This window comes from Nilaparvata lugens, chromosome 6 (assembly GCF_014356525.2).
Source record: "Nilaparvata lugens isolate BPH chromosome 6, ASM1435652v1, whole genome shotgun sequence".
Taxonomy (NCBI): Eukaryota; Metazoa; Arthropoda; class Insecta; order Hemiptera; family Delphacidae; genus Nilaparvata; species Nilaparvata lugens.
Genome location: NC_052509.1, coordinates 58,931,301 through 58,992,248, shown reverse-complemented (window position 1 = coordinate 58,992,248; position 60,948 = coordinate 58,931,301). Strand labels below are relative to the sequence as shown.

At 33.2% G+C, this 60,948-nt stretch overlaps 1 protein-coding gene, 3 non-coding genes and 1 pseudogene across 5 annotated transcripts; 4 read left to right on the top strand and 1 right to left on the bottom strand.

Moving 5' to 3' along the window:
* Nucleotides 1-6,732: 6,732 nt before the first annotated feature.
* Nucleotides 6,733-6,858, top strand: LOC120352139 (annotated as a pseudogene).
* A 1,718-nt stretch (nt 6,859-8,576) lies between these two features.
* LOC120352105 lies at nt 8,577-8,738 on the top strand. Its single transcript, XR_005571708.1, has one exon. It is a non-coding gene; the product is annotated as a U1 spliceosomal RNA (small nuclear RNA).
* A 774-nt stretch (nt 8,739-9,512) lies between these two features.
* Nucleotides 9,513-9,653, bottom strand: LOC120352116. The gene has a single exon (XR_005571716.1). It is a non-coding gene; the product is annotated as a U4 spliceosomal RNA (small nuclear RNA).
* Nucleotides 9,654-10,082: 429 nt separating this feature from the next.
* On the top strand, nt 10,083-10,297 carry LOC120352114. The gene has a single exon (XR_005571714.1). It is a non-coding gene; the product is annotated as a small nucleolar RNA U3 (small nucleolar RNA).
* Nucleotides 10,298-19,009: 8,712 nt separating this feature from the next.
* Nucleotides 19,010-56,657, top strand: LOC120352063 (guanine nucleotide-binding protein-like 1). 2 transcript variants are annotated; one of them, XM_039431556.1, is made up of 11 exons: nt 19,010-19,425; nt 20,924-21,053; nt 21,734-21,934; nt 35,456-35,811; nt 38,159-38,254; nt 39,076-39,167; nt 40,160-40,285; nt 42,038-42,163; nt 49,261-49,408; nt 52,214-52,354; nt 56,184-56,657. In XM_039431556.1, exons 1-11 carry the CDS (start codon nt 19,335-19,337, stop codon nt 56,444-56,446), a joined length of 1,770 nt encoding a protein of 589 aa, XP_039287490.1. In that variant the 5' UTR covers nt 19,010-19,334; the 3' UTR covers nt 56,447-56,657. The 2 variants fall into 2 exon arrangements, with proteins under 2 accessions (XP_039287490.1, XP_039287489.1); XM_039431555.1 differs by lacking the exon at nt 35,456-35,811 and adding an exon at nt 22,755-23,110 and having other exon boundaries at nt 56,184-56,656.
* Nucleotides 56,658-60,948: the final 4,291 nt, after the last annotated feature.

Here is a 60,948-nt window from a genome sequence, read left to right as displayed (position 1 = left end):
GTGCGATCTGGAACAGCGTTCATAGGTTTCTATATCTGTATCTGAGATAGCTCTCAAAGATATAGATATAGAAACCCATAGTATAGCAGATCGCTTTCTGTGTGACTGGGCACTTGGATTGCTACTATAAACAGAGTTTGTGAATCCCGATTCTATTGGGATATGCGGTATCTCGTGTCTTATACCTTAAGAAGCAGAGAAACTTGACGAAACTTTTATTCTGTTCTCTTCTCTGTGTTAACCAAATAATACCTTAAATATCGTATAATAAACAGTACCTTTGTTGTAGTACTGCTTCGTGTTACTACCAGAGAGTATTGATATAGAATGTTATAGAGAAGAGATCTATAGAATGTTATAGAGAAGTGATACACAGTGGAGTATCGATACATTTTTCATGCAGTCCCTTGAAATGTCCATACAACTGTCTACCTTGATATAGTGAAACCTGATTTAGCACTGATTTCACGATAGTGCATTTTCTGAGCACTATTCCTTGAGTTGTACTAGTGGAAAGGAGGCAAACAGATCCCTTTTAGATCTCTTATAAAACGCCTCATATAGTATAACCCGATTAAGTACAGACCTCATAATAGTACAATCATTTTTGAGCGTTTTTTTTGAGATGTACTAGTGGAAAGGACGTGAACATATCTCTTGTTTTGACACTATTTCCCAATATTAACAAATGGTAACAGATATTTCAGAGGTATCTCATTGAAGAACTTTTGGAAAACTTCAAATATTCATCTCTTGTCATATAGATATATACAGTATAGTTGTGTTGTTGTAACAGCTAGTAGTAGTTTTTACTTGTAGTTTTTAGTTTTTACTATGTTGTATCAAAAATAAATGAATAATTTATCAATTTAGAATGTCTAGAAAAATCCTAATTATAGAATATAATAACTGTAACACAAAGAACAGAAAAATTGAAATCTTAAACTATAGAAATCACTATGGAAGAGTTGTTATCAATAATAAATTATTATTAATGATCAATTTTTTTTAGTTATTTATTTTTTTGACTTGGATGACCTTGAGGTTAGGTTTGATCATCTTGGGTGACCTTGAGGTTAGGTTTGGTCGTCTTGGGTGACCTTGAGGTTAGGTTTGGTCATCTTGGTTGACCTTGAGGTTAGGTTTGGTCGTCTTGGGTGACCTTGAGGTTAGGTTTGGTCATCTTGGGTGACCTTGAGGTTAGGTTTGGTCGTCTTGGGTGACCTTGAGGTGAAGGAGGACTCTGGGACACTTGTGTCCCAGAGTCCTTCTTTTTTATACTACTCATGAGTCTCAAGTCAGGCGGGTCATCCATTCATTATCCGTTCAGGAACATATTATTCCTGCAATGCACATCTTCCAAGCTTTCTGTCCTGTCGTACCGTGACGTGTCGTCCCGGAATCGGTAAGTGTGAGCGCAGCTGTCAGGTCTGGCTGTCGATACGCCAACCCAATCAGCCCATCTTCTCTGATGGTTTTTTGTTGTCGTGTCGCGAGAAATCAGTGCATTGAAATATTAATTAGACTACCATAAAGCTGATTTCCTACAAACTTCATTTCTCACTTTTCATGATTTTAGGATTCAATTTCTTTTCAATAATATAATTTGTTGCAATTGCTATAAACCATGGATTTTGACAGCTCCTCAAGCACATCAAAGTTTGAAATTATTTCCCTTTTTAATTTTCAATAATACAATCAGGATTACTTGAAAGCCAAATTGCGCTGACTGAATGAAAAATCGCAGAGCTTCAGAGTGGTGGAACTTTCCAGTCTCCCCACCAGACGGCATTTTTATATTAGATTTTTCCACTTTTTCGAGTCAGTCTCTTTTGTGCCGCTCCTCGCGAACATCCAAAGAACATCTGATTGGCCAGGACCTGGACCTTCCTCTAGACCTCACCTTCCAGCCAAATAATAAATAAAATGCTTAATTCTAACCAAGAGGAAAATCCTCAAAATACCTGAATAGATGTCAAAAATTATTAATCAAATTGAAATAAAAAGAAACTCCTTTTTATATAAGATAATTAAGACTTGTTCGATAATAATCTGTTTTCCTTTTCTTCATAGCCTAAATTATATAACTATTAATTTATATATTTAAAATTAATTTTCTTTTTGAATATTGTAAACCAATAAATTTTGTATTTTATAGAATGATTTCTTCTTTTCATTTAAGAAGTATCTGCTCTACCATCTTTAGCTATGTATCTCCTTTGTAACTTTTCTTCCCATTTGGGAAGTGGTGGAGCCCCAATATTTTTCAAAAAAATTATAACATTGGTTACAAATAGTGATACATATTAATTGTTTTCTTTTAACGTAATGAAATAATTGTAAAAGCTTACTTTCCTATATGTCACAAATGGTGGAGTCTCGCCGTGTTTATTTCTGTTCACTAAAAATTAAAGCTTGAAAGCTTAATCATTAAATAAATAAAATAAAAATGTAAAAAAAATGTTTTCCATCAATAACTCTATACTTTAAATCATGGAGCTCCAAAAACATCTAGTGAAAACACTAATTGAGTCAGCTAGGTTCAATCTTTTTTTTTCTTAATGGTTTCCAATGCCTCACTCTGGATTCGCACACAACAGTGACAGTGAACATAAAATATAATTCCCATAAGTTCTAATGGTCGTATTATCCATACTTACTCAGAGGATTGGATATTTTGATTCTCGCAGTTATAAACTACAGCCTTCTTTAATACTGTCCATCAGAGTAAATCCTGCCTGTATTACGTGTCGGCGAGAAATCGGTGTGAAAACAGCTAATGGATGTTGGGGTTTGTGTATCAAAAATGCTAACATCAAAAGCTAATCTCTTTCAAGACATACTGGCAACAGGTCAGCCCGAGTTGAAAGCAGAGAAAGGTCGAGAGGCTATTATGTTACTTTCAGTTATTAAATTGCAAGCAATTTTCACACGACAGCTGATTTTTTACCAAGTTACATTGAGATATCAATATTGCATGCGTCATTGCATGCAATTAATAATCCACTGGACAGCTGATTTATGATGAATAATTCTATAGTCTGATTTTTACGGTAATATTGGCGTTCGAAGGAGACTCCTTCTCCTTTTGTATTATCCTTGAAATGAACATTTCAAAAAACCTTATGTATACGTCAGGGAAACAAACACATGAAGAGAATGGAAGATCAGAACGCGAGAATAGCATCGGAAAGGGAGAAGAGCGATAAATGAATGCCGGACGAAAAGGAATTGGGACCAAAGACGAGATAAACCTGGTGGATATGCTAATGCAGGAGATAAAAGGCGGAATTTTCAAACTGAGGTGATCTCAAGGCGCTGAACAACCATAATATTTCAAAAATAATTATCGAAGAAAAATTAGAGATCAGGAAAAAAAGCAATGAATTTATTTTGTACCAGTCTCGAACCAAAGTGTCCCCGTAACGCATTGTGCATTTTATCATATTACAATCATTAGGTTAAATTTGCAATACCTTTATTATGTTTTGTTGAAGACGTTCGATAATATAATTCTAGGGTGGTTAAATTCAATTGGGTTTGAGTGAAATTGACTCGAAAGATCAGTTACACAAAAGCCAGTTAAATTTTAATCATGATTAAATTCCAGGAGAAACAATCGGAAAAGGTTTTTCTGAGAATAAGACTTCTCTGATTGGTTCTCGTGGCATTCAATCAAAAAATCAGTAATAATTCATTGAAAATCCAATGGAAAGTGAAACACTATATGAAACACAATATATGTAAATGGACAGGAATGAGAGATTGCATTTTTTCAGTGTATGAATATCTTGTTTGATAATCCGAACACAATATTGTTTTTGATGTATGGAAAGTTAGCTGACAAACCGCCCATCTTAAATTCTAGTGATAGAAACCAATTTCAATGTTAGCTAAGGTATCTACCACTTCAAACAACGTCGACCAATCACGTGCGAGTACGCTTTAGTTGTGAAGAACAAGTCCAGGCCCTAAACGCTCTCTTATTGGCTGTTGCCTCTACGTCATCACATAGACTCCATTTTGTTTATTTCAGCTACAAGTTCAACGTGTTCTCATTGGCTGCCGGCTCTGCGCTATCTCACTCCTTTCTATTGGACGGACTTACTGATCTGGCTGATGACCTACTGGTAATAGCTGATGGCGAACTCTCGTGCAGACTCAATGTTGTTCAACTAAATTATTCTTCAATGTTGGAATAAATTTTCATCTTGAGAGTATTTTCATTATGAAAAATGAGATTATAAATTTATTTCATGTTCCATTATTGCAGATGAATTCATCCAGATATGTATCAAGTTACATTCCAAAATATGATGCTAATTTTCAATTTGGTATGCAACATTATTTTGTAAAGTAGAGTTCGTAATATTGTAGCTATCTAGTTAGTAAAATGAGTGGGAATATTTTTTTCTCAGAGGATGATGCCAACATGAGCTCCAGACTTTTGCGTAGCTAAAAAAACAAATGATGAGAGGTAAAAGCTCCCATATTTAGGTGGGTTCCGAACCACCAGGAAGCGATCTCTAAACCAGGGGTGCCCACAGGAGGGGGTGGGAAGTTGAACTCAGACTGCATCCTTGAAAATTTTGAGGTGGTCCCAGAAAAAGGACAAGCAGCACCTTTAAAAAATGACGACTGATGAGATTCTTTTGTGGATTCAATCTGTGGTTTTTTGACAATTTCTTGGTTTTTTAATTTAATGTTTATAATTACCACAATATCAACTTCTCAACAACACAAAAAGGGAAAAAAATTTACCTTTATACCTTTACATACACATTTTTCTCTACAACTGCAGTATTGGACTCCAATACAATAAAGATTTTTTTTAAAATAAAATATATTGTGGTTTTTTGACAATTTCTCGGTCTTTTTAATTTGATGTTAATAATTACCACAATATCAACTTCTCAATTACACAAAAAGGAGAAAAATTTACCTTTATACCTTTACATACACATTTTTCTCTACAACTGCAGTATTGGACTCCAATACAATAAAGATTTTTTTAGAATAATTTATCCAATTAATTTGTTAAATAAATTTAATAATATTAATAATTAAAATAAGATGATTCAATTTAATTACTCATCATAATAATTTATTTTATAATGATATATTATTAGAATAAGATAAAACAATATAAGTATTATCTGCAAAAAAACTGGCAGGAATGAGAATTGAACCTGGGTCCCACAGAGTGACAGACCACGGTCTTACCGAATCGCCCACCATGTGCTAGTAACAATAGATGCGAAGAAGTATGGCAATGAATCGCTGTATCTTCAAAGACACATCCTTTCTGGATTGAGGTTAGTTTGGTTTTTTAAATATTCCAAAAAGCCAGAGGTTTTATCAAAAATCGTTACACATACGTTTCTGCGCCTTGTTTTAGAGAACTTGCATACCAAATCTCATCCAAATCGGACAATAACTTCGACTGTAACTGCGGTTCAAACAAACAGAAAGCCGATCGAGTCGAAACTAAGACCTCAACTTCGCTCCGATCAATTAATTTGGTTACCTACAATTTTGGGGTGCATGGTTTACCCGATTTTAGGGTGTGATTACATTGAATGCGTATATTAAGCAAGTGCACGTCAGCTAAAAATCTGGTGTGGCGCACTCACACAACTTTCCTTGCCGTTATGAGAATTGAACACCTGACGCTAGTGTACTCGCACATCTCAAGTCTACTATTCAAAGATAATTATGAGACAGCTGGTGATAGGTCAATAACGCTGGAGACACACGAGGTCTGCTATCTCTTCGTAGTGAATGATTTATTAGAACCAACAGTTTGCAATTCAATAATCACATTTTCTCGGATTTCAGGCTTATAATTTAGGTGGAAATGTTACTGGACATTAATTGCAGAGATTTTCATGCTCAATCTTTTCCACTTGAAATTTTTTTGTATAAATTGTATATGAAGGCTGATAATCGAGAATCTAAAATCAAACTTTGCATAGATGGGGCGGAGCTCCTGAAATTTCTACAGATATAGGACTTGTTGCAGTTGATAGAGCTTATCAATGAATATTTCAGATATGAATTTGATCAAAATCGTTGGAGCCGTTCTCGAGAAAATCGCGAAAAACCCTGTTTTTGACAACATTTTCGCCATTTTAGCCGCCATTTTGGATTACATTAGATCGAAATTGTTCGTGTCGGATCCTTATAGTGTAAGGACCTTACGTTCCAAATTTCAAGAAGTCATTCTGTTAACTGGGAGATGAGATATCGTGTACACAGACGCACAAACACTCATATACACACACACACACACACAACACACACACACACACACACACACACACACACACACACACACACACACACACACACACACACACACACACAGACCAATACCCAAAAACCACTTTTTCGGACTCAGGGGACCTTGAAATGTATAGAAATTTAGAAATTGGGGTACCTTAATTTTTTTCGGAAAGCAATACTTTCCTTACCTATGGTAATAGGGCAAGGAAAGTAAAAAACGTTACAAAACGTTGTGACTTGTATGTAGCCTGCTCACATTGAACGCAACCAGCAAGTGCAAGCGTCCAGGATTTTTTTTCTCAACATCTGCATGCTGCATACTTGGTCATGCCACAAAGCAAGACATCTCATGTTTTCCTTCTTCTTCTTTATTCAAGGTATGGTTCAATATTAATGAACTTAGATGATATTTATTACTACTCTCTAACTCTTCTAACTTTACCCTTTGCCAACGGCAATACCACGTTCAATACACCGGTACTCATCCGATCACCGAAGTTAAGCAACGTCGGGTGTGGTCAGTACTAGGATGGGTGACCGCTTGGGAACACCCACCCACACATGCTGTTGGCATTTCTTTTTGCTCTGGCCAACTTATAAAATTTTCGAAGATTTGTCAAATTTTAATTTTTTTACACACGATAGGATACAGTATTGATATTTTATTATGTTATTATCTGTTGAGAATTACATTCTCACATTCAATAACACTCGGTAAAATTCATTTTTGTTTTTGTCAACTTATAAATTATTTCCAATGATTTGGAAGATTTTAAATTTTTTACACACTATAGATTACAGTACTTATTCATCTTTACTCTTTCTGCTTGAAAGTGAACTTGGTTAGTATATTCTGTTTGGAAAATTAATAAACTACATACACATCTAAATAAAATTATTGAAAATGAATGATAAACCCATTTGTTTATTAAAATTCATGTCCCAATTTTCATTTCTTCATTGAAATTTAATCGATCATCATTCGTCAATCAATATATTTCATAATTGAATACAAAATAATAATAATTTCAGATCTACTCGTTCTATTTTTGAGACAATAATATTGATTGATTGATTGATTGATTGAGTACTTTATTTATGTAGATTACAATATATACTGTCTTATACACTTATATACAATAGCTTACAATACAGCAAAAATATAGATGAATTTACATGATATAGACTAAGAAAATAATTATTGAACTGTATATGATATGAAAAAGCAATTTGTAATATAATAACTAAAGATAATAATTATATTGTTATGCATCTACATAAATTGGCGGAGCTTTGGACATATCAATGTCCATTCTTCGGAAAGAATATTAAAAATATCCTCCCCACTAACTCTCTACCAAATAATATTGAGAGACTATTTGAAAGATAATTGTAGGAATAGTATGTAATATTTGGACCAGATAGCAATCACATGAATACTTAAATAATAAATAAAATAAAATAAAATAAAATAAAATAATACTTAAATAAAATAAAAAGACAGTTAGTTTTCTACAGAACGCGCAAATCTGAATGAATTATTATTATTAGGAATAAATTTATTAACTTATTTAAATGATAATAATTCCTAATTAAATAATTAGGAATACTTAGGAATAATTAGGAATATTGATAAAATATCAATACTGTATCCTATCGTGTGTAAAAAAAATATATCCTATCGTATGTAAAAAAATTAAACTTTGCCAAATCTTCGAAAATTTTATAAGTTGGCTAGAGCGGAAAGGAATGCCTAATTTAATAATTAGGAATTATTATTAGCGCCTTCATTGAATTATTATTAGAAACGTGGGGCTCCATTAGGCCCCTATACATGGTGATGGTCTTATAATTATTTTATATTCAACGACCTTCTCAATAAATCATGTGACAAATGGCAAAACTTTTGTAGCTTATATAAAAAAATTCTTAGTAAAATCCGACTATAGTAGGCCATACAATAATATTATTTGGACGTGATTGGGAAGAATCTATATTTGGGTAGTTGTCGCCGATGTGAGCGCTATCTAGCAACGAATCATGATACTAGCTTCTCAATAACATCAAGCTGATTCAAAACTGCCTTATTTTGCTGTTTATTTAAATTCAAGAGTGGTTTTACCTAGTTTATTGAGTTAATCGTTTGTTCAAATCTCGGATGCGTGATATTTCATCTGATACGAGTGTCATAAGTCAACAGATCTTGTGATAATGGCGTATTTCCTACTCAACTCCCGCCAGAGAAATGTGTGAACTTTTGGAGTGGACCCAAGGGTGTCGAATAGTAACTCATACTTACCTGGCGTGGGGGTTACCGTGATCAAGAAGGCGGTTCCCTCAGGGCGAGGCCTTGTCATTGCACTGCGATTTGGTTGACCCCTGCGAATGCCCCAAATGTGGGCATCTCGGGCGCATAATTTTTGGTAGTCGGGACTGCGTTCGCGCTGTCCCGGTCCTTATCAATCAATTATTTAGGTCATCTTCCAACGAGCCAAATACACTGTAGAATGTCAGAATCAGAAATGAGTTTAATGAACAATACATACAAATTGAAGGATAAGATAGTAAGTAATAATAAGTAGTAATTAATATTATTCTGGTCTCTGACGGTACACATACATCCTGAAAATAGATCTCTCTACTCTCTTGGTTCTTATTTATTTTTTTAAATACATTATAGTAGAATGCAGTTATAAAGGCAATTTTTATTAGTACCTACTCAACGTTTAATTTCAAAATTAGGACGATCCTATTTTAAAAATATATTTTATTTATTATCAAATGTGAAAATTTGCTCTTGTGCTTGGCTAGCTAATTTTTTAACCACTCTCGTGTTTTCGGATGGACACGTTAAATTGTCGGCTGAAGTATGACAGTCGTAAGGCTAATTGACAGCTTATAGGCCACCAACAAAAGCCATAGGCCTACAAATTTACTTTTAGGCCTACATAGCCATAGGCCTTTACTTTCACTAATCAAATATCACATATCAAATTAGAGGAGCTCAAGAATTTCTTTTCCAGACGGAAATGCATCGGTCTCGATAGTGACTATATTCAGACTGTGGAATTCTGGAATATTATGGTAAATTTAGTTCTATATGACTAATCAACTAATAAGAATTATTATATAATAATTATAATTCTCAATTAAAATATATAATTTTAAAAATAGTTATAATAAGAATTATATCTATAGAGTAACACTTTGTTGGTTATAATAGGGAGCCCTCGTTAGGGCTTTCAAAAATTGCCAGAGCGGACGGTATTTCACGTCCACAAGGCGGGGTATTGGTAAAAGTTTTCAATTAGCAATAATCGCACCTCAGTAGAACTTCATTGGTTACGATATCGCCACTGCGCAAAGTTAACTCTGATGACCAACAGAAGAGCACACCATTCTTCCAACACACAAAACTCTGGCGAGAACTGGTAACATCCCAAACTTCATCCCACAATCGCGTTTTATGAACATTATAACAATTTCCATGTGATACTAATCAGTTAATCAGATGAAACAAGTCTAAAATCATCATAAAGCAATAACATATTTATTTCAACTTGTTATTGAAGTAAGAATTATTGAATAAATTTAGACTTGCTAGACTTGGTATTTGGTATGACTAGCGGCATCTTTAGTCGAAACATAGAAGCTTCGATTTTGTGATCAAGAAGTGCTGTATCCATACACACACAGCAGATAGCGCCAGCAGTCTTTTGACGCTACTTTTCAGCAACTCTCGTTTGAGTTTTGTGCGTTGGTTGGTATATATAGTTGGCCGTTGGAATTGTCAAACCGAAATCATACTTGACAGGATCTTTTCTGTAGTATGTATTTCTCATCTAAATCTCAAATTTTGAGTTCACTTTTACCACGATGAGGAATTCGTATCAAGTTCTCCTGAGCGTGAGGCAGATCTCATTGGAATCTTATGATTCTGATTTGGTCATCGATGATCGTTCAGATTAGGTTGTTTTGACCGGTCTGAGGGAGATCTTGATATCTGAGTGGTAAAGTCAAGTTAATATCAATTTTAAACAGTAGTTGTAGTGAAAAACATCAAACAAGTGATGCAAAACCGACCAGCTAGTATTTGAAGCTCCGTTAATGATAATCTGTTTGTAGATTACCAAACAAAAAGTATGAAGTTAATCTAATTAATATTTAGTTCAGGCGCTGGCTTACATTGAGCATACATGAGAGAGGCAGAGAATTTGACTTCGGATTATTGTTAGGGGGATCTCACTCATAAGTAATAATAAAAAATGTATTAATCGTTTTAATTAAAAAAAAAAAAAAATTTATGAGAAAATACCAGTGTATCCTATGCATAATTTCTGTAAATATTTGATATCAACTGCACTCAATGCTCAATGAATTTGTGATAATAAATAATATACTTTTTTCATATCAAGCTTTGTTTCATTTGTGTCATTCCTAATTGAAAGAGTTATTAGTTATGTTAATAGCTATTCACTTATTTCTTCTTTGGAATTTTAAAATATTGGCCTACTTGTAGTATGTATATAGAATATCATAATGAAAACTCTAGATTGTTGTCAATCTAGTTGTCAATACCAATGTATTGAAACATGTTTGTGATTTTTTTAAATAAATAAGTGATATTTTGACAACAATCTAGTGTGAGAAATAGAAAACTTTGAAATTGTAGGTTAGGTTATGTAAGAAAGTTGGAGAATAATTAATCAAAAGAGCCAGCAAAATGGTTAAAGAGAAGTATTAAAAGACAACAACCTAGAGTTTTAATTATGAATATTAGGTATCACAATATCTCACCATCACCAGTATCTAGAATATCATAATGAAACAACGGGAATAAGTTAAATTTGTTACATTTATTAATTTTTGTTGAATTCTGGCAATTCGACCGTAGAATAATTCACTAGTGATTGGAAATGGTGCATCAATATTGAACTCCATGACTGTTCATTAGAAATGTAAACCGTTGGAAAGCTGATTTACTCTGTGGTCGTGCTGATAAACTATCATTTCGATTATATGGATTGAGATTCTAGCGCCTGCTACTCCCTCTGGAAAAGTGACCTCTTTGAGAGTTGATCTTTCTATAATAATGTAATCTATGATTGGAAAAATCACTTTCTGATGGTTCGGAACCTACCTAAGGCTGTAGGTCCACTCAATCATCAACCGTGTCTCATTACCCATGCACAAGTCTGGGTGGCAGCTCCAGAGCTATGTGGCAATCACCCTCAACACAAAAACCCATAACCTATTGACATTCACCTTGAACTGTCAGTATTGGATGAATGGAAAGTATTGATGCTCTTTATAAGATATGCTGTCAGTTTAAAGCGAGTCTAAATTCCACCACACCACAGTTAGTAGAATCAAGAGTTCTATGATAATATTGTGAAGAGTTTTCATAAAACTTATGTAGTCTATAAAGATTGTTGGATGTGAAGATACACCATTATAAATCTCTAGTGAACTCAATGTAATAAGTTCAGTAAACAAAGCAATTTGTAACAGCCTCTTATTCAATTTAAAAATCTGCTGTGGCGCACTCTCACAACTTTCCTTGTCGTTATGAAAATTGATCACCTGACGCTAGTGTTCACGCGCATCTCAAGTCTACTATTCCAAGCCAGCTGGTGAAAGGGAAATAACGCTGGAGACACATTCAATTTTCAATTAATTTTTTCAATAATAATGTATATAATACGACATACCTTTATTTGCTCAAATAGGCAAGTTTAAAGAAATCTATATATACATAGATGATTGAGATTACATCAATATCACATAGGCTTTTCATTAAATTTTCAATTATTTTTTTAATGATAATAAGCTGGAGAAGTGGGCTTATGCAGTAATAAAAAGGATATCGTAATTGAATAATTATTATTGATATTGCTTTACCATCGGATGGTAATGCTCAGGAAACCAGAGACGAGAAACTCGTCAGAAAATGCCAGGAGCTATCATTTGAGCTGAAGAAAATGTATGGGCTGAATACAGTGAGAATACTTCCAATAGTAATAAGAGTCAGTGACCTGATACTCAAATCGGTTGTGGAAGCTGAGAAACCACACTACACTGTCTATCACTGAATAAAAATATTAATTAGAGTACCCTAATTAATTATTCTGCCACGACGTGATTCGGCAACAAATGCCATTTATAAGGGTACTCAGATTTATATTCTTATTCATATTAAAAGTAGCCCTAAAGAAAAAAGACAATCTATAGCAGGTTTCTCTCCAATCTATAGAAGTTTTCTCTGGCTGTAGGGTTACACACATAAGCTGTAGGCTTGTACTTCGGTGGGAAGACAACTTTTGTTGGGTTATGAACAACTAACCATGATTTTCAAATTTGATATTAATTCAGCGTAGTCGGTTCGTCAAATTAATTAACAATATCTTAATATTCATGCTTGATTTTGAGACTTACTTTTACTATCCTTTGTCTCCCTACATCCTTAGCCTGTTGTATTTTTATGGCAGGGACAGGGTTAAGCCTACTACCGGTTAGCATTCTGTCAATGTGTTCTTCCCATCAAATTCAAAATTTTCCAATTACCCTATTCCACCCTTGATCATAATCTCCTCTTGAACGTCCTCCTTTCGGGGACGATCCATTTTGTGCACACCTTTACAAGAAAGACATGTATATTCAATGTATTTTTTTTAATAGAATAAAAAATCATTTTTCAAGTATTTTTCCTCTCAGCTTCCACAACCGATTTGAGTATTTTAAAGGGTTATTGACTCTTATTAATATTGGAAGTATTCTCACTGTATTCAGCCCATACTATTCTTCAGCACGAATAATAGCTCCTGGCATTTTTTGAGTTTCTCGTCTCTGGTCTTCTGAGCATTACCATCCGATGGTATAGCGATATAATTTATTCAATTACGATATCAATTATTATTGCATGAGCCCTCTTCTCCAGTTTGTTATTATTATTGAAAAATTGAATGAGAAGCCTATGTAATATTGATGTAATCTCAATCATCTATGAATATATATATATATATAATATATATATATATATAATATATATATATATATATATAATATATATATATATATATATATATATATATATATATATATATATATATATATATATATATATATATATATATATATATATATATGTGTGTGTGTTTAAACTTGTCCATTTGTGCAAATGAAGAAGGCATATAGCATAAATATTATTATTGAAAAAATTAATTGAAAATTGAATGGAAGACTATGTGATATTGATGTAATCTAGTAAAAACGTTTCTGTAATGTATTATGAACAGTTTATGTTCACGAAACACCAAATTCGATGTCAGCTGATCTACTACTTCAAACAACGTCGACCAATCACATGTGAGTACTTGAGAACATTTCCACGCCCACAACGCATTCTCATTGGCTGATGATTCTGCATCATCTCACTCCTTTTTACTGGAATGACCAATAGGAAACTAGTTACGGTACGGCTGATGGTGAATTCTTGTACAGACTCAGTTTTATGGAGCAAATTCATTCTCTAATGATGGAATAAATAATTGTGAATTTGATACATCAATCATGAAATTATATTATAAACTGGTAATGCAGGATTTACTTATATATTTATTTAGCTAGCTATGTACAAACCATTCTTAGAGAAGCATAACAGGCTATACTGTCTTGAATCTACTTTAATCTTTGTAATTATTCATAGTGAAATCAAGATACACAGACATAACATTCCTAGCTTGTAAGATTCAGTTGAAATTGTCAGCAATGATTGAATGGGAAGCGTTGAAGCTATTATAAGGAGTAATGCTGAAAGTATGAAGTAAATCTGATCAATTATATTTTATTCATTGAGAAAATATAGTTTTTTATGATTAAATAATAGATTTCCTTGATTGAGATGAATATTTTGGTTATTTAATTATAAGAATTCTACGTTGTTGAAAACAATCTGGCAACCTTGTCTCCTTATCCTTGTCTATGATTAATCATTTGATATAGCAGGAAGCATTTGATATAGGCTACACATTATAAGGCAGAAGTGTTCTATCCTTGTCTATGATTAATCATTTGATATAGCTATAGCTATATATAGGCTATATCAAATGATTAATCATAGACAAGGATAGAACACTTCTGCCTTATAACGTGTATAATATCAAATGCTTCCTGAACCTCACTATGATTGAGTTGACTTGTCAGATATCAATCAGATCTGATAAGCTGTGTTGCATTCTGTTGCATGTCGAATGATACAATATCACGGTGGTCCGTATCATGTTTGCTGCCAGCGCTATCTAGTGTTACATAAAACAACTACATTAAGCTTTTTTCTACTCGATTTTCCGTCTCTGCAACTTTGATTACTGCTTTTCATCAAATTCGAGGATGATTTTTGCAAATTTGACTATCAACAATCGCTCTTTGATGTGTCAAGAGCTTCGAAAATGGATTTAAATTCAGTTGGAATTGGATTTGTCACTGATTACTGACTTTATATGTGCTGCCTCTCGCCAGAGTTTTGTGGGAATGTCTATATCTAGCTGCACCTCACATACCACAAGATAACAGAAAATTTACATTTACCGATTTTATCTCTTTTTGGAGGATCATCGTGACTTAAGAGTAACTTTTTGATTACTTTCATGATGATTCCATACTAGTTACAATTTATTCATTATTTTACAATTCACGCCTAGGGATGGCAAATTTTAACAAAGGCAGGTGTACCAATATATCGGGAGTAAACTATCGATAAACATGATATTAGAGATAAATATTATGCTACTTGTATAGGTGTTTGTAATATTGTAATATAATATGTAATAATTTGTAATATTGGACGTATTGCTCAAAATCAAAACACACTGTAATATTCAATATATTGATTTTAACATAAGATTTTAGAATTAAACAAAGGAAATTAATTAGAATTAATCAAAGGAAACTTTGAGTTTATTCATTCATTTACTACAAAAACATAATATTATATTTGTTCAGGCCTCCGGCCTCTCACAAAAAATAAGGAAACGAACCATTGGACAGGTTTTTGGGACCACCAAGTTCATGAAAAAATTACCTTGTTAATTTAATTGTTTAATACACTTCAGTCTTCGGTGGGATACATTAGAAAAAATTATGAATTCTTATTTATAGGCTAGCGTGGATGAGTAGTTTATTTGCAAATATTTAATGCATCAAATTATTAATGAGAGGATCATTCAGTAGAAATATGCCCAATTCATTCAATAACACAATCATTCCTGAGAATTCTAAATTTACAAAAGTATTAACACTCAATTTACTGGCCATAATCATCTACAGTAATATATTGAATAAGAGCCATAATACCCAAAGTATCTAATATACACAGGTACACAGGCCTTGTGTGCTCACTTATCATAATAATATGAACATTTATTGAAATTATAGAAGTTATAAACACATTAAATTGATGTAGAATGAAGGAGTTACTTACTATACTGTAGTACAAAATAATCAATCAGTACAGACTCAATACCTGCTAATCACTTACAAATATGCAACATTTCCTAACAACTTCGTCTATTAACATTTCCTAACAACTTCGTCTATTAACTATATTATTATTCTATTAAATTATTAAATAAAACAACTGAAGGTTAACAGGAACTGAGCGAAGCAAAGAACACAAACGCATGACATCTTGAGTTTCTTGACATGAATGAAATGAACGCGAGAACGCCAACGAAGAGTCGAAGACAGAACGATATATCGGAAGGAATATATCGATATTAGCGCTATATCGTTACAAAGATATCGATGTCAATATATCGATACATTGGAAGCAATATATCGATCTTTTACAAATATCGATATATCGGTGCCATCCCTATACCAGTGAACTGTATAGTTCACTGGAACGGGCTGTCCAATGCTAAGCTACAGCCAAAAGTGTGTAAGGCGGAGTGAGTGAGACAGGCCTACCGTGTGGGACTCCCTTCTCTCTCGTACTCATACATTTAAGCAGGTTGTTGCAGCTCTTGAGTACGATTTTTCATTTTTAAAGTTGAAAAACGGATTTGAATGAGTATTAGGGCTATCAGTATTAGATATTGTAATGTATTTGTCGTAAAATGCGTAGAATTGAATAAAAATACGACCGAGAAATGGTGATGTATTGTGTTGCATTTGGATGCAAGAATGGGCATGTTAAAGGAAATGAAATACCATTCCACAGGTAAGTTGAACATTTTTAGTCTATTAATTAATTTGAAGGAACCTTTTTGTTCTACATACATTTCCAATACTTTTTTATATATTGATCAGTTTATTTGACCAAAAATAAAACAACAAATTTGGTTATATATTCCTAGTATATGGTGATAGTTTCTATGCTAATTGAAAATTTAGGCCTACTTTATAGCATCTAAAATAAAAAAACATAGTTGAAGAACAAATTAATCTTTATTCAAAAAAGAATAAATACAAATAATGATTAATAATTCTGTGTTATCATCAAGAGATGACATAATTTATTTCAGGTACCTACTTTTATTTTGAAAAATATGATATTGTTATCAGCTGAATTGTGATTAATTTTTGAAACCTTTCTGTTTCAAATGAATAATCGTTCAATTTACAATATTATAATAATTATTAAGCATATTTTACTGTTTGCTTATCATAATTATCATCATTAATTTGGTCATAATTATAATACAATTAATATAAATGTTTCTTCATAAATTTCTTTGCATCATTTCTGAAACTCCCACACTTACATGATTTGAAATGTTATCAGAATACCTAGTATATTGCTATCATTACATATTCAAAAATCCTGTGTTATTGAATCATTATGAGTCCACATAATTCATTTTATTTACCTACTTCTATTGTGAAAAATATGAGATTGTTATCAGCTGAATTGTAATTAATTTTTGAAACCTTTTAATTTCAAAATTGGTTATTTTGCAACTATGGTAATTATGTTGCATATTTTACTGTTTGCTTATCATAGTCATATAATATAATCGCTGTGGCTACAGTTACGGTAACCGTAACTCCATTCGCGTTCCGGTAAACATTTGCGCAGGCGCGGCTACCGCTATTTACATGTGCATTGTGGTGTTGATGGTTTTTGGTGACATGGTTATGATAACCTATCGTTTCAATGAAGTTAGTTAGAAATAAGTTAGTTAATAATGAAGTTACTTGTAGTTACTTGGAAATCATAACCATGTCACCAAAAACCATCAACACCACAATGCACATGTAAATAGCGGTAGCCACGCCTGCGCAAATGTTTACCGGAACGCGAATGGAGCTACGGTTACCATAACTGTAGCCACAGCGTAATATAATAAAATGTTTTTTCGTTATTTGCTTCATTTCTGAAACTCCCACTCTTATATGATTTGAAATTACACCAATGCACACCTACATAATATTCTACATTCATAGCCTGCTGTAAGTAGGCCTATATTATTAAATTGAGATATTTCCTTAAACAATAAATCATAAATCTTTCCTTTAACAATAACAATAAATCATATAATCCAAAAAACAATAGTATATCATATCAAAAAAACATAAGACTGTGTTTAATAGTTTCAATCAAACACAGCCCTCCTTTGGACTGTGTACAAACAAAATTCGGGATTGGAATAATAAGGACTATGAGCCTGTTTTTTCATTCCCAATCATTTCATGACAGTTTATATTTGTCCTTGTTAAATAAATAAAAACTAATAAATGATACGCTTCTCTGAAATCTGGCCCAAAGTTACTCCTTTGCTTGTGAAAAGTTTGTGAAAAGTTGACAATACTAAAACTACTGCAGTCACAGATGAAAAAAATCTTTTCATTATTCATATTCAACCTATTTCATCATTTTTACCCTCAAAAAGTTAACAATGAACTGCTTAATAAAGGAAAAATAACGCTTCCATGGGATAAGACATACAATATAGAAATAAAATAGAAATTGAAACTATGCAATGCATTTTCCCATAAGAGCCAATGTGTTACAAAACGACGAATCCCACAGCAATGCGGGTTGCCTATCTTTACCAGCTGCCTCACTTTCTTTGTGTTGCTAGTCCATTCCAGTTAGTATAGAGTTCAGTGACGGCCCATTGTATATGGGTCCAATTCCGCGGCCCCTTGTATATTCATACTGAAAGTCGATGAAGCCAACATCTAACGCTGAAAAATAACGCTTCCATGGAATAAGACATACAATATAGAAATAAAATAGAAATTGAAACTATGCAATGCATTTTCTCATAAGAGCCAATGTGTTACAAAACGACGAATCCCACAGCAATGCGGGTTGCCTATCTTTACCAGCTGCCTCACTTTCTTTGTGTTGCTAGTCCATTTCAGTTAGTATAGAGTTCAGTGACGGCCCATTGTATATGGGTCCAATTCCTCGGCCCCTTGTATATTCATACTGAAAGTCGATGAAGCCAACATCTAACTGCCAAATCCGCCCACCTTGACGTCACAAAAGTTTGTTGTGTAGGTGTTTGTGGTGTTTAACTTACATTGTTGTTATTCAATGCATTGTTGTCAGCTTGGTTGTGACGTCAAGGTAGGCGGATTTGGCAGTTAGATGTTGGTTTCAGAGGCTAGGCTTCCCAGCGTGTCTCTGTCTATTCTATAAATGGTCTAAGCTTTTGTCTACTAGTGCGCACAGATTGTCAAGCGAACAGATTGTAAGTCGAAGAAATGGCGGAGCGAATAACTTGTACCGCCCCAAGAAATTCTATAGACCTTGAGCTTGAGAGATAGAACAGCAGAGAGTTTCATAACATAGCATAACATAACCTTACATTATGAACTATGTTTACTAATGTGTTTAAATTAATTGCTGATGTTCTATTTAATGTGATATCTATTGTGTGAGTTGTCAGATTACCAGTTTCTGCTCCTACTATGCAGGTTAAAAACATCCAGTAGTTCTTTCGTTTAAATTTCATTTTAGCCTACTTGTAAATAAAAGGCTACTCCCAAAAACACGTTTTTGGCTACTGGTCTATAAATCATAATAACACACTAATAAAATGCCTCAGGGACGTAGAAAAACTCCATTCAGTGGAAAGGCAAAAAAAGAACAATTGAAATTGAAAAAACAAGCTAAATCGTCTGATCAAGGCAAGTACTTTGCTTAATATTAATTTCTTTTGTTATAGATTATTTTCTGTTATACCTTCCTACTGTACACCGTAGCATCTATTCCAGCTCTGAAGCTGTGTCGTAATATTTAATCAATAACATTTGAAGTTTGTTTACATTAATTTTATTTATTGCTCCTAGATTCTCAACCCAAAAATTAGTTGTTTCACAATAGGCCTACACAATCAAAACCTATGCCCCTGTAGAAAACTCATACCTACAACCTACCTCTGTGAAGGAAGTTATTTCACCTAATACTTATAATACCGGTATACTAGGCTATAATAGTAAACGTAAGCACATTGGCCGTTTTCACATTAACAATTGGAATTATTAAGCTCAAAGCACACAGGAGGCGCGCCACACAATGCAAATACACATTTTTTGTTTTTAAAAGCTTCCCAGAGACTCTCATCATAGTATAGGAATTGTCGAAATTCATAACAATTAGCTAACAAATAACAAACGTTGATAATAAAAATAAGACGTTACGCTTTTGGCATGTGCATCTCCATCTCACTTGATGTAAAATCATATTGAATGCGTATATGTGCAAGTGCACGCGTCGTCATGCATGACCAAGTGCGCCGATGAAAAACAAAATTTGAAAAGAGCAATAGGAACATTCCCACCAAATCCATACTGGTTGCGTTCAGTGTAAGCAGCTGCAGACAAGTAACAACGTGTTTCAATAAGTTAGCTCTTTTCAAATTTTGTCTTTGCTCATGGACGATCTGACGTGCATTTGCACGCATACGCATCCAATGTGATCATTCCCACCTGTTGTCCCAATGAAGACCAATGTCGACCAGCTACAGTGTGTTGATGGCTGCATCTAGCTATCCACCAGGATGGCTGGTTTGCCAGGGCTGGCCTTACTGGTTCTCATCGAACCAGGCTGTGCCAACATGAAGATGCGACATAATTTAATAAGTATTCAAACGTGATATTTTCAATTTGCGCATTTCCTGTGTGCGTTGAGCTTTATTCATAAAAAAAACTCTGCCATTACCCAGTAGTCTCAGGAGGTGAAAAGTTTTGAGAGAGCACTCCAGATGAAGCTAGAGAACATGATACTCTACTTACTCAATTATTAATCAATACAGTGTTCTCCGGACTATCTCAATGATTTAGTTGCATCCACATAAAATTCACATACATTTTATAATATGTATTAATATCGATTTTAGTAGGCTACCTATTTCATTAGTTTGTAGATTTATAATGTGTATTAATATTAGATTTTAGTGACGATATTCAAGTGCATGATATTTTCGTTTTTTCTGTGTTGAATAAAGAGAATATTCTATTCTATTTTAAATCGTCCTTCTTAATCTTTAGTTGATTTCAAATTTTATGACAGAATACATCCAGCAAGCTTTGTCACATATATCAAATTCTGACTTATTGACCTTAGGTATAAGTATTTTCCCAATAAACATACCATATAGGCCTGATCATTGTTTACTCATTGCAGGACGAAAGTCAAATCTCGGATCCAGGCACCAATCGAATGATTCGTATGATGAAACTGAACCTACAATCCAGAAAATAAATGCTCAACCCAAGCAGAATGCATCGACTAATAAGAGACAAAATAGTTCCAGGTAAGTTCTTGTATCAATAGAAATTATATAAGTCTGTTAACAGTTGCTAAGAAACGTTGAACATATGTTTCCAGTTTCCCTACTATGTATTGTAATTTATAATTCATTAGTGATTCAGTATTCATCCATAACCAGCACGATATGACCATCCATTATATTAAGTTACCATCTTTTGTAATAATCTTAAACCATCCTACACGCTTTTGTCCCATTACCTGTTTTATTAATGTAATACTTGATATCCATTTTCAGGTATGCTATACTTACAATTCTTTCAAGAAACAAAAGACTTTCCATTATATTAAGCTGCCTTTGTAATAATCCTTGAAATTTGTAAAATTCCTTTGTAATAATCTTGAACATCCTACACGATTTTGCCCTATTATCTGTTTTATTAATGTAATGTAATACTTGATATTAATAAAACATTAAATAGTTGATTATTTTTAACTTAACTATGTGCAACGCTAGTTCGCCTCCATGTGCACATTGGGTAACACTAAATGGACTAGCAAATAATGGCGGTCAGACAAACTTATGTTCTCCTGACCAAAAACAACACAACATCTCAGAGAATTTGGAAATGTACAGTGTATATCTGGCATTTGAGACTATATGATATATAATATCTGTTGTGTATCTGCCATACGCTAAATAAATAAATTGATATTAATTTTCAGGTATGCTTTACAATTCTTTCAAGAAACAAAAGAGGAATTGGAAGCAAAGAAAGAATCAGCCAGAAGAGAACTGAACCCTGTACCAGAATCTGAACTTGAAATGTGCACTGAAGAGTTTTTTCCACCAGAGGTAGATTTCCCAGTTAGACCTCCGTGGGATTTCAACATGTCAAGAGAAGAATTGGATGCCAGAGAAAACAGGTACGAACTCGATTATATACTCACCAAAATCTCTTATCCTTCACTTCAAAACTCTACTGATCCATAAAAGTCTGAATCAGAATTTGATGTGAATTTCACGTTTTTATATCTGAATTCTCATCACATCACAATCTTTATCTCAAATTCACATCTGGATCAATTCTACTCATCTATGAGAGTCTGAATCTAAATCTTAATTTAAAAGTCTTAAATTCACATCACTGAATCCAACTGAACTGGCCCAATTCTGAGAGAGAAGAACAGTTGGGCATTATTTCTTTTCCGAATTTCTATTGATAACTTTCTGTGTTTTTGTGCTGAATATCCACATTAATGAAAACCACTTCTTATTGTCAAAACCACTGGTTCAAACAGGTGGAATCAGTAGCTTTGACAAATGAAGTAGTTTTCACCCTGATAATATATTAGTAACATACGTAGGTAGTTTATCTATACAAATATCGTATATATATAATATATATATATATATATATATATATATATATATATATATATATAAGTAATATGTATAATGAATGATTGAATGAAAAGACTAAGATATTGTCAAAAAACCACTGATTTATTGAAATTAGAAAGACCGGTTTCGGTTATTGACAATATCTTAGTCTTTTTCATTCAATATGAATAATTACCACAATATCAACTTCTCAACTACACAAAAAGTAATATGTATAATATGATACATACTTAGCAGTTTAAAATTGGGGTTTGTCTTCACTTTCAAAAGCAAACTTGAAGCATCTAATTTGGACAAATGCCACTGTAGGAGCTGAAAATATCTGGTTGATTTTTGTTGCAGATATTTCAGGGAATACGTATCCCGTCTGGAGAAACAGCGTTCAGAGCTGAGCTTGTTCGAGCTGAACCTGGAGACATGGCGGCAATTGTGGCGAGTTCTCGAGCTGTCCGACATTGTTCTGATAATCGTCGACGCCCGCTCACCGGCGCCCATGTTTCCGCCGTCGCTCTACAAGTTCGTCGTCGAAACCTCCAACAAGAACATGATTCTAGTGCTGAACAAAATCGATCTAGTGCCCGCTCCTCTTGTAGTGGCCTGGAAGGAGTACTTCTCGCACAAATATCCTGGTCTTAAAATAGTCATGTTCACATCTTTCCCTGGGTACAACATTCGTGGAAATGTACAGGATAAAGGCGGTGAGTATTCTTTCCTCCAGGATAAGCTCAATATTTTTATAAACCCATCTAAAGGAAGTAATTTTCAAAAAATGATGAATTATATTTTTATAAACCCATCTAAAGGAAGTAATTTTCAAAAAATGATGAATTACATTAATGTCTCTTAGGGTCCAATTCTCAAGTGATGACTCTACGATTGTGTTTGTCGAGCATTATAATCGATCATATTAGTCGAGCATTTGCTCGAATGTAATCGTCGAGCATCAGCTCGATTGTGTTTGTCAAGCATTTGCTTAATCATTCTTGTCGAGCGTGTGCTCATTGTGTTTGTCAAGCTTTTGCTCGAATGTGTTCGTCGAGCATTTCCTCGTTTGAGCTCGTCAAGCAAATTCTTACACAGATATTCTAGCTATTGCTGCACGAACGGTTTTGGGCAAACTCTTGACTTACCCAATCGAGCAAACGCTTGACAAACACAATCGAGCACAAGCTCGACGAGGATGATTAAGCCAATGCTCGACGAACACATTCGAGCAAATGCTTGACAAACACAATCGTGCACAAGCTCGACAAGGATGGAATAGAATAGAATAGAATTCTTTATTGTCATTAAACACATAGTGCAATAGACATAATCATCAAGAAGCAAAATTCATACAATATTCATACAATAGTCACACTGATAAATACAGAATAAAGCAATTCACACAAATCAATATGAAATTTGAACACACATAACAATAAGCTTCCACAAAATATATATGAGTTCTATACATGAATAATACTTGAATAGACAAATCCTAGAATTACATTTGAACAATGAAATAAGTCATGAAAAAGAAAGGCTCTCTATATTCAGAACATGCCATTCTTGAAGTGAATAAAGTGGGTTGGCTTTCAGGAACGTGAGCATTATAAATTTAACGTTTTATATCTGAATTCTCATCACATCACAATCTTATCTCAAATTCACATCTGGATCAATCTACTCATCTATGAGAGTCTGAATCTAAATCTTAATTTAAAAGTCTTAAGGTGCGTACAGACTTTCGTTCCGCTCCAAGACCGAACGTCACTCCAGCAGAGCGATTGATGATCGACCGGCGAGCAACAATGGTTCGACCGGGGAACGCGAGAAGATCTACCATCTTCCATAACGTTCATGATCGGTGCGAGTAGAGAGCGGAGGCGGAGCGATTGCTGTGCGATGGTGGTACGTGGGCGGTACGAGGGAGGAGCGTGCTCGGTGCGGGTTGGAAGCACGAGTATGTGTACGCAGCTTTAAATTCACATCACTGAATCCAACTGAACTGGCCCAATTCTGAGAGAGAAGAACAGTTGAGCTCTAAACTACATTATTTCTATTGATAACTTTCTGTGTTTTTGTGGTGAATATCCACATTAATGAAAACCACTTCTTATTGTCAAAACCACTGGTTTAAACAGGTGGAATCCAGTAGCTTTGACAAATGAAGTAGATTTCACCCTGATAATATATTAGTAACATACGTAGGTAGTTTATCCATACAAATATCGTAATACATATATATATAATATATATTATATATATTATATCTATATATATATATCTATATATTATATATAATATATATATTATATATATATAATATAATAAAAATAAATAATGCGTTCAGTAAGATTCTTTTTAAAAAGAATCTTTATTTTTACAAAACACCAAAATTTGGAATAAAACAATTTAAACAAGTGAATTTGATAAAGTGAGTACCTCTCGCTTCGATGTTGTAAGCAGGACTGACGCTCGATGCGTGAGAAAGCTGGCTCCAACAGTTCCAGGAGAGTTCTAAGAAGTTGTATTGAAACTGCTGACTGCTGTAGGTTCTCACAATGTAACTCTCTCCCTCCCTAAAGAGAACTTCGGGGGTTGGTAGCGAAGTTCTTGAAGAAGGTTGCTGTCCTCTTTTGGAGATTCTTTTGTACACGGTGAAAATCACGCAAAGAACAATCACAATGTACAAAATGGTTGTGAAAACATGATGTCGGTGGTAAATATGATTTTCGGATGACTGGAGACACTTGAATGTTTTTAAATTGGTTAAAGTTGTCTAAATTTTCAAATGAATTTGGAAATCTGGAATTTGATGATCTTGAAGTTCTAATTGGATGTTTTCTAGAAATTTTGGATGTCCTCTCGTTTGGGAAGAGTGGAACAGAGGTTTTCCTCGATAGTAAATTTTTCCTTCGGCTGTATTGATGAAATAAATTCCTTGAAGTGTGTCACAGTAGTTTCGGTTTTCGTTTCTATGTGGAAGGTCTCCAATTTTGGTAAGACTGCCAAATATTGTTGTATTTCGGGAATCCATTTGATGAGGTTCTCTTCAATTTGGACGGCGGTGAATTTACAGTTGTCAGTGGAACCAGTAGATATGATAGCCGCTTCACATTGCAGTTGTTGATGGAGATGGCTTCGGATGAGCACAGATAGCATTCGTTATCTCCTATCAATCTACATTCTTTATACAACCCTTCAATTTTTAAAGTATAGAACTATCAGAAGATTTCAATAAATATTTGTTTTGTGGAAGTATTGTGAATATTGCTTCATATATATGAATATTGCTTCAAATTCCACAAATGGATGAATTAATAACCATGAATAATATCGTAATGCCATTAGTTTCTGATAGGCTATACATATTTTTTTTCTATGCCACACATATATAATACCAAAATTGTCTTAAACTTATGCATCGTAAATTTGTTTATCTTAACATAGGTCATAGCTGAAATTATGATTGTTTACGTTGTTATGAATAGGGAAACATTTTATTTTAATTATTTTATTCACAATCACAATCATAATTAAAATATGATTGGGAAAAGACAACAGGCATAGCCCAAAACTGTCTTCTCCCAAATTTTTTACAAATAAAAGTCTCCAAAAAGGAGGTTAGATTCCACTTTTCACTTCAAAAAGTCCAATTTACACTTCAAAACTAATGCCTAAACTAAAAATTTTAAATTTTGATATTTTAAAACTAATTAACATAGTCGAACTTAGTCTCTGTTGTGCAATGCAAGATGCATTGAAATTGCTTCAGAGTCAAGTTTGCAATCTGTGCTTGGGCTTTATTTTATCAGACCGCTGACCTATTCAAGCCTTCACTCTTTTTTGTTCAACATAATTTTCTTTTCATCTATGGGTTATTGTCATCTAAAAGAAAAACATAAAAATAGTAGTAACGCTTTTCTTCCTCTCCTGCTTTAACATGTTAAATTAGTGAAACGAAATAGTTACATTTCTACTATAATAATTACTATAAATAACGGCTGTCACGTTGGGATGCCGATCATAAGGCACTAGAAGGTGGATGATAAGAGAATCGTTTGATGAACTTGATGTATCTCTAATAAGATGCACAGAGTGTGCTGATATATTTGACTTTCATGGTAATTTAGTAATAGAGATTCTATGGGAAACGGCAGTGGCATGGGCTTCTCGGTCATTCATCAGAACATACGTAGTTATAGACGTAACTTTGACGAATTTTCAACAGTATTACAGGGATTAGGGCATAAGTTTAACTGCATAATATTAACTGAGGCATGGCTTAACGACGACAGCCATCCAATTAACATTTCAGGTTACCATTCTTTTAGATCATTCAATAATCTGAACCAGAGCGATGGGTTGGTGGTCTACATCGATGAAGGACTTCCAGTCACTTGCAATGAACTGGTACTGGGCGGTCTGGCCACCTGTCTCTCTCTCACCTTACCTGGGCGGGGGCGGCATGCGAAATTCTAGCTGTCTACCGCAGCCCCAGCACTAATCTAACTACATTCATAAACGCGTTAAACGTATATTGCAATGAACAATCGCAGGTGTCGTCCGAATTCTGGCAGGTGATTTCAATTGCGATACGTTGAATGTTGCCCCTGGCTCTGTTGAGGAGCATTATATCGATATTTTGAGTGACGCAGGATTTTGCCCTGTATTGACAAGGTTACACGGCCGGCCAGCGGAACCTGTATTGACCACTTTTTGTCAAGCTTCCGCGTTTCTTCAATGCATCTTCTGTTATTCTGCAGTCCTCGGTTACCGATCACTATGCTATTTGCTTGAATATATTATCGACAAAAACTCATAAGCCGCCTAATACAGATAGAGTCATTATTAAAACAGACTGGAAAAAGGTGAGGAACACACTTTCTAGTCACAATTGGAATAGAGTCATTGAACAAAACAACGTTGACAATGCAACAGATATTTTCATTGAATCGGTACAAAACATAATGCCGAAAAATCACATGAAGTAAAAGTTTCATCTAGAAATACTCAACTCAAACCATGGATAACTGCTGGACTAGTAAATTCTATTCGACATCGTGATAAACTCAGAAAAAAACTCAATAGACAACCATTTAACTATCTCCTTAGAAATGAGTTTACTCAATATAGAAATATGCTACATTCAGCAATCAAGCGAGCCAAGTATAACTATTACAAAAACAAAGTTGAAGAAGCGACTGGTAACCCTAGAAAATTTTGGTCGGTTATAAACGAAATCTCAGTCGTATAGATAATAGTAAATCATCCCCGTTAGTGCATTCTCCCGCCCTGGTGAAGTCATCGACTCTCAAAAAACTAAAGAAATTGCCAACCAATTTAATCAATATTTTGCCAAAGTTGGGACAAACTAGCAAATTCTATAATAACCCAGGATGCACCAGTAGTGAGAGATGATGAACATGCTGCGGACTCTGAATTTCAACTGCAACCGGTCTCAAGGCAGGAATTGGAGGAGGTAGTGAAGAGTTTGAAAGGGCGATCAGCTCCAGGTTGTGATGGAATCCCTACTAGAGTGATTAAAAACAATATTGACATATTAATACATCCTATCCTACATATAGTCAATTTAAGCATTCTGGTTGGACACTTTCCTTGCGCTCTCAAAAAGCCAGAGTAATACTATTTATAAATCAGGCCCCAAAGGCATATTCTCCAATTACAGACCTATTTCTTTGTTGGCAACATTATCTAAAATAATCGAAAAGTGTATAAAAATACAACTGACTAAGTATTTAAACGAGTACAATCTCATCTCCAACTCACAGTATGGTTTTCAAAAGTCCAAAAATACATCTGATACTCTTTTCAATATGTCTAGGGCTATCTCAAGTAGTATTAAATCAAGAAGAAAAGTACTGATAACCTTTTTGGACTTGGCAAAAGCCTTTGATACAGTTGACAGGAGAATTTTAATAAAAAAACTTGAATCATTGGGGATAAAAAATATCTCTCTCCGATGGTTTAAGAGTTACTTTCACAATCGACAGCAATCAGTTTGCATAAATGGTGAAAATAGTGATAAGAGAATGTTGAGTATGGGGTAGTCCAGGGAAGCACCCTTGGGCCACTGCTATTTCTAATCTATATCAACAATCTGTCAAAATTAGTAGTTGAAGGTGAGTTGTATCTGTTTGCTGATGACACAGCACTAGTGTCTACTGGGAGCACTTGGGAGGAGGCCTGCATGAGTGCTTCAATTGATTTGTCAAAAATAAAGAACTGGTTTGATCACAATAGCCTTACAGTAAATGTGGAAAAAACGAAGTTTATGCCAATAGTTACAAGAAATCAAGCTGATCCAGGCTCTCTAATACTAACGATGCTTCTTGTAATAATCCCAGGTCTGCTGGATGTAATTGTAGTATGATTGAGCGCGTTGATCATTACAAATACCTGGGCGTTGTCTTGGATTCCAAGATGAGTTGGGTACAACATGTCCAGTGTGCTAAGAATAGGCTCAGAAAGCTGCTTCACGCATTTTCAGAGCTTAGTAATGTTCTGAGTGTGGATCAGTGCAAAGTAGTTTACTTTGCCTATGTCCAATCTATAATACTATATGGAATTCTAGCTTGGGGAGGGGCTTCCTCCTCAGTCATTGAGCCTCTCGCAGTCACCCAAAGATCAATTATAAAAACAATTTTAAAGAGAGACTTTAGATACCCAACAAGACAATTGTTTATCGAATTTCCCGTACTGAATGTTAGACAACTTTTTATTAAATCCTTGTTGATCCACATAAAAAAATACAAAACTGAACTTCTGGGAGAAACAGTTAACCATAGCTACTCAACTCGCCACAGATCCAATTACAGCTTTGAGATACCTCAGCTGACTCACGGCTCTGAATTGACAAATCCTTCATACCTGGCCCATGTCTTGTACAGAAATGTGCCAGGGGTGATTAGGGAAGCAGAGGCATTTAGTTTGGTAGTGTTTAGGAAGAGGGTGGACAGGTGGCTGTACCAGATTGGTTGGGAAGCTTCAGAAGAACTACTCCAATCTCGTTATGCTTGGTGACCAACACGACTTCAAGGTTTCCAGACAATTGATTGGTATTTATTTTATCATTGATATAACCGATTTGACTGTTTTGCCTTTCTGGTTTATGCTTTTTTTTTCATTCTCTCTTCTGAGAATTTCTGGAATCCCTGCCACTGCGGTCTTCAAAAAAATATTGTTATTTCTTCTTTATTTATTCTTTTATCAATCAAGGTATTAAGTATACTTATTCCTACATACATATTCCTACATACTCATTCTTAAATATACATCAGCACATATATTATCTATTTTATAATCAGAATATTAATAACACATCCATAATATAAGTGTATTCTCTATTATTTACTTCTATGAGCAGATTAAGCTTATTATGTATAAAGTGGAACTCCCCCCCTACACACAGATGGATAGTCTAGTAGGGGGATTCCAAAATATGTTGTATATTGTATTTCTTATTCGTGTATTATGTTTTTGGAAATAAACTGAATTGAATTGAATTGAATTGAATTGAATTGAATTGTTACAAAATTTGATTCTACTCTACTTGGAATTGGTAATAATTCAAAAAGATCAAAAATTACTTCTTCTACAATCAGAAATTCGAGAAAATAAATGATTTCGTTCTTAATTAGCTTACAATCTACATTAATCAATTTTTCTATTTCTAACATCTTATAGGTAAGATTTCTTTTTAAAAAGAAATCTTACTGAACGCATTATTTAGCTGGCGCAGTCGGTAGGACTTTAGCTGTTTTAAGGTCTCTGTTCACAGATTCGATTTTCTCTTTGTTATATTTGTTTTTTGTCTTACTCTGTTTCTGCATATTTTTAACATAGATATCGGATGGAATTTCAGGCAATAGTTCTCTATTCTCGTTTACTTTCTCGATAACCTTTTCTTTAATTGCTTGATTCGTTTCTCTAATGTGTTCATAGAGCTTTTTGGTTTTTTCTCTGTGTGATTGACATAGTCGTTCATCATCTGTTTGCCAATGTCAATGTCAAATAAAGCATTTGCGTTTATGTGTCCGTTCAGAATTTCAAATGGAGTTAGTTTTGTTACAGAGTGAATACTATTATTGTACGCTAAAATTGCATGTTTCACTTTTCTCTCGATAGAATCGTCTTTGAATTGAGTTTGATTATTAAGGAGTCTAATATGCTCGACAAGGGTTGAATGCAATCTTTCACACATGCCGTTTGACTGGGGATGCTGTGTGCTGATAAGTGAATCTTTATCTTATGAAGTGCCATCAATTCTTTCACCACATTATTAGTGAACTCTGTGCCATTATCTGAAACTATACTTTCTGGAACACCGTGATGACTGAAGAAATCCAGTAATTTATCAACTATTTCAATTCCTTGTGCACTAGTAAGTGGATAGGCTTGTGCATAACGTGAAAAACTATCTATTATCGTCAAAAATTTCCTTTTGTCAAAAGTAATGCTATCGATATGAATAGTTTGAAGTGGTTTTGAAGCAGTGGGGGTAAGATTCATTTCCAAGTTCAAGGGTACTCTTTCGTATTTTGTTTTTAAGCAAATGTCGCATCTATTGATGAAATTTTGAATTCTGTTTCGAGTATTTGGCCAGTAGTACTTTCTTTTTATTTGCTCATAAGTTTCTTGAATTCCACGATGATTATTTTTTCCGACATGGTAGTTATCGATTATCTCTTTTATCTCTTCTTCGTTTGTGACATCAATCAGTTTTTTCGTACAACGTACTAGTTTGAGTTGTGTATTTTTGAAATAAGTTGCAATTATTACAGTGAATCTTTCGTAGAAATCATTTTCAAAGTATAGACAATATTTTACATTCGGAACTAGATATCTTTTACAAATTCTACTACATCTTTCTCAAAATTATTCTCGGAAATTCTACAATAATTCGGCACTTGTTTTCAAATAGTTTTTGTATTTTTACTTTTCGTGGATTGTATTTCACTAGATTTAGTAATATTTGATTTTTAGCAAAGTTTACTGGTTCGTCAAGAGTTTGAATTCCAATCATTTCATTACCGTGATAGTCTGAATGCACTGTTTGATCGTCAGAGTCATGTTGTTCTTCTCGAATGTCAAGGTTGTTGTCACGTACATCATTGTCGTCTACATTTCCTATCATAGATTGATCGTCAAGTTCAGAAAAATGCATTTCAATAGCTTCGTTTATTATCTTATCTACTTCTTCACCTGTGTTTTGTCTTGAAGGACCTGGAATAACATCATTATTATTCAATTGGATCCTAGATAGAGCATCAGCGTTTTGATTCAAAATTCCTTTTTTATAACAAATCTCGTAATCGTATCTTCTAGTTTCAATCTCCAGCGGAGAAGTTTGGAATTTGGTTCTTTTATTGAGAATAGCCACTGCAATGGTTTGTGATCAGTATAAATTTTGAATTTTTGGCCGTACAAGTAGGGACGAAAGTATTTGGTTGCCCAAACTATCGCTAATAATTCTTTTTCTATTGCCGAATATCTGGTTTCGCTTTCGTTCAGGGTTCTACTAGCATAAGCTATAGGTAAATCAGCACCATTTTTCTTCTGACTCAGGATAGCTCCTACTGATACGTTGCTAGCGTCTGTTGTTAATAAAAATTCGGATGAAAAATCAGGATATTGTAAAATTGGGTCATTACACAAAAGGGTTTTGCAATATTCAAAGCATTTCATATAATCTTCATCTTCAACATTAATTTTGGTTCCTTTCTTTAGGCGTTTTGTTAGTGGTTTGGTTACATCTGCGAAATTTTTTATGAATCTTCTGTAATAGCCTAACAGTCCTAGAAATCCTTTGATTTCTTTAGTAGTTTTTGGAATAGGAAATTGTTGTATTGCTCTTATCTTTTCTGGGTTTGGTTTTACTCCTTCTGGTGTGACTATGTGTCCTAAATAAGCTACTTCTTTTTTAAAAACTCTGTTTTGTCTGGCTGAATTTTAAAGTTAGCATATCGTAATCTATCAAATACTTTCTCAATCTTTGGATGTGTTCTTGGAGACTGGTAGAATAGATTATTATATCATCTAAATAGACAAGACATTTTTCGTTCTGAATACCTCTCAAGATATTGTTAAGTACTCTTTGAAATGTAGTGGGCTGTTTTTTAATCCAAAAGGCATTCTTAGAAATTCATAGTGACCTGTATCTGTGGAAAAAGCTGTTTTCTCAATACTATCGGGATGCATTTGAATCTGGTGGAAACCACTTGCCAAATCAAGAGTTGTAAAATATTGACATCTTCCCAATTTATCCAGGATTTCAGCAATATTTGGCAATGGGAATCTATCATCAATAGTTTTAGCATTTACTCCTCTAAAATCTATCACAATTCTGTATTTTTGTTTTCCGGATGCATCACGTTTTTTGGGTATAATCCAAATTGGTGAGTTCCACGCTGAATGACTTGGTCTGATAATTTTTTGATCTAGCATTTCTTGGATTTGTCTATCAACTTCTGCTTTGTAAACAACAGGATATCGATAATTTCTAGAATAAACTGGAATTTCATCGGTTGTTCTGATTACATGTTTGACCTGATTTGTGAATGTCAATTTATTTCCGTCTACATGAAAAATGTCTGCATACTCTTTTATCAGTTCTAATATTGCTTCTTTTTCTTCGGAATTCATGTGTTCGGTTCTATTGTTGAAAGATCTAATCTAGTTTGGTCAACTTCAAAATTATTCAAGTTATTACTGTTTGGAGATGAGGTGGATTTTGAATGAGGGACTAGTTCATAGTTTTCCAAATTTTCAACTTCAAAAGGTCGTGTGATTGTCAATTTTTTATCTTCCGTAAATGAATTGTAATTAGACAGATTGCTTTATTGTTTTCAACTTTTAGGATAGATTGTGGAATTCTAGTCCAGAGAGATTTTGGTATTTGAGAAAGCATTCTCCGTTTGACACGTTTTTTATCGGAATTGATATTGTTTTCTGACTACGTGCTTCAATCAAGTAAGTCCACAGTTGACGAGGTTTATTGACTTTAGAAGGTTCATTGTGTTGCAAAGTTGTATTGTAATACAGTATTGGTACTTGTTTGTTGTTTCCATAGTAAAGCTTGTTACTAATGTAATCCAATCTTACTCTCAATTGCTTTATAGCATCCATTCCTAACAAGAGATCGAAATCTTTATGAAAATCAAAAACGAAAAAATCAAATTTTCTTCCTAGGAATGGTATTTTAGCACTGAATTTTTCTTTTGATTTACCATGGGCTGTAGTAACTTCAAATGGTGTTGGTTTCAAGGAATCTTTAAAACTTCATGTGCATTACCTTTTTATAAAGGATTGCGTACTTCCGGGATCAATCAGTACTCGAAAGTTCGTTTGTGGGTCTAGAAAGTAAGAGAGTTCGTTATCTTTTGTTTGCAAGTTCATAATTGAAAATTTGTTCCGAGGCTTGTTTCTCCTAAAAAATGATTTTGTTCTGTTTGGTCGGAAGTCATTTGATTCTTGTAATCATCATTCAATTCCAAGTTTTCAAAATTGTTCATGAGATTTCCAGTCATTTCGGGGTAATTGAATGGTTCATTTGAGAAATTGTCAGTCAAGAGTTCGTTTTCGTTAGTATTGAGTAATTCGTCATTGTTTGTAGTGAATTCGGTTGTCAGTTGATTGAATCTGGGGTTCTTTTTCGGGGGTTCAAGTTCAGTGTTTCTGGTTGAAATACTCATTGGAGTTGGTTGCGATTGCAATTGTGGTCTGTGTTGTTGACCGAAAAATTGCTTTTGAAACATTGGTCTCTGTTGGTTCATTGAACTGAAGTTGCGAAATTGTTGATTGCTATTTTGATGTGTAATCATTGGTCTTTGTTGTGATTGGTTTTGGAAGTTTGGATAAGTCTTGTTTTGGGGAAAGTTTTGCATTGGTCTAGTATGAGGAAAGTGTTGGATTTGTTTAGTCAGAGGAAGTTGTTGGAATGGTTGTGAGATTGGTCTCTTATTGAGATTGAAATTATAATTACTATTTCTGTTTTTGTACTGCATTTCGTTTGTGATCATACTCAAAGCTTCACTTAGACTTGAAGGGTTTTTTGTTCTCATCAGTGATCCTATAGGTTCATTCAGACCTCTCAAAAATACCCTAAGGGCAAGCTGTTTTGCATATTCGCATAGAATAGTTGAGTTTGCTGCCATTTTCGTAAGGAAATATGCAAGTTGTAAGTTGAGAATCTTTTGAATTCTCTCGTGAAAATGAAAAGGGCTTTCGCTATTTCTTGTTTCAATTCTGTCATTTCAATATTCAACGTGAAACAGTCACGTTGTCAAGATAGCCGTCGAGAAGTACTCTTCTCACTTCAGGCCAAGCATAAGTGTTTCCACTGGTTACAAGTTCTAAAGCTCTACCTTTGAGTCTAGAAATAATAGTGGAAAATAGATATTCATTTTGAAAATCATCGGGATTCGATTGTACAAAAAACTTAGCAACTACTTTATCGCAAATTCACATCTGGATCAATTCTACTCATCTATGAGAGTCTGAATCTAAATCTTAATTTAAAAGTCTTAAATTCACATCACTGAATCCAACTGAACTGGCCCAATTCTGAGAGAGAAGAACAGTTGAGCTCTAAACTACATTATTTCTTTTCCGAATTTCTATTGATAACTTTCTGTGTTTTTGTGGTGAATATCCACATTAATGAAAACCACTTCTTATTGTCAAAACCACTGGTTCAAACAGGTGGAATCAGTAGCTTTGACAAATGAGTAGTTTTCACCCTGATAATATATTAGTAACATACGTAGGTAGTTTATCTATACAAATATCGTATATATATATATATATATATATTATATATATATATATATATATATATATATTATATATATATATATTATATATATATATATAATATATATATATATATAGAAGTAATATGTATAATATGATAACATACTTAGCAGTTTAAAATTGGGGTTTGTCTCCACTTTCAAAAGCAAACTTGAAGCATCTGGTTTGGATAAATGCCACTGTAGGAGCTAAAAATGGTAATATCTGGTTGATTTTTGTTGCAGATATTTCAGGGAATACGTATCCCGTCTGGAGAAACAGCGTTCAGAGCTGAGCTTGTTCGAGCTGAACCTGGAGACATGGCGGCAATTGTGGCGAGTTCTCGAGCTGTCCGACATTGTTCTGATAATCGTCGACGCCCGCTCACCGGCGCCCATGTTTCCGCCGTCGCTCTACAAGTTCGTCGTCGAAACCTCCAACAAGAACATGATTCTAGTGCTGAACAAAATCGATCTAGTGCCCGCTCCTCTTGTAGTGGCCTGGAAGGAGTACTTCTCGCACAAATATCCTGGTCTCAAAATAGTCATGTTCACATCTTTCCCTGGGTACAACATTCGTGGAAATGTACAGGATAAAGGCGGTGAGTATTCTTTCCTCCAGGATAAGCTCAATATTTTTATAAACCCATCTAAAGGAAGTAATTTTCAAAAAATGATGAATTATATTTTTATAAACCCATCTAAAGGAAGTAATTTTCAAAAAATGATGAATTACATTAATGTCTCTTAGGGTCCAATTCTCAAGTGATGACTCTACGATTGTGTTTGTCGAGCATTATAATCGATCATATTAGTCGAGCATTTGCTCGAATGTAATCGTCGAGCATCAGCTCGATTGTGTTTGTCAAGCATTTGCTTAATCATTCTTGTCGAGCGTGTGCTCATTGTGTTTGTCAAGCTTTTGCTCGAATGTGTTCGTCGAGCATTTCCTCGTTTGAGCTCGTCAAGCAAATTCTTACACAGACATTCTAGCTATTGCTGCACGAACGGTTTTGGGCAAACTCTTGACTTACCCAATCGAGCAAACGCTTGACAAACACAATCGAGCACAAGCTCGACGAGGATGATTAAGCCAATGCTCGACGAACACATTCGAGCAAATGCTTGACAAACACACTCGTGCACAAGCTCGACAAGGATGGAATAGAATAGAATAGAATTCTTTATTGTCATTAAACACATAGTGCAATAGACATAATCATCAAGAAGCAAAATTCATACAATATTCATACAATAGTCACACTGATAAATACAGAATAAAGCAATTCACACAAATCAATATGAAATTTGAACACACATTTATGTGCAATTCACACAAATCAATATGAAATTTGAACACACATAACAATAAGCTTCCACAAAATATATATGAGTTCTATACATGAATAATACTTGAATAGACAAATCCTAGAATTACATTTGAACAATGAAATAAGTCATGAAAAAGAAAGGCTCTCTATACTCAGAACATGCCATTCTTGAAGTGAATAAAGTGGTTTGGCTTTCAGGAACGTGAGCATTATAAATTTAAATTTTCTAAAGGTAACATTTCTAGCATCTAGTGGTAACTTATTAAATAATTTAATACTCATATAATCAAAGTTAATTTGAGTCTTAGTCATTCTAGCCTGAGTTACTTGCAGCTGATACCTATTTCTTGTGACATGACTATGAATATCACTTCTTTGCATCAATTTATCAAGATTGCCTTTAGCAAAAATCAAACAGTTGAGAATGAAAATACATGGCACAGTGAGTATACCTAACCGTACAAAATGATCCCTACAAGACTCTGTGGGTGGGATGCCAATCATTCTTCTCAGAACTTTCTTTTGCCACAGTAATACATCTTTAGCACCAGGACCATTATCCCAGATCAGAATCCCATGCAACAAATGCACATGGAAAATGCATGATAGGCATTCATGACCAAAACTAAGCTAGATGATATTGTGAACGTGTTATTTTTGTGCTCAAAATTTATGTGTTTTTATAGAATTATTTTGTGAATAATTGTTTTTTGTTCTCACAAAAGTTTTATTATCAATCTATCTACATTTAAAATTGTTTGTTTTATTCTGATTTTTATATTCAGATTGATGATTTAGTGTATAAATTGAAATGGACATAACCTAGGGCCTACATAATATTTGGACAATTTAAGACAAAATTAGGAAATAGAAGAAGTCTTTGGCAGAAGCCTGTTTTTTCTTTCCCAACTATTGTATTGTTTGCTCTAATAAATAAATAAATAAATGGTTAAGCCAACGCTTAACGAACACATTAGAGCAAATGCTTAACAATCACAATCGAGCACAAGCTCGACGTGCATGGTTGATTAAATGCTCGACGATTACATCTGAGCAAATGCTTGTCGAACGTTATTGAAAAAATGATTGACAAACACATTCTAGCAAATGTGTCCAGCAAACACATTCGAGTTAATTCTGAACAAACACAATTGGGGAAATTCTAGATGTGAACAATCGAGCAAATGGCTTACTTGCATTATCGAGCAAATGCTTGACGAACTCATAGGATCAAATGCTTGACCAATACAATCGAGCAAATGCTCGACAAAAACATTTGAACAAATACTTGTCGAATACAATCGAGCAAATACTTGGCAAATACAATCGAGAAATACTTGTCGAATAAAATCGAGTATGCTTGACATGCACAACCGTGCAAATGCTCGACGAACAAAATTGAGCAAATGCTCGATGAACACTTTTGAGTAAATGATCGAGGAACACAATCAAGCAAATAATTTTGAATGACTGTAGCACTCTTAATAATTCAAGAATGGGTTGACATGCTGAGAGTTCACCGATACCTCAAATTATATCCACTATAAAATATTATCATGCGTTTTCCTATTTTTCCATGAGATTTTTTTTATAATCCGTTGAATGCATCATTTTGCAGGTTTACAAAACCGAAGGCGCAAAGGAAAACTGAAAATGTCGGCAGAAGGTGCCCAGAAACTTATTGAAGCTTGCAAAGAGATAGTAAAGGATGAAGGTAAATTGTCTATTTAGTACATATTTATTATCTCCATAAGTTCTGCTATCGACATTTTTCCTATATTTATCAAATAATCAGCAGTGATCACATTATTTTCCCTTGCATGCTACAATTCAAAATCAAGTCAAAATTGAGTTGGTTCTGAATTTGTCGACTGGTATCCATGGATAATACTTGCCTATTCTGGAATTCATTTTTGAGCATGATGTCCACATTAGCTCTAGGCTTGTGCTTGGCTATTGAGACTGCTTTATGATGATGAGAGATGAGTGGAACTAGTTTTTGGTGGAATTATGGGTGAACCCTAACGTTTTCTCTCACTTGTCTAAAGGTTGCTAATAAATTATCCTCCACTGATTATTTCTTCCATTATTTTAGCAAAAATATTCAAAAAGTGTATTTTTTATAAAAATGTGCTCTAGTAGACCAGTTTTTCCTAAATTATTAGTCTAGTTTGTCCTTTGAAAATTAGCATGTTTCATCAATTCATAAACATACTAGAGCGTTCATCTTGAGAAAGGTACCTACTTAAATTCATATTTATTTCTATTCATAGAACATTGATATTTAAATTGTGTAATGATATGATTGGAAACCTAATCCATATTCATTGTTCACATACATACTATCTTTATAAATGTTCTTAACTGACGTACTTATTGTTGAGCTATTGAAAATTACCCTAGTTAAATAATGTACAAAGATTGTAAACTACACGTGTCTTCATTTAGAATTGAAATTGTGTTCTTCTTCTATTAATCACTTATTATTATAAATATCGTCATTTTTCTACCTATTAAAATTAATTACTCTTTCAGTTGATCTTACTTCATGGCAAAACAAAATAAAAGAAGAGATGGAACTGGATAATGACAATGATGATGAACTCATAATCGAGCATGTTACTCAGGTAAATTATCATTTTCTTGTAACAAAAATATACTACCAACTTAGTCTTAACTTTATATTATGTTCTCATATTTTTTATAATTTTCTAATTCTAAAGAATCTCTTTCAGACGGTTTGATTACTGGTTATATTTTACTGATTTGTATGATGATAAATATTTATACCATTGATATCAAGATAAGATAATATACTTATATCTTATTATAATAAGATAAGTATATCTTAAATTATCTTATTATAATAAGTCTCTACTAAAAACCCCATAGAATATCTAAATGCAAACATTATGAAACTACAGTATTTTATCAAGAGTAAAATTTATCAAATAGGAGTTTGTATTTGATAATCCATCATTAAATTAATCAAGAATTACTTGCGACTATACTCTGTACAAAATAACTTCTAACTTGGGAGGGACATGCGCAGCAGAGAAGGCATACAGAGGTAGGGATACAACGGCGGCGAAGTTACCGTTCTGCACCGGCCAACATTCTCTTATTTCTCGTGAGTATCAAGTGCTCATGTTAAACTTACGGAGTTTCCTGTCTGGAAGCCTTCACTCAACTGACTCTAATCGAAAAATTGGCAACTGCGTTTCTACTTATGACTCTACTCATCACAGTAATTGGCTGATCTCCCTCCATTTCTCTGCGTTGCATATTGCTCCAAAGTCAAAAGTTATTTTGTACAGAGTATAATGATAATTATCATCAGCAGAACACATTTCAAACAAGTGCCAAGTCTCTCTTTGAAAATAATTTGTATTCTCTGATCTTTAGAAGCAAATTTCTCTGGAATTGATTACTTGACTCCAAATATCGCTCATAATAAGTTGCGAATGATTGTGTATTGTTGAAAGACTTGATATGAATCCCATTTTAATCCTATTCCATTCAATTTCAGTTATTTTTTGAGTCTTGGGAGCTCTAATCAATCTTGTTAGATCACCTGGCATTTTTCATCCAGTTTAATCAGTTTTTGCTTTTATTGTAGGTTAATGAAGTTGATACGGCGTATGAACAGCATGAGAGATATAAGAATGGAATTCTGACAATCGGTTGTGTAGGGCAACCCAATGTTGGAAAGTCGTCTTTGATGAACGCCATTATGGGGAGAAAGGTATGTTAAAACAGTCACGTCAAAAAAATCTAAAAAATGTAGAAAATCATTGTTAGTTTTTTAATGCATATTGAGATACTTGAATGTATGTGCACAATGCATTACATTTCATGGAATAGCCCAGAAATTATTGTAACTTTTAATAACAACCATTGACTGAATAATTTGTTGGTGACTCCAATAATACATTTTAAAATAGTCACATCTCATGTAAAATTGAATTTGGAGTCTAATGCAACCGGTACCAAGTTTATATATTTAATGGTTAATATCGGGGCACCGAGCTTCGCTCGTTATTTATTTATAAACTATTGATAAACCGAACAAAACTCTTTAAAATGATTGGGGAAGGACTAACAGGCACAGCCCAAAACTGTTTCTTGAGTCACATCTCATGTAAAATTGAATTTGGAGTCTAATGCAACCGGTACAAGTTTATATATTTAATGGTTAATATCGGGGCACCGAGCTTCGCTCGTTATTTATTTATAAACTATTGATAAACCGAACAAAATTCTTTAAAATGATTGGGGAAGGACTAACAGGTACAGCCCAAAACTGTTTCTTCCCCGAATTTTGATTTATACACTATAAATAGTCCAGAAAGTAGGTTTTGTTTCATACACTTGAATTCAGGTTCAATTTTCAGTCCAAACATTAAAAAAAAAAAGTTCTAATTTAGATTATTCACAAACCAAATTGAATAACAAAATAACTAAACACTTAGAACTGTAAAATAATAATTAACTTTGAATATTATGATATACCATCTCATGTCAACGAATCAGATTATTTTGATCAAGTCAATTAACATTTCTAGATTTCTCGCGAGATACGGTAAGCTAATTCATTACACAGCCGATCTCCCACACAGGCATACGCATCTTCTGTTATCGACAGACGACGAAATTATCATCTGTTTTTCCAAGGATGAATTATCCTTTTCATGTCCTTCAGCGAGTTTTCCCAGGGATGAGACCTAGTGCAATCGAATTTTTATATCATAAACCTACTATGTTCCAAATTTCGTCAAAATCGTTAGAGCCGTTTTCGAGATCCGTTGAACATAAATACCCAGATAACCAGTTATAAGAATATAAAAAATAACCAGATATAAAAATATAAACAGATATAAAGAAATTGCTCGCTTAATTTAATAGGATTGTGATATTCCAAAATATGTGCACTATTCCCTAAATTTGATAGGATATCTCAATAATTATTGGCTAAGCAATTTTTTGGTTGCACCAATATGTTTTATTACGTTGTTTAAGTCGTTGTGTTGAATATTCCAAGACGGTTATTTGAATTTATAATTATGGTAAATATTCTATTATGAGAATTACTTCAAGGAAGAAGATCTGTATTCTATATTTCTTCTAGATGCTGCCAAAGATATCCCAGTAGAAAAAAGTAACAATTGTAATTTATTTTCTGCCTTGAATTTTTTTCTTAAGAAAGCCAAATTTTATTGACCAAATGAAATATAGTATTACTTACTTACTCTCAGGGCCCTCCATTACCAAGTGGACACTTCCAATAACAAAACCTCCACGTGACTATCCTGAGTATCTCCAAATAATAAACTTGACTTTTGAAACTAACAAACTTCTCCGTAGGTAACCTTTTAATAAATAACAGATTTGGCTGGTTGGAAATACAATATTAATGCCTACGAATTTGATTCCTAGAGTTTATGGCTTGAAATAACATACATTTTTTAGAACTTCTGTATATTTTTTTAATTTTCAGGTTGTCAGTGTATCTCGTACACCTGGTCATACGAAACATTTCCAGACAATCTTTTTGACTCCACAAGTGCGTCTATGTGATTGCCCCGGATTGGTGTTTCCTTCTAAAGTACCGAAATCACTCCAGGTAAGCATAATTATTTTTTGTAAATAGAGTACGTGTGTAATCATATATATACAACATGCTTCTCCATTGTCGGGGGTCAGTAAACCAATGACCGTTTTCACAAATAACGATTTTGCGACGACACGACACTCAGAATGTGCTCCGAATCTGAGGACATCTGGATGGGTGAAAACAAACATTAGCATAATATTTTCCTACTGAATCGTACTCTTTTGTGCTACAACTATTACAAGCAAAATCTATCTTTACACCATCGTATCACTATTTTAATTTCAAGCGGAATTTATAAATTTTGTTTTAAAGTGGTGAAATGAAACCACAATAATTAATTTTCTAATTATTGTGTTTTTATTTCATCGTGTAAAAATTCTACAACATCCTATACTATTAAACGAGCAATTTCTGTTTATATGTTTGTATTTTACCGTTTCTCGAAAACGGCTTTAACGATTCTCACGGAATTCGGAACATAGTAGGCTTATGATATAAAAAATCGATTGCACTAGGTCTCATCCCTGGGAAAACTAGCTGAACGACATTAAAAGGATAATTATTATTCATCCTTGGAAAAACAGCTGATAATAATTATTTCGTCGTCTGTTGATGATTAGTGAGTGAGCGAGTTCATGTGTGTGGGAATTTGTCAAAATTATGACTCAGTTGTTGAACTTTAGTAATCATTCAATCAGGTACTTAGTTCCGGTTGCAAAAAAGCCGGGTTATTTTCAATCCTGATCAATTCCAGTAGAACCATCTTTTTGAAATGGCCTTCTCTGAATTGGTTCACGTGAAATTAATCAGGATTAAAATTTAACAGGCTTTTGTGCAACCGGGCCTTTGTGAGGGAAATTTTTGCATTCCTCTGGGAATTAATCTAAATTCACTGTGATTAGATAGAGAATTTCTGTAAGAACTATAAATATTATTATAACTTCTTCTTTCGTGATAATTTTTTTATGCTTTTGTACTTGAGAGCGAAGCTCGGTCCCCGATATTCTCTGAATACAGTGTCCAATATTTTATGACTTGTGGTTACATCAATCCTATGTTTCGCTAGTAAAATCAAGGCAGTTTTACTGACTAGTGGTGTTGGAAAAATAGTCTGAATAATGAAATAATGAGCAATATTAAAATACTTCTCAAGCACACAACTCTATAGCAATTTTATATAAAATATGTCACTTTGATACACTTAAACTTATACACTTCTCATAGAAGCACATAACTCTAAAGCAATTTTTTATAAAAGATGTTACTTTGATATACTTAAATCCTATACTATTAAACGAGCAATTTCTGTTTATATGTTTATATATCTGTATGTGACCGGATCTCGAAAAAGGCTCTAACGATTCTCACGAAATTTGGAAGAAAGTAGGTTTATGATTTATGAAAATTCGATTGCACTAGGTCTCAACCCTGGGATAACTCGCTGAAGGACATTAAAAGGATAAATACGTCCTTGGAAAACAGCTGGAAATTTTGTCGTCTGTCGATACCGTAATGGAATTGAGTGAACGAGTGCATGTGTGGTGGAATCATTCAGCTGACCTCGGGAGAAGAAAAAGTCCAAAATAGTAACCAGATGCTGTTAGTGTAGAATAGTATATTAACAAATATTGTAGCAAAGTATATCATTCTAAATCGAATTCATAGTATATATATTTGTAATTGATGATGTGTTTGTTTTTTGAAGTGTGAATAAATTGTTATTTTGATGACTGATATTAGCTTAACATAGATTTTGATTTGTATGAATTTGAAAAGGGACAGTTCTGGGCATTAGCCTTTTGTGCCTCCTCATATAACTGTAATAGTATATTTCGCACCTAGGGCCGAAAATGAGACTTTTCCGGCCCGAAATCAGTTTTCAAGTCCGAGGCCGTAGGCCAAGGACTAGAAAAGATTGAGAGCCGGAAACACATTTTTGCCCGTGTTGCGAACGCTATTTTTCGCCACACAAAAAAATGAAACAATATATATATGAGAATAATATTGTTTATTAGGGGCTTCCAAAAGCAAAACTGAAAGGTCATAGCTCTAGTAAATCTGAGGTACGGTAATCTGAATATGAAATGAAATGAAAAGGATCTTATTCATCCAAAAACTAGTACAATAACAGGAAAAATCTGTTTCTTATCATCTAAAGATAGACACGTACAGTAGTAATGATGTAACAAAATGATAAGATTCTTTTATAAGAATGAATAAAACAAAAAAACGCCCCGAGGACTAGCCTGTGTGGGGTGGTATGCATGAATCTTAAAACTAGAGCTAAGAACTAGGTAGATGGGTAATTTGATGCGACCGACTGGTCTCTAAATATTACAAATATACTGCTAGAATGACATAAATTAGAAGAAACAAAGTGGACTTCACATAAATGAGCTATTATAATAGGATATACAATTCTTAAAATACACTGACTACCAAATGTATCATATGAAATTTACCTCTAACTCTATAAGGGGTATGATGATGAATGATGAAATCATTTCACATAAAGCAATTCCACGGGAAAAACATAAAGATACAAATACAAAGTATACGCACAATAATTCAGTGTAAGAGACCATATGCAAATATAATGACATTGAATTGCAAAGTACAACAGGTTGAGTTATATCAGGGATATGATAAAAGTATTAATATCCTCTAATTGCATAAGGTACTCCTTCACTTAACGTGTGTTTATTATTCAATAATTTTAGTGTAATAGGGAGTAAATTATAAAAATTTGGAGCCAAGAAGGAATAACATTTTTTGAATAAAGTTAAATTTGGGATATTCACATCTAATCGATTTCTCAAGATATAATTTAATCCAGGTCTTTCACACCTTCGTTCAGTGCTGGCTCTATCGAAGAAAATCTTTAGTACTTTATAAATATATAAATTTTGGAATGGCAATATTCTCATTGCTCTAAACAAAGGCCTTGAATGTTCAACATACCCTGCATTACAAGCCATGCGGATGAATGTCTTCTGCAATGTAATTAGTGGTTTGAGTGTTGTATGGTATGCTCCTCCCCAAATGGATAACCCATACTGTAATTTTGAATCAGCAAAAGCATAGTATAACATTCTCATCACATCAGGGGGACATATAGATTTAAGCATATAAAATATTCTTGTGCATTTCATAAGTTTATTTTTCAAATGCATGACATGTGACTTCCATGTTAGAATACAATCTAACATAAACTCTAAATACTTATTTCTTTAACTTGCTCAATTGAAGGGCAATCGCAATTATTGGCTATACATGAAATTTCGTGATATTTCAAAGGGGCTGTAAATGAAAACATTTTTCTTGGATTGAAGATAATATATTTGGACTTGGGACTCATTACCATCCAATTCATAGTAAACCATCCCTTCAATAGGTTAATATCTGATTGCATTTTATTCATCAATTCATCCAGGGATTTGGCCTTGTAGAATAGAGCTGTGTCATCAGCAAATGATGATAGCTCTCCTTCAAACTTTCCATTGCATAGATTATTTATATATATATCAAAAAAGAGGCCCAGAAAGTACTGATCCTTGTGGAATGCCATGTGAAACCACTTTAAAGTCACTCAATTCCGTACCCACTCTAGTTCGTTGCGACCTGTTAGCCAGGTAGGAAGCAAAGCATTCGAGAGCCACACCTCTAATGCCTGTGCTATTCAATCAAGAAATTGTCCAAGTATTTTTTGTTTTTTAATGGATACAATTACAAATAATATAAATATGATTGGGAAAGAACAACAGGCATGGCCCAAAACTATTCTGTTCCCATATTTTGATAATGAATAACATATCTGAAGAAATATGTTGTTTCTAGTAGTTTTAAGTAGTTCCAAAATTATCCACTAGGTTTAGTGGTGAACGCAGTACTTGAACTGGGTTTGGGTAGATTTCAATTTGTCTAAATAACCTAAAAGATTATGTTTTGATTTGGGAGGTTGAGTTTATACTTTTTATTCTTCAATTGGCAATACGATTATTATTAGGAATGTTTTGGTTCTTGAATAATAAACACAAATAATGAAAAGTTTTATGATCAGCTGTTTTAGCGCACTTGAAATTTGGACAATCTGGATGTCAACAATGCTTGTTATTGTCGACTGCGAAAGTTGAGGTTGAAAGTCCTATCCTACTCTGAAAATCGAATTTGAATAGTTAATAATATATCTTATTTGAATTTCATTCATCCAAATAAAATTATTGTATCTTATTGCAAATTATATCATTCAATATTCTAGAAGCATAAACTGATTCAGTTTCATAAACTATTTTGTAAACACATTCACATCAAATCGGAATCAGCTGACTTCAAGGTTATTTTACAGCCCTTGGGCCGTAATAGTATATTTCGCACCTAGGGCCGAAAATGAGACTTTTCCGGCTCGAAATCGGTTTTCAAGTCCGAGGCCGTAGGCCGAGGACTAGAAAAGATTGAGAGCCGGAAAAACATTTTTGCCCATGGTGAGAACGATATTTTTCGCCACACACAAAAATAAACAATATAAATATGAGAATAATTGTTTATTAGGAACTTCCGAAAGCAAAACAGGAAGGTCACAGCTCTAGCAAATCTGAGGTAATCTGATTATCAGGAAATTGTCCAAGTATTTTTATTTTTTATTCTGATTTGTCTAAATAACCTAAAAGATTATGTTTAATTATGTAAGAGGTTGAGTTCATACTTTTTATTATTCCAAATGACAATGAGATGATATTATTATAAATGTTTTGATTCTTGAATAATAAACACAAATAATGAAAAGTTTTATGATCAGCTGTTTTAGCGCACTTGAAATTTGGACAATCTGGATGTCAACAATGCTTGTTATTGTCGACTGCGAAAGTTGAGGTTGAAAGTCCTATCCTACTCTGAAAATCGAATTTGAATAGTTAATAATATATCTTATTTGAATTTCATTCATCCAAATAAAATTATTGTATCTTATTGCAAATTATATCATTCAATATTCTAGAAGCATAAACTGATTCAGTTTCATAAACTATTTTGTAAACACATTCACATCAAATCGGAATCAGCTGACTTCAAGGTTATTTTACAGCCCTTGGGCCGTAATAGTATATTCGCACCTAGGGCCGAAAATGAGACTTTTCCGGCTCGAAATCGGTTTTCAAGTCCGAGGCCGTAGGCCGAGGACTAGAAAAGATTGAGAGCCGGAAAAACATTTTTGCCCATGGTGAGAACGATATTTTTCGCCACACACAAAAATAAACAATATAAATATGAGAATAATTGTTTATTAGGAACTTCCGAAAGCAAAACAGGAAGGTCACAGCTCTAGCAAATCTGAGGTAATCTGATTATCAGGAAATTGTCCAAGTATTTTTATTTTTTATTCTGATTTGTCTAAATAACCTAAAAGATTATGTTTAATTATGTAAGAGGTTGAGTTCATACTTTTTATTATTCCAAATGACAATGAGATGATATTATTATAAATGTTTTGATTCTTGAATAATAAAGACAAATAATGAAAAGTTTTTTGATCAGCTGTTTTAGCACACTTGAAATTTGGCCAATCTGAATGTCAACGTCAACAATGCTTGTTGTCGTCGACTTCGGAAGTTTAGGTTAGAAGGTCTATCCTACTCTGAAAATCGAATTTGAATAGTTATAATATATATCTTATCTGTATTTTATTCATCCAAATAAAATGATAGTATCTTATTGCAGAATACTTATTCAACTCTAGAAGCATAAACTGATTCCGTTTCATAAACCATTTTGTAAACACATTCACATCAAATCAGAATCAGCTGACTTCAAGGTTATTTTACAGCCCTAGGGCCGTAAAAATTTTACCGGCCTGGTCAGAAAACAATCATTTTCGGCCTCCATATGACGCACGTAAACAAGCTCATTACATCCAAGTGGGGCGAAAAATTTTGTTTTGTCATAATCATTCAATTTCAGCTGTTTTACATCCATGAAACCAAGCCAGTAAACAGGTGATTGTAGAACAAATATGATTCTCATTACAGCATACTATACAGTAATAAAATCATATGTTTTCTTTACAGTCAAGTATGTTTCCTATAGTAAGGTCCACGTTATAATGGCAGTGTAGGAAGATAGGAGAAAAGGGTTGCCAGATCTCAGCCTTGCCACCCAAACAGCTGATACTGGTATATCTGATCAATTTAACTGTTCATTATTGTTAAAAATGGTCAATCATATTTTATTTGTCAATAAAATATATTTTTCAAAGATCTAATAATAAATTTTCATGATTGAGATTAAATATTTTGTCAATTAGTTGAATTTATACATTGTTGAAAAACGATGTGGCAACATCGCAATGCGTGAAAGAGATAGCGCCATCTCCTTTGTTGAACGATAGACAAGGATAGCAGCACCATTGCAAATTACACACTGCCATTATAACGTGGACTTCACTATAGTTCCGAATTTGGAATAGCAAAACTGCCGCCTTTTAGCGGCAATCAAGAAATTCCTGATTTGAAACTTGTAAACTAGGTTATGTTTATAGAATGCATGTATTAATGTCAGCACAAGCAGGTAATGTTTTCAGTTTCTCAATTATTCTTTTCTAGATTATTATCACAAAAAATGGTGTAAGCTACTTGGATGTGAATGTCTTTTGCAGTGCTTGAATGAAATTCTAGTCTCGGCTGACGCCTCGACTAGAAACATCATTCTCGCCTGCAAAACGGCCCTTCCCGTCCTTGTGACTTGAGATACTATACCGACCTGGTCAGAAAACAATCATTTTCGGCTTCCATATGACGCACAAAAACCAGCTCATTACATCCAAGTGGGGCGAAAGAATAATTGTACGACTGAAAAAATGAATAAATAAATATAAACTATAAATTCAATCTTTCGTTACAAATTTTCTATGCTTTTACACTCTACAGCAAAGCTCGGTCCCCTGATATTTTATATAATTCAAACCAATCATTCTTTTACCACAAGCAGATGTTGGCTGATGTTATAATATTATAATATGATAATTATTAATCAGACCTTTCAATAATTTTATTTTTTATTTACTTTTTATCTTGCTGCAAATAATATTTTAACAATCCGTTGTGTTAACTTTGCAGGTTATAATGGGCAGCTATCCTATAGCTCAGTTGAAGGAACCGTTCAGCGTGGTCAAGTTTATTGCAGAAAGGTTGGATTTAGTGAAACTGCTGAGAATTCCTCATCCTGAGGATGATACCACCTGGTCTGCCATGGACATTTGTGATGGTATGTAGATATTGCATTATATTATATTCAAAATAGTAAATTTCGCACCTAGAGCAGAAAATGAGATTTTTCCGGCTTGAAATCGGTTTTCAAGTCCAAGGCCGTAGGCCGAGGTCTAGAAAAGATTGAGAGCCAGAAAAACATTTTTGCCCGTGGTGTGAACGCTATTTTTCGCCACACACAAAAATAAACAATATATATATATATATATATATATATATATATATTATATATATATATATATATATATATATATATATATATATGAGAATAGTTGTTTACTAAGCTCTTCCGAAAGCAAAAATGGAAGGTGATAGCTCTAGCAAATCTGAGGTAATTTGAATATCAGGAAATTGTCCAAGTATTTTTATTTTTTATTCTGATTTGTCTAAATAACCTAAAAGATGATGTTCAATTATGTGGGAGGTTCAGTTTATACTTTTTTATTCTTTCAAATGACAATAAGATGATATTATTATAAATGTTTTAATTATTGAATAATGAACACAAATTTCAATTTTAATTTATTAAAAACACACAAAACAAGACAAACAAAATTACAAAGAATTATGAAACAAATAAAACACAATAAAATGTTACAAATATAAAAATAATGAATAGTTATTTGTGCAACTAGTGTGCAAAGTGACAGTTTGCTGCACCAAAAGAAACTTTTACTTGAAATTGCTTCTTGAGTGCAGCAGAGGAACTTTGCACACATATTTCACATAAAATTTTTCCTACAGTTACCATTGAATATGAAAAATGGGTAATTATAGGTAAAATGATGGCTGAAATCCATCAAATGTTTGTGTGTGTGTGATGCTGTTATTAATAACAACCTTAATTCATTCAAAAATTAATAATCCAATTGAAGTTGAAAATTCTCAGCCAAAGTTCTCATTTTTATTCATTCAAGAATCAGAAAAAATACAGATAGAACAAAAAATTCACATTCAAAATACATGCCAACAGCTGATTGGGATGGCTGCAAGATGGCTGAACCAACAAGCGGGAAGAATCGTACCTAAGTTTGTTTCATCCAGCTAAAAACTACAGAAACAGGATTCAAAAATTTAGACTTCTGCTCAAATTACCGAGAAAAATGCTCAAAGTAAACTGAAAAATATTTATAAAATAACATAGACAACAGAGAATATTATTTTATTGTAGTATTCTTATGTTTTTTTATTTATATGGATATCGAACGGTAATCATTTAACCTCAAAATTCGAATTTTATAATGTATATTTGCTACTTTTCTCATTGCTTGCTGTTGAGGCCATTTGAAATTGTATTCATTCGCTCATTGACTGCCAGATGGCAGGAGAGTTCTATAATTTTATAATATCTATTATTCATAAATTTATCGTTCCAGGCACTGGAAAGTTTGCGAGTCAGAGTGGATTTAGCTTCCGTACAGCTATGTACTCGCTCTCGAGGCTTTAAGATTCAGGAAATTCGTCTTGAATCGGCCTAAATATTCGTGTCGTTTAATATTATAGGAAATTCGGCCTATACATTTATTCATGTACATACATATTGTATTTTCGTTCTACGTGAAAAGTTATTCACTTTCGTATTAGTGAAAAGTGAATGCCAGAACTCAATTTTTAGTTTTTGTTTTTATCAATAGTCAAGTCATAGTTTTATATATCCAGAGAGTAAACTTCATCTTAGAACGGGAAAACAGCAAGTAACCAACTTTAACAATCGCATTTCGGATAGATCGGTTTACATAATTTCACCTATCTTTTCCTCTCATCTATCCTATCCAACTGTCCACCTTTTACCTCAAATATAAGTAGGCAAGCAATTCGATTCATGACCATGTTGGATTTGGGATTTGGTGAGTGCATTTCCTGATTTTCTATGTTCTATGTATGCAGTTTTCCTGAATGGATATATTATTCAACTCAAAGATTTGATTCGTTTTATACAGTCCACTTCAGAGCAAATGAAACTTGTAGTTTGAAATATTTAAATTTAAAGAACCAGTATTTACGCAGTTGAAATATTAATTATCAATAGAAAAGAACTATTATTTATTATTAAATGATGAGAATTCGTAAACGATGATTTTTTAATTATGATTTAGATGAACATTATTCTTGTTTTGGATTTCTAGATTGGGATTTTATCATAAATGTAGGGTAGCCATTGAAATGATTCTTATCTAAATCTAAACACAGTCATTGTTACCAACTTAATTTTTGTTTTCGTGCACTAATCCTCCATAAAACCCACCAACTATTTTGTGTTCCCATGTTGCAAATCTGGAGTGCAGAAAACATTTTTCCCGCACTAGAGCGGAAAAGTGATTCTTTGCGTTCTGTAATCAGTGCAGGAATGGCCACTTTTCAAGGTAACTGTAGGGAAAAGTTTTTTGATAAGCTGTTTTTCGATCACCTTTCTTAGTTCCATGTTAGCTGCTGGAAAGGGTACTCTTTCCGGCCTAGGCCGGAAAGAAACCTGTTCTGACGTCAGACGAGAGTCGTCTGCAAACAATGTCTTTCAGATCTACTTAGGGACTGGAAAACAGCTGCTTTCTGTGCAGTGTGGCGAAAAATATTTATAAAACGTCTTGAAAGTTATAGAGATATAATGAGATCCGCTCACTCTTCCTTTGCCGCTGCATTATGTTTTACAGTAATGCGATAGTTTATTGCTTCACAAGATTGCTTCTTCTGTACATTAAAACAGATCGATTTAGGATCAAATTGTATGCTATTGTAAGTGAGTTTTAGTAATTTTGAAAACAATTTGTCGGTAGATTGTATAAATTTTGTATTATCTGTTTTTCAGGTTGGGCTCTAAGAAGGGGATTCAGAACAGCTAGAGCTGCAAGACTCGATTCGTACAGAGCTGCCAACAGTCTTCTGAGAATGACCCTCGACGGAAAGATCACTCTTTGCTTCATGCCTCCTGGATATTCAAAAAGCAAAGGTTTGTTAATTTTATAATCCTTATCAACTTGCTCGCATAGGACTTGCTCGCTAATGCCTTTAGTGAGGTCCACGTTATAATGGCAGTGTAGAAAGATAGGAGAATGCACTCTATAGACGGTAGTTGATACAGGTTTATTGATATAATATCAGCTATTCATTCTCGTTAAAAATAATCAATTATATTTTATTGAGCAATAATTGTATTTTTCAATAATTTCATAATGAAGATGAAATATTTAGTTAATTAATTATTAATTCTACATTGTTAAGAGACGATCTGGCAACAGAGCAAAGCGAGACATAGATAGCGCTATCCGCTTTGTTGAATGATAGACAAGGATAGCAATACCATTGCTAATCAAGCACTGCCATTATAACGTGGACCTCACTATAGTCCACATGTTGGCCCAGTCACTGGCCCAGCCTTGTAATGTCTAGGCCAGCGCTGGCAAGCCACCCATCCACACACTGGCGCTGGTCGTCATTGGCCTTCATTGGGCCAACATGGGACTCTTTATCCGGTTGTGTTGATGTCGACTCGGCTGTGGATGAATTTTACAAAATACTGTACTCACACTTGGATGATTGTATTCCAAAGATTAAAGTGAAAGAGCACAATCCTAAATATCCTCCTTGGTTCTCTGCAGATATAGTATCTGATCTAAAGATGAAGAATAAATGTTCAAGGAAGAGGAAAGTTTCACCTCATCACGACAACCTTTTTAAAACGTTGAGAGCCTCCTTGAAGACTAGAATTACTTTAGCATATAATAACTATATACATTCCATTCAATCTGGTGTGTGTAGTAACGTGAGGAACTTTTGGATGTACGTAAATTGCAAGAGAAAGACATCCTTTGTGGAGTCGACTATGACGCTGAGTGGGGAGTCCTACATTGGTTCTCACATTGTGGATGTATTTGCACGTTACTTCGAGATTGTTTATGAGGCTGATACACCTGCTGCACCTGATGCATGCGGGGGAAGTCCGGGGATGTCTGGCGGCCTGTGATTGAGTGTAGGCATTGGTGATGTTTCTTCTGATGAGATCCTATCTGCTACAGCGGGATTAAAATCTGGTTGCTCTGAAGGCCCTGACTCTATTCCCACATTTATTGTTAAGGGTTGTGCAGCAGTTCTTCTTGAACCTCTAAAGTTTATTCTCAATCTAGCTATAAAAACTTCTAAATTCCCTGAAAAATGGGAAAATTGCTCAAATAACCCCGGTTTTCAAGTCGCTAAATTCCCTGAAAAATGGGAAATTGCTCAAATAACCCCGGTTTTCAAGTCGGGGAAAAGAACAGACATAAGGAATTACAGACCTATATCTATTTTGAACTTTTTTTCCAAAATTTTTGAAAAAATACTACATGCAATTATATTTGGAGAGGTCAAGAGAGTTATTGCAGAGGAGCAACATGGTTTCTTACCAGGGCATCCACTGTAACTAATCTAATGGTATTCAGCAATGAAGTGTCCACAGTGTTAGACGGTAGGGGAAGGCTTGATGCCATGTACGCAGATCTTTCTAAGGCATTTGATACAATAAATTACAGATTGTTGGTTAATAAACTCAGAGTAATGGGTTTCTGTGATAACTTAGTCAAACTTCTGGAGAGTTACTTGCATTTGAGATTGCAATATTTTATGATACGTAATCATAAATCTGATTCCTTTTTATCGTTCATCTGGCGTGCCACAGGGCTTTAATCTTGGGCCACTACTTTTTCTATTATTTATTAACGATCTTCCTTCATTTATTAAAAATTCTTCTTGCCTCATGTACGCTGACGATGTTAAACTATTCAGAGAAATAAAGAATGTCAATGATTGCATTAAACTTCAGAGGGATGTTGATAGTTTATTAGTCTGGTGTGAAACTAATAGACTGAAAATAAATGTGGCCAAGTGCAAAGTTATAAGTTTCACTCGACAGTTGGCTCCTTTTGAAAATATATATAATATTGGTGGCACTCCTTTGGAAGAGATGAAAACTTTCAGGGATCTCGGTGTAGTGTTTACCAGTGATTTTACTTTTAATTGTCATGTGGACCTCATATGCAGTAGGGCTAATCAGCAGATGGGTTTCATCTTAAGGACATGCTCACCATTTAGTGATGTTGCCCCTCTCTTATTCCTATACAAGTAACTAGTTAGAAATCTCCTAGAATATGCCTCTGAGATCTGGAGTCCATATTGCAATGGCCAAATTCTCATTCTGGAGCGTTTACAAAACAAATTTCTGAGATATATGTATTACAAGAAATTTACTGTCTATTTGATTTCCCAACTGATACGCTGAAATTGGAATTGAAACATTAAAATCAAGGGATGTCAGATCCCTTATTTTCCTTTACAATTTACTTAACAATGAAATAGATTCTGCTTATTTACTTTCTAAACTTAATATCTACATTTCATCCATAGCTCGCCGTTCTTCATTCTCTTTTCTTGTAACACGCTCCAGAACAGAAAGTCATTATAACTCTCCAATTAATAGAATCCAGAGGCTTTTCAATCTCTTTTGTGGGCGCCTAGACGTCTTTGGGTGCTCTCGTGGCAGATTCCGCCGCAACACTCTGAAGGGCTTAATTTAGGATAGATATTTGTGGCCATGTTTTCGTATGACATCTTTCTTTCTTTCTTTTTTGTGACTTTTTTCTTCTCAGTGCCCACATGATTCTTTGTTCTTTTTAATATATTTAAAGTGTATATTTTCCCACCTCTCATATTTTCTCTTGGAAAGTAGTTTCAGCAATGAATATAAGATAGGCGCTTTTTTGTTGTATAATTTATTTTGTTCTTATCTTATTTTACTCTTGTTTTATTCTCAGCTTCTTGTTTATTTTAAATCTAATTTTTTAATGAAAAATGTTGTAATGTTTCAAGGAGACTGTTGTCTCCATGTGTGTATTTATGCAAATAAATAAATAAATACACATGTGGATGCCACATTATATGCAACAATTATTGTCATATCATTATGTTATCTATTGTAATAATTATTCATTTATTTATTTATTATGAATAATACATACAAGTCAGGTAAAAAAGAGGCATTCGTCCAAAACTTTTTTCTGCTTCAAACCCTAATTATTAGAATGCACAGTCTATAGGCAATGTAGAGTTGATGATTCGATTCACTCATAATTTCAAGTACAAGCAAATATAAACAATTATAATGCCTTAAGCAAGTTAAAAATTCATTCTATATTATTCAGAAAACAATTTAAAGTAAATCTCTTCTATCTTTTTAATTCAGCTGGTTTTTCTTTGGCTCTGCTTTCTTGGAGGACTGTATTGTCATGAATTGTATTGACTGTATTGACCTTAGTAGAAATTTAACGTATTTATTTCTGCAGGTTGAAATTTATAATGTAATCACATAATAACGTATTTATTTGTTTTCAATCTTCTGTCTTTTATAAAAAATATAACATAAGATATACCATGGTATAGGTAGTTCATGTTCTAATTTTTGTTAACTCAAGCCGATAACTGTCGACTACTATATTTTATTAATGTTTGTTGGGGTGAAAGTGTAAGAACGTCACAGTATGAGAGACTACCAGCGTCACATAGCTTCACCTAAAAGAACTGCTGGGATTATCGGCTTGAGTTATCATTGAAATTAGGAACATTAACGCCCTACACCATTGGATATTATAATATCCGAAACATTTTGTGACAAAATAATTTAAAAGGTAACTGAGATTTATATTTTTATATATTTTACATTGGATACTATTATGGCATCTTTTCTCTGTGGTATTTTTGGCATGCAAATACATCGATACAGAAATTTAACTTATTTATTTGTTTTGCAGTGTTCTGGGCAGAACATGCCGATGTTCCGATGGTGAAATGGATTCAGGCGCGATTGGCTGAATTCGATGCCGCGAATGAACAAAAAAGGTCGCACCATTCTCCCGAAGAAGATGATGAAATCGATTCTTTCGACAGTGATGAGGAAATCAATCCAGTGCTCAACAAAGCGAAAACGGATGATAATGAGAATGAAGAGAAGGAGGACTCGGATGATGAAAGCTGCAACAAGAAAAACAGATTTGCACTACTTTCCGATTCTTAGGTCAATATTCATAAAGTTGGATTTGCACTACTTTCCGATTCTTAAAGTTATCATTTCTTTAGCGTTTGTTACCTTTCGTCTAGAAGTATTATTCTTCCTGCTTTAAGAGACTGATGAGATTTATTCAAAAAATATTATTGTTATCGAGAATATTGTAGATTGGTTGCTTTTTAATTCATTAATGAATAAACATATTAATATATTCTTCAATTTGTTGTTAGATTCATTTCAACCCCATATGCCAAATTTATTTATTCAGCAGGTAACCCGTGTTCTGCAAGGGACTAATTAAAAACTTGACGTACTGAAATATTGAAGAATTTGAAGTAGCCTATAACCTCAGTAAATTAAAAATCTTTATGCAAAATTTCAAGTTAATTTCAGTCTAGTAGTTCAGATGTGATGATGCGTCATTCGTGTATCTCCTATCCCGTACATGAATAAGCCAATTCTTTTCTTTATTATGTTATAGATAGATTATAGATGATTTCTTCATCTTAGTAGGCCTAGACGGTATCATTCTTATTCTAAGGGTGGTCACTAGCGACAGGATAAGTGTGTACACACATGCTCGTTATGCATGTTGTGTTATCAGCGAGATGCTTCGAACAAAAAACAGCAGTTTGACAGCAGCTTATAACATAGAATGAACAACCAATAACAATGAATAAATCACTGAAAATACAAATTATAAGCCCGGTTGCACAAAAGTCTCAAATTTTAAACATGTTTTAAATTCCACGAGAACCAATCAGAGAACGTTTTTCTGGGGAGAAGACTTCTCTGATTGGCTCTTGTGGCTTTTAATAGCGATTAAAAGTTAACAGACTTTTGTGCAATTGGGTGTTAATGATATGACAGAAATAATTAAACCTTCAAAAAAAATAGAGTAACTAAGAAAAAACAATAAATATCGAAGATACAAAAACTTAATCTCAAAATTTTGTTCGAAGCCTTAAGCTGTGGGATGATACAATACATGACGACATGTGAGTACACACATGTTCAACACACTTTTCCTGTAGTTAGTGGCCACCCTAATATGAGAAAATTTAGAGCACTAACCAGATTAGAGACAAAAATTAGTGATACAACCAAACCAGTCAATCATAATCTACAGTAGAAATAAGAAATGGATCCTCTAAATAGTGTAATTCTCTATTAAACAACATTAACAATATTGCAACATAATGATAGCCTACATAAAGGCCGATGCATCATATTATTGCACACAGAGGTCGATTATTATATCAATATTATTATTTATTTGAAGAATAATAAAGCATAAATGAATAAATTTCACTCCATTATTAAGAAAATTAAAACTTTCATGATTTACATGAGCATGAATGAATAAATTTCACTCCATTATTAAGAAAATGAAAACTTTTATGATTTACTAGAGCATAAATGAATAAATTTCACTCCATTATTAAGAAAATGAAAACTTTTATGATTTACTAGAGCATAAGTGAATAAATTTCACTCCATTATTAAGAAAATGAAAACTTTTATGATTTACTAGAGCATAAATGAATAAATTTCACTCCATTATTAAGAAAATGAAAACTTTTATGATTAACTAGAGCATAAATGAATAAACTTCACTCCATTATTAAGAAAATGAAAACTTTTATGATCCACTAGAGCATAAATTAATAAATTTCACTCCATTATTAAGAAAATGAAAACTTTTATGATTTACTAGAGCATAAATGAATAAATTTCACTCCATTATCAAGAGAATGAAAACTTTTATGATTTACTATAGCATAAATGAATAAATTTCACTCCATTATTAAGAAAATGAAAACTTTTATGATTTACTAGAGCATAAATGAATAAATTTCACTCCATTATTAAGAAAATAAAAACTTTTATGATTTACTAGAGCATAAATGAATAAATTTCATTTCACTATTAAGAAAATGAAAACTTTTATGATTTACTAGAGCATAAATGAATAAATTTCACTCCATTATTAAGAAAATGAAAACTTTTATAATTTACTAGAGCATAAATGAATAAATTTCACTCCATTATTAAGAAAATGAAAACTTTTATGATTTAATAGAGCATAAATGAATAAACTTCACTCCATTATTAAGAAAATGAAAACTTTTATGATTTACTAGAGCATAAATGAATAAATTTCACTCCATTATTAAGAAAATGAAAACTTTTATGATTTACTAGAGCATAAATGAATAAATTTCACTCCATTATTAAGAAAATGAAAACTTTTATGATTTACTAGAGCATAAATGAATAAACTTCACTCCATTATTAAGAAAATGAAAACTTTTATGATTTACTAGAGCATAAATGAATAAACTTCACTCCATTATTAAGAAAATGAAAACTTTTATGATCCACTAGAGCATAAATGAATAAATTTCACTCCATTATTAAGAAAATGAAAACTATTATGATTTACTAGAGCATAAATGAATAAATTTCACTCCATTATTAAGAAAATAAAAACTTTTATGATTTACTAGAGCATAAATGAATAAATTTCATTTCACTATTAAGAAAATGAAAACTTTTATGATTTACTAGAGCATAAATGAATAAATTTCACTCCATTATTAAGAAAATGAAAACTTTTATAATTTACTAGAGCATAAATGAATAAATTTCACTCCATTATTAAGAAAATGAAAACTTTTATGATTTAATAGAGCATAAATGAATAAATTTCACTCCATTATTAAGAAAATGAAAACTTTTATGATTTACTAGAGCATAAATGAATAAATTTCACTCCATTATTAAGAAAATGAAAACTTTTATGATTTACTAGAGCATAAATGAATAAATTTCACTCCATTATTAAGAAAATGAAAACTTTTATGATTTACTAGAGCATAAATGAATAAACTTCACTCCATTATTAAGAAAATGAAAACTTTTATGATTTACTAGAGCATAAATGAATAAACTTCACTCCATTATTAAGAAAATGAAAACTTTTATGATCCACTAGAGCATAAATGAATAAATTTCACTCCATTATTAAGAAAATGAAAACTTTTATGATTTACTAGAGCATAAATGAATAAATTTCACTCCATTATTAAGAAAATGAAAACTTTTATGATTTACTAGAGCATAAATGAATAAACTTCACTCCATTATTAAGAAAATGAAAACTTTTTTGATCCACTAGAGCATAAATTAATAAATTTCACTCCATTATTAAGAAAATGAAAACTTTTATGATTTACTAGAGCATAAATGAATAAATTTCACTCCATTATCAAGAGAATGAAAACTTTTATGATTTACTATAGCATAAATGAATAAATTTCACTCCATTATTAAGAAAATGAAAACTTTTATGATTTACTAGAGCATAAATGAATAAATTTCACTCCATTATCAAGAGAATGAAAACTTTTATGATTTACTAGAGCATAAATGAATAAATTTCACTCCATTATTAGAAAATGAAAACTTTTATGATCCACTAGAGCATAAATGAATAAACTTCACTCCATTATTAAGAAAATGAAAACTTTTATGATCCACTAGAGCATAAATTAATAAATTTCACTCCATTATTAAGAAAATGAAAATTTTTATGATTTACTATAGCATAAATGAATAAACTTCACTCCATTATTAAGAAAATGAAAACTTTTATGATCCACTAGAGCATAAATGAATAAATTTCACTCCATTTTTAAGAAAATGAAAACTTTTATGATTTACTAGAGCATAAATGAATAAACTTCACTCCATTATTAAGAAAATGAAAACTTTTATGATCCACTAGAGCATAAATGAATAAACTTCACTCCATTATTAAGAAAATGAAAACTTTTATGATCCACTAGAGCATAAATTAATAAATTTCACTCCATTATTAAGAAAATGAAAATTTTTATGATTTACTATAGCATAAATGAATAAACTTCACTCCATTATTAAGAAAATGAAAACTTTTATGATTTACTAGAGCATAAATGAATAAACTTCACTCCATTATTAAGAAAATGAAAACTTTTATGATCCACTAGAGCATAAATGAATAAATTTCACTCCATTATTAAGAAAATGAAAGGAGCACTATTGACTAGGACTCTGTGGACGTATCTCGCTCTTATTGACGTACTCCAATCGTTAAATAATAAATATAATAATGTTTATTTCCCAAAAAAACTAAAACTACAACATCAATTACAAAAATATTAGATAAATAACAATATTACATACAATAGTTAGTTACAAAAGATTCCTATAATGTGTTTTCTACTTGTTTAGTTTTTCTGTGTGGAAATTGACCTACTCCACTATGGCGTACCATGTTCTAGAGTAGGTTTTGTTAGTTTTTGTGTGTATTATCAATTAGTTAGTGTTTAGTAAGTCATTAGGTGGTTAGTTGTTATTTGAAATAATGTTTTCTATGTTCTGTCTTCCTTTGCTCATCAACCAATTGTGTACTATTGCTTTGAACTTTCTAGGAGGATTAATCTGTTTAAAGTTTGCAGGAAGTA

What these genes read in the sequence shown, in the direction of transcription:
- LOC120352063 (XM_039431556.1), top strand. Translation starts at nt 19,335, where the DNA reads ATGCCTCAGGGACGTAGAAAAACTCCATTCAGTGGAAAGGCAAAAAAA. An exon ending in AGCTAAATCGTCTGATCAAG is followed by an intron (nt 19,426 to 20,923) that starts GCAAGTACTTTG and finishes TACTCATTGCAG; the next exon opens with GACGAAAGTCAAATCTCGGA. An exon ending in TGGATATTCAAAAAGCAAAG is followed by an intron (nt 52,355 to 56,183) that starts GTTTGTTAATTT and finishes TTTGTTTTGCAG; the next exon opens with TGTTCTGGGCAGAACATGCC.